The sequence below is a fragment of the Anastrepha obliqua genome, chromosome 2 (genome assembly GCF_027943255.1).
Source record: "Anastrepha obliqua isolate idAnaObli1 chromosome 2, idAnaObli1_1.0, whole genome shotgun sequence".
In the NCBI taxonomy this organism is placed as follows: Eukaryota; Metazoa; Arthropoda; class Insecta; order Diptera; family Tephritidae; genus Anastrepha; species Anastrepha obliqua.
This window is the reverse complement of record NC_072893.1, coordinates 102,010,446-102,082,534: the sequence shown is the minus strand read 5'-3', so window position 1 is coordinate 102,082,534 and position 72,089 is coordinate 102,010,446. Positions and strand designations below refer to the sequence as shown.

Here is a 72,089-nt window from a genome sequence, read left to right as displayed (position 1 = left end):
ACAATCAATGCATCAAATAGAAAATGTTTTCCAAAGGGGCTGTCGGCGTTATATCATGTGGTTATCTGGGCCAGAAAAATGAGTATCCATTTTAAACCTACTCATCAAATCCGCAGTAAGTGCCCACCGTGGCTTCTTTCGAACTCGTCATTTGTTAATTGCTTCCAAGATTATCGAAAGGAAAACACTTGTGGTCTTATCCACCGACAAATATTCCTTGTGCACAAACGAGAATTAAATCAAAAATCTTTCAAATTCACTTTTACCGATGGCTCCAAAACTAACTTCTCAACCTCTTTCGCGGTTATATCTCAGGATCTACAAGCTCTGAGAAAAGGTTTGCTGCACAATCACTGCTCGACATTTAGTAGTGAAATCTTTGCTATATATCAAACCGCTCTAATAGCCTCCATAAAGAAAGGTAAATTTTGCATTTGTACCGACAGTCAATCTGCCATCGATGCTGTAAGAAATTTCAACAATAACAGTGTTGTAATAACTCATGTTCGAGATTTACTTATTTACTTGTCAAGCAAACAAACAAAATTAAATTGATGTCGATACCAGGTCACTGCGGAATTAAAGGCAACGAGTTCGCTGATTATGTTGCGAAAAGTGTTCATAAGGAACCGGCTCTGTATTTTGACGTTCTGGAAAAAACTGACTTAAAACGTCTAATAAAGCAGTACCTGCATAACAAGGCTCTATTGAAATAGAATGAGTACTTTCATCATTACGCGACAATTAATCCCTTCAGAGTAATGCTGAAAACAGTGAACACCGTAAACGCAATCCCTGCTGTATCAGCTGTTCCGATCTAATGAAAACCCCATGTAAATGAAAAGTTCCTTCCTTCCGTATCGTAGTACCGTAGATTTTATTTCCCGTAATACCGATTCAGCTGATTCCTCTCTCACCACACACTGTTGCCAAGCAGTACATTTCGAAATCATTTACAAAATAAGCTTAGAAAAATTATAGTTTTTGTTAAAATAGCTTAAAAATACTGTTGAATAATGTTAATTATAGATAAATGAACTATTTGCATTTGTTGGTGTTTGGCTTTGGTTTATTAAACAATGAAAAATTGTACCTGATAACGCGGATGTGTGAAAAAATGTGTAAGCAAAAATATCAATGGCAACATTGTGTAGATACAACCAAACACATACGCACACAAACCGATGTATTGTGTAAATATGTAATTAAAAGAACGCAGTTGTTCTCGGGGGTGAGTTTTTGTGCACGGTAAGGGACTGCGGTAAGGGATTCCGTGCGGTGTTCACTGTTTTCAGCATAATGCCTACCTATTCACCGGAATCTAAATATGCAGACATTTTGTTGTTGTCACGACTTCGTTTAGGTCATACGCAGATCACTCACAGTTACTTGTTAAACTCTGGAGATGCATCCTGCTGTTTTTGTGAGTCATCTAGAACATCAGTAAAGCATATCCTAGACGAATGCACCCAGTTTACCAATACCACCCTTCACAACTTCTAGTTAATACAACATTACCAAATGTAAATACTATATCTAAATTTCTTGTACTATGTATATTAACATAGCTCATTTAATTTATCATACCTATACTTAGACATATTTTATTTACTTGTATTACACATACATTCCTCATTTTAAATATAAGACTAGACTTAATCCTAGTTTATTGTAGCTGATGGCCTTGAGCTAGTGCTGTTCTTTTTTCCTGCTATTTTCTGTATATTCATATACTTAAAATAAAACATGATTCTGATTCTGATTCTCTGTGTTGATCGCGTGAAAATATGTTCATGGCTAAATTCAATATGTTCAATTCAGAGTCAGATGTATACGCTAGATTGATATGTCTTTTACTCCATATATATACAATCGCATAATAAAGTTATTAAATATATAAATAAATAGGCATTTGTTAAAATTTAATAGATTTAGAATATATAAAAATTACTGAAATAAAAATACATGTCTTCTACAGATCCAACAATTGAGCATTCGTACTAGAGTTAATCAAACTCAGAATTCCTATTCACCACAGACGAGAGATTTCAGATCAACAAAAGGCACCTAAAGTTACTGATTTATTAAGAGCGCAAACCGGCGCACGCGCAGCAAAGCTTTTTGTGTGAGCCCTACGTAATTCCATTGCATGTTAAAATTAAATTCTAGGCATTTTAACTCTTTAAGAGAATAAGCAACCAACGTATATAAAGAGGGTGAACATATCGTATGGGCAACCCAGCACAATACATAAATTATACCAGCTAGACGGGTGTGAACATGTCGTACACATTACGCAATGTATTTGTATTGGTGTGTCGAAGGGAAACGTTATAGCTGTTCGTTTGTGGTGTCGAAAGTAAAAAACCTTTCCAATTGCGCGTTCGCCTTGGCATATTTTGGCAGGATTTTGCATTGTGTGTTGAGTTTTGTGGCATGTGGGCGCATGTTGATAACAATAAAGCGTATGCCAAATGCATACGCCCACATGTACACGCATTTACTTTGGTGCATTCCCAGACAGTTATTTGGTAAGTTGAAATGTGAAAATACATTCAAATAATACACATCATTTCTTACTGATGAATGTGTTGGTATGTTCCTTTAATAATAATAAGGACCTGTGGCCTGAATTTTTAATACCAGAATAATTGTATGATATTACCCAACCCCTGAGGCGCGCACAACAGTAATTATGGAGGTTAACCGAAATAGGCAACTTGTTTCTCTTCTTTGTATTAATGGTACATTTATAATTTGCCTTTGAGTGGAGCTCCTTTTTCAGCATAAATGTAATGTTAAATTTTAAGGGTAAATTTATGACTGTGCTAAGAACTTCAATGCTTAAATATTGGCGATTAGATGGCTTATATTTTATGGCGTATTACTATATTTTTAGTTAAGTATTAAGTAACAGCGCAGAATTGCAAAAACTTTTTGATATATATCTATCGCCTTAAGCTTTAGATGCACAGCAAAGTTTAATTAATCTAAGCGATTATTATTCTTATGACTTATATACAAAAAGTTTTAGATGATTCAATATTTTATCTATATTTTGTCGCTTTTCCATAAATGAAACAATTGTATTCCCAAGTAGCAGAAACGAACTACAAACCTTTTTGTTTTCTATTTAGCTTAGCCAAAGTGGAGATATGTTAACTAAATAGGAGTGCGGAAGGGTTATTTATTTATTTAGCTGTTTAATTTATTTAGCTAATCAGGCATGTTTAGCATTCGATTGTATTATATTATAATACAAAAAACTAATATAATTAATAAGGCGTTTTTCAATAGGTGCGCTTCAACTTTTTTCCGATAGAGAGGGCGAACGACGCAATATTTTTTATTTTTTGCTTGTCATTTGTAAACTTCATTAGTATACATTTCATCATGGAACGCTACACACTTGAGCAACGATTGCAAATCGTGCAAATTTTTTATGAAAATAATCGTTCTGTTGCTGGTACTTCAAGAGCATTTTTTCCAAAAAATCATCTTCAGTGATGAAGCTCACTTTTGGCTCAATGGCTTTGTCAACAAGCAAAATATGCGTTACTGGGCAGAAAGCAATCCACACGTGATTCATGCCGGCGGCGTAATTGGCCCATATTTTTTCGTTGACGAGAACGATCGCCATGTTACTGTGAATGGAAATCGATACCGCGATATGATAAACGATTATTTTCGGCCGCAATTGAATGGTATGGACTTAGACGACATGTGGTTTCAACAGGACGGGGCCACAAGCCACACAGCACACGCTACAATTGTGTGTTGAAGAGTAAGTTCGATGAGCGCATTATTTCCAGAAATGGAAATGATTTGACGCCTCTAGACTATTTGCTTTGGGGTTATGTGAAGTTATTGGTCTACAGTAACAAGCCGGCGACGATTTGTGAGCTCAGAGCCAATATTGAACGCGAAATTGCTGGAATCTCGGCCGATTTATGCAAAAGAGTGGTCGAAAATTGGGTTCAACGATTGGACTTCGTAAAACGTGCACGCGTTGGTCATGCAAAAGAAATCGAATTTCATACTTAAATGTATATGTTCAAACTCGATAATAAAAAAAAAAAATTAGTTAAAAAGTCAAGCCGTTTGTGTTTTGTTCAAAAAAGTTCAAAAGTTGAAGCGCTCTTACTGAAAAACGCTTTATAAGTAAGTAGAATACCAATGTTGCGAGAATACAGAAGATTGTAGATATTGCTTTGTAGATGCTTGGAATTCAGTATAACATACAAGAAGGAATTTTCTGAACTCCTGAACTGCAGTGAACAACGTTTACCCGTCAAGCCGTTACCCCCTGCAAAATTGGAATACATTCAATCGCATGAAATTGCACAAAATTGCGGCGGGAACGGATTTCTTCCCGTCGTTAATTTTTCCTGCTGGAAAATATTTAGATTCTTTTATACAATAATTTCTCCGCCGGGTATAATTCACGCGTACACCCTGTTTGGGTGTTTGGCCGAGCTCCTCCTCCTATTTGTGGTGTGTGTCTTGATGTTGTTCCACAAATGAAGGGACCTAAGGTTTTAAGCCGATTCCGAACGGCAGATACTTTTATGAGGAGCTTTTTCATGGCAGAAATACACTCGGAGGTTTGCCATTGCCTGCCGAGGGGCGACCGCTATTAGAAAAATGTTTTTCTTAATTTTGGTGTTTCCCCGAGATTCGAACCAACGTTCTCTCTATGAATTCCGAATGGAAATCACGCACCAATCCATTCGACTACGGCGGCTGCCGAGAGTTTTATAACAGGCAAATAATAAGCCAATAATATTCGATTTGTATAAAAGAAATCGTAGAATTTGAATAATTTAGAAATAAGTGGGTTTTTGTAACAATGAGCTTCAAATAGTTGCTTAACAAATATAGGAAACGAAAAGATTGCACTGCAAAACTAATTTTATTTTAACCACAAAAAGTTAACTGAAAACCGTCCCCGTCGCAATGTGATTAACCGCCGGAATTTTCCGACGGGAGTAGATCAACTGCTCACCACCCATCAAACCGTTACCCGCTATCCGTTGCAATTCTGTTTCGGGCATGAAACTCTAAATTGTGGTGGCTGTTTATTTCTTGAGTTGTCATTCAATTGAATTTGAATTTCCAACACTAAAAATAAACCAATAACCATCTAATTTGTAAGAAAATCTACATTTTCTTGGTTGATTATTTTTCTACAACATATTTTGTTTTTGCTGATATAAAAATATAACCACAGCCTACCGTGCACTACCTAATTGTGATCATTTCTAGTAACTGTTATTCCGACGGACAACTAACGCTGCCAAAAGCGTGAAATGTACAATAGGGCATGGAGACATTTTTTTTTTTTCATCTATCACCTAGTAGTTCTAATCGAAATACAGATGCTATATACATATTTTAGAACACATAATTTACTAATTTAGCATTTTGCGAGTAATTGAGTAAAGTCGTCCGCATGTTTCTTTTGTTTCCAAATTGTAAATATGACGGCCGCTTTAGCAGAATGGGTTGATGAGTGCCTACTAATCGGTAGTGCTTGAGTTCGAAGGCCCGGGCATAAAGAGCCGAATGATAGAGAAAGCTTTTTCTCCGAAGGCAATGACAGTCTACCGACTTGACTTAATGACGTGTCAAACCCAACTGAACAAAGTTTACCATTCTCAGCTGCCAAATCATAGATATCGATATCGATAGTTCTCATGCAGCTAAAAAATCACCCGATACAAATAGTTCGGTTGATCAAAAAAGTCATATGCTAAAGCATAGCAAATCTTTAGCATTGGCGTTTTTTGCCAGATAGCACTGCAAAAATGTGTTCGTACCTTCGGCCCTCCTGTACATACGTATATAAATGATTGTTGGATATATACATATATGTATAAATGTATATATTTCTTCTTTGATTAATTGAGAGATACAATACTATAAGCAATTCCTGTAAAATTTATAGAATGGCACACAATTTGTATTTACAAAAGCCCATGTCAATTGGGTGTGTTTATATTCCAGTCTATATATTCTTGTTAAATTTACGGAAGTCGCATAGGGGTGTATGTATGTATAATATGTATGTATTTGCACATTGGTATGTATATTTGCACAAAACAAACCTGTGAAAATATTTTCCATAGGAAGAGAAGAAATACATTATCGAAACTGTTAAACGCCAATGTACACGTTGCCACAACCATTCGCTAGGATTGCCGTTCTAAATATTGATTAAGCGTGCACAAATTGATTTATGGCTCCCCTATTGGATTTCGCGCTGGAGCGCAGTCAACAAAAATACGAATGCTTGTGTGGTTATGCCTGCCAAATGGAAATATTAGATTTCAGAAACAGATTTGCAATGAATTTTTCACAAGTCAGTGGCCACATACTGTTAGTATGCTTGAAATATTTAACGGAAAATACAGTTTCAATCAGTTTTAGAATGAGTGTGAAAGAGGAATAGGTTGAAGATAAAATTCTACATAGTTTTTGCGATTCAAAATTCCTTTTATCTTAAAATTAATAATTTTTAAGTATAAATTCCTTTCTAAAACGTAACCTAATAGGATTTCGTAACGTTATGGTCATATGAACATACGAGTATGTACATACATATGAATGTTAATATGTCCTGTCCCCATATAATAATATCACCGAAGAGCTCTACGCTCAATTATTTTTCCCAAGATCCTCTGTTACACTAGAACTAATATTGTAGAAGCAAACTTTAGAACGGTTTTAGAAAAAACAATTAATACAAAAACAACAATCTCCACGCTGTACGTTTTATGATTCATATATCGCCATGTCCAAGAAATTTGTATTCGGAAAAATATGTTCAAAATGCACATATGCGATACACGAGCGTATCAGATATGGCACAAAATTGGTGATATGAATCATACGAGGGGTGCCTTTTATATGTCGGGATTTGGCAACCCTAGTGTTGCAATCTGGCAACTGACAGCTGTATCGCAAAGTTTGACATTTTTTGGCTATTACGTACTCAGAATGTTTTGAAATACCAGCGCTATTTGTGTTGTTTACAGTAACTTAAAAGATTCATCTCGGTCCAAAAATGGAATTAAATCGTGAACATTTTCGTGCGATTATTTTTTACAACTTTCGACGTGGATTAACTCAGCAACATTGCATGGATGAACTTAATTCATTTTTTGGCGATGAAGCTCCATCAAGGATCAGTGTTTATCGATGGTATGGTGAATTCAATCGTGGTCGTAGTTCAATCCAAGACGAATTTCGTGAAGGTCATCCAAAATCAGTTGTTGTTCCGAAAACCATTGATGCTGTGCGCGAACTGATATTGCAAGATCGTCATGTGACCCATCGTGAGATTGAGACAATCTTAGGCATTAGTGGGACCAGCATACATTCAATATTGCATAAACATTTGACTGTCAAAAAAATTTGTTCGCGTTGGATCCCACACAATTTGTCAAACGCTCAAAAAAAGGCTCGTGTCGATTGGTCGAAGGACATGCTCAAAAGATACGATTACGGGGCTTCGAAACACGTCTATGACATCGTGACAGGTGACGAATCATGGATTTACGCGTATGAGCCCGAAAGTAAACAGCAGTCGACTGTATGGGTGTTTCAAGATGAGCCAAATGCAACAAAAGTTGTTCGCGCACGAAGCACTTCCAAGCAAATAGTCCCCTGTTTTTTCGGAAAAACTGGACATGTCGCAACCGTACCACTAGAACAACGCAGAACAGTAAATTCTGAGTGGTACACAACCATTTGTTTGCCAGTTGTCTTCCAAGAAATTAGGAAAACCAATCGCCAAAGACGGATCACTCTTCACCAGGACAATGCGAGCTCTCACACATCGGCTCAAACAACTGCATTTTTGAGCACCCAAAACATCGAATTAATGGGTCATCCGCCGTATAGTCCTGACTTGACACTGAATGACTTCTTTTTATTCCCGTACGTAAAACATAAACTGAGAGGTCAACGTTTTTCGACACCTGAAGAAGCGGTTACGGCATTCAGAATGCATGTTTTGGAGGTACCTCATTCAGAGTAGCAAAAGTGCTTCGTCAATTGGTTCAAACGCATGCAAAAGTGTATAGATCTGCATGGAGAATATTTTGAAAAACAATAAAGTGATTTAGCGATGATTAAAATTTGTTTTTGTTCTCTAATCCCGAAATATAAAAGGAACCCCTCGTACAGATATGATTCATCGGACATTGCAGAGTGTTATGTTCTGAAATATCAATCTCAGAGTTTGTCGTCCGATCTCTTTTGGCTCCCATAGCTCAAGAGGATAGGGCTAGTCTTTATAAAATACAGGCATGATGGGAGATTTGCAGGGATCTCTTTGGTTCCAATCCTAACGCATTATCAAAATGTTTATTATTTTTTGTTTAACCAAACTTTTTATTTTTACCGCAATAAATAAAAGTCAACGTTGAACAGACTCTTATATTTGAGAAAACGTTATAACTGTTACCGCCGAGAGACAGGCAATTAAGTTTCTTGTTAATACAAAATCTTCGTCATTAGTTCAGCTTTTCTGATTTTTATTTTGGTCGTTGATGTTCTACGTGCGTATTATGATTTTTACCCGTCATGAAAGACAGATAGGAACCCACTTTTAATCGTTAATCACAGTTCGATGAAAAAGCCTTTTGCTCGCTCATGAAAAAAACGTTGCTTTTCCTCAATTGGGATAGCGCCCAAGATTATTATTATTATTATTAGAAGGCCATTACGCACTGCGACCAGAGCTGATCTGTTGTGAGAGGCCTATTTTTGCCACCCTAGAGTTTTAGGCTTTTTAAAAATTTTAGCACAATTTTGGGTTTGTTGTTCCAAAGATTGCATGGAGATACTACGATACCACCAAGGTGATGAAGTCTCTGTCTGCCCAACGCAAGACATTCACAAAGCACAAGTTCTGAGCTTTCTATGTCCATTTCGCAAAAGCGGCAGACATTGGTCTCAGATAGACCAATATTATTCAGATGATACCTCAGGCTGCAGTGGTCTGTGAGATATCCTGTTAAAAGACGCAGATCTACTCTGCTTAGTGAGAGAAGCTTGTCAGATATTCCTTTGTTGGGACTTAGGAATAGTTGGCTTGACGCTGACCGGCAAAGTTTAGCCAGTGTGCAGCAAATTTTCTTTCTTCCCATTTCCTAAGGAATTCATTAATGTGGCCTTTTGTGAGTCCACAGAAAGGCTCAGGACCAGTAAGTTGCATATTTGCTCCTTGCTTTGCAAGGTCATCAGCCATTTCATTTCTCTCATGTCCTTCATGTCCCGGAATCCAGCATAGTGTTACTATGTTGAGGTTTCCTAACGTGTTGAGAAGGTTTAGGCAATCATTTATCAATTTAGAGGTGATAGTTGTTGATAGAAGGACTTTTAGAGCCGCTTGGCTATCTGAAAGTATGTAGATGTGAGCACCTCTCATTTTCCGCCCAAGATTCTTCTTTATGTTTCAATTTCACATCGATAAAACTTCGCAAATATAATCGGGCAAGTTCTTTCATTCACTTCCAAAAGAGTTTTATTAAAATTTTCCGACAATTGCATTCAAATTCAAACTAAGTTAATTACAGAACCCGTCAGAATGACAAAGAGTTGTTTATGATCTGACTGATCTGAAACCGGGGTTTAGTATTTTTGCATTCGATATGGAAAGTATGAAAATTGCAGAGGAAAAATTATCATTATTAATATAACTAAATTTTTTATTGTGATACAATGTTTAACAATGATTCAAATAAAGGTCCTTGAAATGTGTTTAGACCAATCATATTGCCAAATTTGTGCTGTGCTTTTTTGAAGTTTTCTTAATATTGGAAGACCCTACAATTTAAAAGGGCTCTGAATGGTTCATAAGAGTGCTTTTGAAGTTTGTTCTTAACAATTGGCACAAAAACCAGGACCTACTGCCTAAGCATCACGCATCACATCCATCTACCGCGGACAACGTCGGTTGGTTAAACCAGCTATAAATAAGGTCAGATTTAACCCGCCATGCCCTATTTTGGCTAGAAATTGTTAGCTGTCCATATATGTAAGTGGACTGTTATACAAGCCATATAAGCTGACTATGTAAGTAAGCTTTGCGAATCTTCACATTGTCAAAATTTCGATCAGGAAAATAATTGTTGCCTCGTCGTGTTCTTTTCCTATATTTACGTTAGCGCCAAATTATCTTTATCTGAATTGCTGTAGTCGTACTTTACAATTTCTACTCAAAATACCACTCTCATTCTCCACAGCATCATTTGAATAGCGAATCCTGAGTTTGCACGGATTGTATGATAATTCAGATGCCTGTGCGTATTTGAATTTTACGAATCTGAGCATGCCAGTATTCATATAGTAAAATATGCAGATAGGAAAGTGGTTTCGCTGTCCATCAATAAAATAAAAATATAATAGAACTTTGTATGCATACCTACATACACACACACACGATATAGGGCTACAGTCAAGAAAACTAAAATACCATCAATTAAGTGGCTATGATTCGAGAGCAGGAGTTCTATTGGCAATGTTTCATTGTCAGACGTGGCAGGTAAATGGTGTTCTTGTATTTGTAATAGTTTATCCATACAAATTCTCCATCAATCATCCAATATCACCTATGATAAGAGGTGCTTAAAAGGAGGGTGTAGGCGCCAATTATATATACATATATAATATATATTCTATCTAAGCTTGGTATCTAGTGTCATACCTAAGTATTTGGCGTTGTTGTGATATGGGATTTGCACGGCGTTTATGTATAGTGGCAGATATTGGATTTTCTTCTGTGTGAAGTCTAAATGAACCGATTTTGTTTCATTTAGTTTTATGCGCCATTTAATGGTCCCCTCTGAGATTTCATTTAAATAAATTTGAAGGTTTTTGATTGAGTCAATATGGGTTTCTCCTACCTACAAGATAGCTGTGCCGTCAATAAAAGTTGCTGAGGAACAATTTGTGTCATTAGGCAAATCACATGTGAAAAAACATAAAGAATGGGCTCCAGCACGCTGCCCTGTGGGATACCAGCTTTAGTTTCCTTGAAATTGAAATTTAAAAAGGTCGAGCCAAGGAGCACCAGGAGATTTGGTGGCTCCTAAAACACTCAAGCTAAAAAGCCCATTGTATTTAAAGCTCTGGAAACACGGTAGATAGTCAAGGAGGGAAGGAGAAAAGTATCAGAAAAAGAGATAGGAAAGAATAGAGACAGAGATGGAGATAGTTAGTCATGTGAGAATTTTCCAGATTCTTTGGCAAATCTGTAAATAACCTCCAGTTTAAGAGACCGAATATTAGTCATTCTCATGACATCGGAACCCAAAACTCGTAGCCGTGCTCTAGCAAAGGTAGGACACTCACAGAGAAAGTGCTCAGTGCTATCCGCCTCCTCCAAGCACGACAGGCACACTGGGCCCTCGATGATTCCAATGGTGGTCGTATGCTGACCCCATGGGTTGTGTCCTGTTATGATACCGACCATCAACCGAATGTCGTTCCTTCTAAGTTTTCTGTTCGAACTTGTCACAAAACACTTTGCAGTTCTGCAGCGTTCTAGACCGGGCCATCACTCTTTATGTAGATTGCCTACATAATCGCTGATCCAATTCAGGATTCCTGCGGAACTGATTCCAATTATTGATTCTGGCCCTTGTGGGGAGCCGCTGATCCACGGTTGGCCAATTCATCGGCGATTTCGTTTCCTTGAACACCGGAGTGTCCAGGAACCCATATAAGTACAAGCCTATTTTGTCTTGCGACAGAATTGAGCTTCTTCTTACATTCTTGAACAATCTTTGAGGTTTGCTTCGCGTTCTCCAGGCGCGTCTTTCGACTCACCGATAGCTTTCCAAAGATAGCTATCAAGATAGTCTTGTTGCGCTTTGGACAGTAGGCCTTCTTGTTTGTCGGTGTGTATCGCCACCGTCATTGCCTTTGCTGCCATTCTCGCGAATGATTCGCCAGACGTTGACGGAAGAGTGGCATTCGACATTTGACATCCCTTAGCCTTTGCCTTGTCAGGTGAAGGTTTATCTGCCTTGGATTGGGTCGAGGATGCAGGCATTTCCCAATTCCGTCTCTCGACTTTCCTCTTCTTTGCCTTTCTCCTCTTCCCGGTCGTTGGCACAGACCCCGTTTCGTTTCCGGAAGAGTGCAACGTTACAGAGGAATCCTCTGTTCTGCCACGCTTTCCCGTCTCCATTACAGGTGCCAAAGTTGACGGAGCTTGAGCACTTACCTTAGCTAATGCTTCGGCTTTCTTCGACTTCTGTCTTCTTCGTTTGATCTGCCTTGCGGATAGACCACACCTGCTTTCGTATCTCTAATAACTTTAGTCTTTTTACCGGTACTTACCTGATTCGCACCAGTAACCGTTGTCAAAGACTTACTCGGTACCAGAGATCCATCTGAGTCTACTGAGAGGCTGTCCGCCATCTCCACTTCCTCCACAACTTGTTCAGTTGCTTCGGATCGTTTCGGCGACGGTGTATCGTTCACACTCACTCGGCTCTCTATTGACATAGCCAATGTGCCATGTTTCACCACTAGTAGTTCGCTTCCTCCGGAACCCTGGGTGTCAGTTCCGGTCATAGGGGGGTGTGGGGTTTCATGCCCGAGCCGTCGATTGCTCGAAAGTGGGTTACCTCGTGCAGAAACATCCACCGTCAACCTCCACATTGTAGAAAAATGCATTTTATACCTCCTGCCAGGTTGTCGGTACGGTACTCTCCACATAGTACTTGGGTGGCCATCAATTTCGCCGTTCTTCGGATGAGTGGATACCCAATTCCTATATGCAGCTGCCCTCATAGTTCGTGGTAAGTTAATCTCCATAACATGGGGTCAAATCACCACCCAAGCCTCATCCCCGCGGCAAGGAGACCGACATGACAATTTCCTTAAGTTCGGAATAAGTGTCTTCGTATTTTATTCGGAACAAACGATCCGATAGGTACGATTTTAGAATATTAAAATATTGTGTTGGTAGAAGCGCATTTATTTTGTTGAGGAGCCCAACGTGGCAAACTTTGTCAAAGGCCTTAGACACGTCCAGAAAGACAGCAGGGCACACCTTTTTTTCCTCAGAGGCGTTTTCAATGATGCGATTAATTCTGTGCACTTGTTTTGTGCGAAAACCAAATTGATATACTGGTATTATATTTCTTTTCTTAATAATTATATTGAGACGTTTGGCTAAAAGCTTTTCCATCAGTTTTGATATGATTGGTAGGAGTGAGATAGGCCGATAAAATGTAACATCATGCGTTGGCTTTCCTGGTTTATTAAAAATAATTATTTCAGCAGTTGTCCAATATATAGAGATGTGGTGCAGTTTGAATGTGGCGTTCATTATTTCAGTAATCTTGGATATTTTGCATTGAGGAAGTTGTTTTAGAACACAGGCGTCTTTTTTGATTTTAGCTTATTTATTTCACCAAGCAATTCGGAATCCGTAACACGGGGAATTTCGGCATAAGTTTCATAGTTAAGTGGCTGCATTCCGGCTGCGCTCGATGTGTCATATGGCTTTTCTTTATTGCTTTTGGCCCAAGAACTGTCTTCTTTTTTATGCTGTATTGATTGCTATAAACGAAGTAAATGTTCTGCGATCCGTGGTTTTTTTTCGAAACCAATTACGTAGAAACTTCACCAACAAGTGCTTGACGATAATAAGCAGAATATTCCGGCCCAAAATAATAAGTAATGAAGAACTCTGGAGACAATCGAATCAGGATCCCATCCCTATACTCCTCGGATAGCATGGCCGCCTGGCATTAAACCAATGAATGTGGCTATACTAAGATCAAAGGGAAGATAAAGGGAATACCGGGCAGCCCTAAATGATTTAGTGTCGTATTCAAGGTCAGCCATATCTGGGTTCCGGGCCATAGAAAAATTGAGGGAAATTGTAAAGCTGATGAGCTAGCCAGGGAAGGTACTACCCTTCAACTGCTTGGTGATAGAAATACCATTGGGTTACTATGGCCACAAGCAAATTAATAATTAAGAGGCCAATCAGGCATAGATGGATAAAGACACATGCGTAACAGGTTTCTGTGGCCGCAAATAAATAAGAAAAATACAAAGGAAGTGCTAACCCTTTCAAGAAAGGATATATGGAAGGTCGAGGATTGTATAACCGGTCGTTGAGACTCAGATTTCTCTCATGAATGTTGTAGCAGTTGTAGAGATAATGAAGAGGAAAAAACAATTGAGCACTTCCTTTGCATTGTCCAGCCTTATCTAAAATCAGAGTAGGTTTTCTAGGTAAATACATTTTTTGATTATCTTACGGAATTGTCCGGCGAGAGGATTGAACCAATCATGCGCTTCACAAGAGCAACACAATGGTTTCACGAAGAAAAATAAATGAGGTTCTCGATGTTGTTGTTGTTGTTGTAGCAGCATTAACACTCCCCATATATGTATATACGGGGAATGCTGCTGAAGTGACAGTTCTTGGCCTCATATCTTGGTAGTTCCGGTTACGTAGAACCGACTGAGTCTCCCATGTTGCACAGTGCTATCACAACAGACTTGTAAGGTTTAAGAGAGTTGGTCGCACAGATCGGCTACCAGCATAACCTAACCTAACGTGCGTAAATGTATACTTTGGTTCAGTACAGTAAATCTTCAATGCAATAGTTAGGTAAAGAGGAAATCATAAAAGCAGACAGGGATCACTTCCACTTAGATAACACCTAAAAATTTCTGCATATGATATAACTATGTATGTAATAGTGAAACTTGCTACGGAAACTATTTTTTAATTCTTTTATATTTGATTATCAGAAAAATATCTGCACCTCTGATTAAAATTACGCTTAGGTGCTGCTATCGTCTTGCTCGTAACTATACAAATTCAAGCATGTACCAGTATGTGCATACGTGATTGCATATGCAAATGTTGTTATCTGCATACCTTCATGCACACATACACATATACATATGCATGTTCGTATGAACTATGTACAACTTGAATTTTCTAGTGGATGGTTGAAATTTGGCTGCGAAAATCAAACTCATGCTCAGCTTTTGTCACTCTGGATGTTGGTGTTGCAATTGTGGCAAAGTGTCAAAACTTTTTATGTTTGCTTAACGGAACATGGCCGTACAATATGTAGGTGAATGTAGTTGTTTATTTATGTACATATATTACGTATTGCTAATCTTCTATGTATGTGTGTACAGACATAAATCGTAACGGTTTTGAACATAAATTTATTTTAACAATTTGATTTATTAAATTATATAACAATAATAATAACTGTGTGGTGCATATTCATATTTGATTTGGGGCAAGCCACATGATTCATTCACAATGGACGGCTGCAGATGTTTTTATAAGAGAACTTTGAGCAACAGGAATGAATACCGGAGATTTGCTTTCGTGGTGCACGCGTTTATCTTTTACCTTCTATTTATCAGCTTACGTTCGGATTGGTTGGTGACAGAGCTTTCCAAATTATGTTGCACTTATTACATGTGAACTCTCGAATTCGACCATAATCTAAATAGTCAACAAATTTTCACTCTCCAATAAATTTGTCTAAGTCACCTACTGTGAAGCTCTCTAAATCTGTTATTTGAGCGCTGTTTACCTTGAGGATCATACCTCCGAATTCGATGGATAGACAGGTAACAGCTGCGGCAGGTACTGTTATAGCGAAACTGTAAAGCCATACTCTCCTATCAGACTGCTTCGCAATAGTACCTACAATTCCAAATTTTAATTGCCCTTATGTTACGGGCCTATTGTCTTACTATGTAACACGCTTACATGTTTGGCCACCTCGTCCTGGCCAGTGTCCAAGAACGTACAACTGAAATCCTCTTGGGTAAGACCGAGAGCATATCTCAGTGCCAAAACCATAGATTTATCCAAGGATGCTTCTGGTTTCTTTGACCTGTAATCTTATATTTTCTCAAAAGCGTACTTTTACATACATACATACGTATGTATTAGGGCGGGTCGATTTAAAAATCGCTCATTGAATATGATTTTCACAGAGCAATGGGCGATTTTTTTGCCCCCCCACAAAAGACACTAAAAGTTCGACCCAAATTGGGGGACATCAGAATTCGTTTTAGGGGTATGGTTCCTTCGGCAAAGTTTCTTATTTTGATCCCTAGAATATGATTTTCACAGAGCAATGGGCGATTTTTCTGCCTCCCCACAAAAGACACTAAAAGTTCGACCCAAATTGGGGGACATCAGAATTCGTTTTAGAGGTATGGTTCCTTCGGCAAAGTTTCTTATTTTGATCCCTAGAATATGATTTTCACAGAGCAATGGGCGATTTTTGTGCCCCCCCACAAAAGACACTAAAAGTTCGACCCAAATTGGGGGACATCAGAATTCGTTTTAGGGGTATGGTTCCTTCGGCAAAGTTTCTTATTTTGATCCCTAGAATATGATTTTCACAGAGCAATGGGCGATTTTTCTGCCTCCCCACAAATCGACCCGGCCTAATGTATATATAAGTATATACATTACTGCTTCTCGCTTTCCTTCCTTCTCCTTGTGGCGGCTAATTATGTTTGCTTTTGTTGTTGCTGAAGCTTCGTTGCTAGGCTATAGTGGATAAAAGGAAAGGCTCGTGGCTGGACAAAACAACAGTACCCAAAATGTAAAAAATATACATAGCTATTCTCTTTTATTTGAACCATATGTTGGGGCTGACAATATGGCTGCTTATCTGTGCATACACTTGAACTTTTGTACTTCTCAACTTATTTACACTATAAAATTGGCTAACAGGTTAGTAAACGACCACATAAACAGTTCAGTTTCATGTTTATAATTTATTTTACCCAACACAAATTCATGAAAGAAAAATACAAAAACACACAATTACGCCTATGCGTCTGTGAAATTCGGCTACAAAGCTCTAAGGAGCATATGACATATTTACATAAATATCACTTGTGTAGTTTCGAAGCTATTATAGACATATTATATATACATACATAATTTCTTAAGCTAACTACATACTTGCAAGTTCTTGGAATTTTCTTCTATGACGGAACTAAGTGGCAAATAATTCGTCAAGCTTGAAGTTCATAACATAAACCGCAAATATTTGAATTGACTTACGAAACTGTTACGGTAAGTACCGTTAAGGGGGGGTTTGGACTAGCGTTGCCACTCAGGCATTTCCGGACAAGCTTACTCTGGCCACTTGGGCGACTAGAACAAGTTTTGGCCGCTTTTATAATACTAATATATATATATTTTTAGTGGTCGCAATTCATTCTGAGCGTATCCATTTGTAAACTTTTTCGTAAGTAAATATTTTGAAATGCTATTGAAACACAGCTCCAAGTTGGTGATAAACACAGCGTGCAACTCAGTTAAAATAGTGCGATTAAAGTCTAATTTTAAACATCACTGCAATACATACAAATACATTGGCTACAATACTCCTTATGCTTCGGATCATTATCTGGGAAAAATTTAAAATTTGGTTTATTTTCAGTGATAAACCCAGTTTTTTAGCACTGCCGACTAAGTTTTTTTCTCAGTATATTTATATATTTTGTGGCGTCAATTGTGCCATCCCTTACTTGGAAAGCACCCCCAAACTACAAGTATAAGAGAAATTTTTCCAAATTTACACGAGAGAATTTTTCGATTTTGTAAAGCTGTCAAGGGCTTGCGCCATACTTTAGTCGGCTCATCGTTGAAATACAGAAAAATCTTTGTCTCGTCGCAAAATATAACGTCGCCACACAGTTTATCGACAGTGTCGAAATAGTTTGTTATTTGTACTTTAGTTGCTGTTTTTCCAAAGAATTTAAATTTTTTTTATTAATTCGCTACTGCCGGGGCACTGATATCCCACAGCATTTTCACTTCACCCTGAAACTTGCAATTTTCATAGGAAACTCAACCAATATGTCCCAATCAGTAGCTGCGAACAATACTTACAATTTACGGTTATCCGCATTCCACGCTGTTTCAATCGTGTTTAGTTTTGATCAGTTGTTTCTGAGCAGTCGCTAATATTGCATCAAATTTACGCGTAATTTTGGTGAAATAATACGTATTTTTATAAAAAGTGTTGATTTTTCTAAAGAAATATATTGCTCTTTTACTGGTAAGTACAAGCATATATTTTAATAAGAGTTTTGTGAAAAATATTCAGCGAAAATTAATTTTGGGATGTATGTGTCCCAGCAGGGCTTTATATAGGGACATATAGTTATGTCCCAGCAGTACGTTGCTCGTAGATAGCAAAAATGTCGAAATTAAATCGCGATCAAATTAGTGCATCACTTCAAGAAGGTGATGATGAATCTATGGAATCAGGAACTGATTTTAGTCACGAAAGTGATGATATTTATAGTCCTTAGTTAGATAAAACCACTGGCAATGACGATTCTTCCAGCGATTCAGAGGAGACCGGATTGAGTCACGAGAATGGTGGCATAGACGATCAACCTGCACGAGCTGAGGAAGCTTCAGGCACGGTTATTTGGAGCACACCGAATGAGTCGTTTGTTTCAAGAAAATCGGTTAGTAACCACCGCGAATGCAAAATTGCAGTAAATATTGGGCGCCACTCAACCCCCTACAAAATTTTTCGCAAATTGTTTCCAGAAGCACATTGCCCAATGTACTAATGAGAGGCTCAGAAAAATACCCAAAACGGAGCGAAACAAAAAAAAGCTTTTTCAGACGGACTCCGGTGAAATTGATATATTACTTGGATGCATGTTTATCATGTCGTATAACCATGTACCGTCGATTAAAAACTACTGGTCGAATCATAACTCATTGAGCAATGAATCTATAAAATCAGCCATATCACGTGATCATTTTGAGCAGATAATGTCTAAGCTATATTTTGCTCCAGTTGACAAGCCTGCAGATGCAGGAAAAACCTATTACATTGACGATTTCATGAATTGCTTGAAAACAACTTTCAAAGCCTGCCGGGATGATGATAGCTTCCAAAGTATCGATGAACAAATGACTAAATTCAAAGGGCCTTCGTCACTCAAGCAATATATGCCACTCAAGCCAGTGAAACGGGGCATCAAAATGTGGCTTCGCTGCGATTCTTTGACTGGATACACCTATGACATGAGTATCTATTGCGGAAAAGAAGGATCTGTCCTTGAAGGGACACTCGGCGAACGAGTTGGGAATGATCATGCAGCAACGATTTCTAACCCTGACGTGACACTTTGCTTTGATCGTTTTTTCACCACTGTTAATCTTATTAACAACATACAATATCCAGCTTTGGGAACATGCATGTCCAACCGGAAGAATGTTCCGAAAATACCAGAAAACTTGCAGCGAGCCGAAGCTATTTTCAAAGTTAATTCGGCGGGTACGAAGTCAAACTAAAACCCTTTAATTAATTTTTAAGTAAGTTTCTTGATTGCAGGTACCATAGCGGTAAAGTGGCAGGACGTCAAAGAGGTAATGCTGCTCAGTAACTGCCACACATCTGAAATGAGCACTGTTAGACGCAAAATGAAAGATGGAACTGAGGCAGAGTTTTCATGCCCTGACATCGTAAAGACGTACCGCGCAATAATGGGCGGTGTGGACTTGCAAGATCAAATGTCGGGATTGTATGATATAAACAGAAAATCAAATAAATGGTGGAAAAAAGTATTTTATCGTGGCATGATGATGGTTGCTGTAAACACTTGGGTTATATATTCGGAGCTGAATAGGAAGAAACCTGCCTTCTTACCAGTGCTGGTCGAGATTGCTGAGTCGCTAATTGAAAAAGGAAAGGAATCTACCGCATATAAACGATCCCGTCGGTCTGGAAGATCATCGAATAGGTACAAATCAATGACAAATGTGGGGGATCATTTACCCATAGAGCAGTCTAAAAGACGTCGGTGCGTAGCATGCGCCAATCGAAAAGTCGAGAAAAGAACAAAAATTATTGGCCGGGCTTGTAATTTTCCATTCTGTATACAATATTCTACGCACATAAAGTACCAATGGGTATCCAAAAAATCAAAAATAAAGTATGAGCAAATCCCCTGCAAAAGTCGGAGCGAAAGGGGTAAAGAAATTGAATTTATTTTCTAAGTCAAAAGTCATTCTTGGTAAACTGTATGTTCATAGATGTGTGCATATTCCACTTTCAGTGGTTTGCATAAATAACGGTTACATAAAAATTCACATAAATCTTATTTAAGGCCATATAAAATAAATTAAACATTAAATAGCTTCCAAGGTTCCATCTTTAATATTGTAAATATCAGAAAATTAAAAGTCAAGCGACAATCAATTGAAACCATTTTATACTCCTCTGCATGCTGATAGCCTTGGTGAAGAGCCAATAATTTTTAATCCACTTCTGATCCATTTGACAGAAAATCATACACAGAGCTGTTTAATTAATGGCCATTGCTGTGAAATATTTTTAATTGAAATACGATTTTTTATAACTCAGTGGGAGGTCGATGGAATGCTTAACAGATTTTTAATCTGTATGCATATCAACATATGTATGTATGCAGGTATGTGCATACATATGTATGTAGTAATATGGGAAGTTAATCAACAAATGTGTAAAATATTGACAATAGGGCGGGCAAATTTGTTATAAAAAAAAGGTTTTGTTTCGACGATGCAAGTCTTCTACTGGCGATTCTGAATAAAAGAATCCATGGAAGCATAGCTCTAAAACCAACTTCAAGCTTCCTTATTTTTAATTTTAGTTATTAGTCCCCAATCAATTTTTATTCTTTTTTTTTAAAGAAAATATATGTACGTGTTTTTTGCATACTCATCTTTGAAGTTTATTTCGTTCAAAGATCTCCGGTAGAGAATCTAAAATTGCAAAGTGTACCCAATTAAAGAGAATTCGTCCTTCTAAATTTACTATTTTTACAAAGCTGCTTGCTTCTTCGAAAAACGTTAATGATTATTTTCGTTTCCTTTCATTAGCCGTTGAAGCTCTTAAAAGTTGTGAAAATTTTATTTAATTAATAAATTTTTTGATTAATTTAATATTTGGTATGATAGTCTTTAGCTCCAATAGCATTTTGCAGATATCTTATTCAAGTAAAACCCATTTATATTTGCTCGTGGCTATAAAGGCGTTTTTGAACGCGGGATATCATCGCTTAACGGGGTCGTTTGCCTGTGGGCGCTGTAGCAACGCTCGCTCGTGCGGTGTGTCTAGTGTGTGGAGCATTTCGGAGAGGTTTAATTCAAATTGGATTCCGTGTCTTAGTTACACGCTTTGATGCAGTTTTGGCCCAAATGTCCGTAAGAGAAACAGCCTCTGGCCCACTTGAAAACGATCGAGAAACGTTAAGCAGTAGCGGAAACCATGGCACAGTGGCAATGGACTATTTGTGTCCGCGTGAACTACTTCAAGCCGCTGATCAGGCTTCTCCATTCATAAGGTGTCTCCAAACGGGTTTTTTCTTTTAAACATCTTACGCTCAAAAACAATTCCTATGTGGAACATAGGGCCTCAACAAATTATTCCCACTGCACTATGGGGATTTTTTTAATTTTTTTGGCATAAATCACAAATTTAAAGATTATGACTTAAATTTTTGCAGGTGAATCACGTAGATTAAAGTAGAATTTCGGTTTTTGTTTATTTTTTCATACGATTACGCCTACACCTCCGCCCTGAACATGATCTTTAAAATAATGTGACAATTTATAGTAAATTTGTGTTTCCATATATTTCATTTATTTCGCGAATTTGTGCATTCTTAAACAATAAGTATTTATTTAAAATTAATTAAATTATTTCTTTGTTTTTATAATTAATTTGTCTGGGTGAATAATTCCCTTCCAAAATGGCTTAGGGACATTTTTAAACTGCACATACCTATGTGTTCTAAGAAGAAAGAAAAATATTACGTAACTTACAAACAGCTTATTGAGACTACTTACTACCAATATGAACTTAGTTTTCTTCTATTTTAATATATTCTTCGTCAGAAGTAATCACATCAAGTTCAATATCTTCGTCATATTCTTCATCTTCTTCCTGATAATCTTTGTCATTATTTGTTAAAATATTTAAAGATGGCGATTGAAGCAGCGCAAAAACTTCTTTTGGTATGTCCTTCCTTTTATTTTTGTTTTGTCGTTCTTTTAAAAAGATAGTGGACAAAAATGGGTCCGAAGTATCTAAGGCTCTGTTAAAAACATCTGTCACGTTATCCAGCCGACTGCATTTTCTTGCATGCCTCTTTCTATCGCTCTTATAAAACTTATTTAGGTATTCGGATGCATGTTCCCCAAGACAGCCAACAGAAACCAAGGAGTTTTTTTATTATTTGATGACCATGTACTAGTACCTTGTGAACAGTAGGAGACATAGGATACCAAGGATAATTATAATGTTACAGTTCAAAAACCTTTCCACAAAAGGTTTCAAACTTGCTTGAGCTAATTTCATGCTCACAGGAAATGCTCACTAAAATTATATAGAAGTTTTTCAGTAATTGTTCTTCAACATTTAAAATTGAGGCTAATAAGGCTACGTCAGAAAATGCCCTCCTTGCTGTGTTGCCGTCATTGAAGTTTCCGCTGCCGTTTGGAATAGGCTTGTCTACATTGAGGCCCATTTCCTTTAAAAGTGTCCTTTGTATTAATTGTTTTCGAGCTATTAATTGAGGTTTATCGCAATCTTTAACGTGCCACTTTTTCATCTCGACTCTATATGAAAGTTTCAAAGCAAACTCGAAAAAGCGGATCCAAGCATGCAAAGGGCTGACTCCATATTGAAGGGCACTTGTTTTGGCCTTGAAAACTTCTGAATTAATATCTTTAATATTAAGTAATTGTGTTGGCTTTGCTCCGCAGATGGGGCAAGACTGGCATGAGTTGCATCCCGACATTATATTTAAAACTTTCCCATCAATTAGGGTAATTTGTCCTAAATATTCCACAAATATCTTTTTACCATTATACCCGTACATATATGATTTCAGATTTCGAATCTACCTTAGATTCATTCAGACTTTCACCAATTTTTTTTAATATATGCTGCTTAACTGCGACCTCTGCCCGATTATTTTTGATATAAATATCTAGCAGCTCTACATTTCCGAACGTATATCCCTCTGTAAAAGGCGATTTTATCAAAAAGGGGCAAATTTGTGCAAACAAAGTTAGTTACATATTATTGTGGACGTTTTAGTAAGTAACTCTACATTTAAAACTCTGAGCACTTCTGTGCGCCTTGGAAGTTCTATTCTACGAAACGCACCTATACTTGTTAAGACTAGTTTAAATAATAAATATGAATAAAACACGATATACAAAATCTAAACCACATATAATTGAAAAAATGTTACTAAACTATAATCTTATATACCTGGACTATGACCTTCCGTCATTTAAATTTGAATTCTTTGTTTTATTTGGATAACTCGAGCAATCAAACTTTTTTCAATGTATTCCACCAAACTGTGCACAAAGCGAACACGATAATCAGCTGACTTTGAAGGCGTACCGTTCAATCAGTGTGACCGTAAAAAATTTTAACGACTAATTTCTCAAATAATTAGGGTATGGTAAAAACAAAAATAAAGCTTATTTTAAAATACAGGATACTTTTTTTTTTTAATATATGCCAAAAAAAACGCCAAAATCCCCATAGTGTACTGGCCGAGATTTTGCGCCAATAATTTAATTTTGTTTCACGTTTTATTCGACTTCTCCATCTCCATCTCTATCATCCCTGCGGGTTCCCCTCAAGTGTATTTCTGGTGATGTCGTTGTTTGAGCTGCGTAAGGTGTGGCCAAGCCAGTCCACTTACGTTTAGTAATTTCAATTTCAATCGATTTTTGCTTTGTGGCTTGCCAGACCACGGTGTTTTGAATTGTATTTGGCCAGAATAAGTGCATGAATTTGAGCAAACAGCGGTTTACAAAGTTTTGAAGTGCTTGCGCAACTTTTGGCATATATATTATATATAGTCAAATCAAAAAGAAGTGAATACAATCAATGACTTAAATAAAGATAATAAAAAATAAAGTATCAATGAGTTAACAAAAATAACCTAATTCCTAATTCTGTCAAGAATTTTGTAATAATTTGTGATACAATTTTTTGTTTATTTTTATACTAAGTTTTTTATACTGCTTTAGGAAAAAGTTTTAAAGTCTGAAATCAATGCTTCTATATAAAAATTATGTTTTAATGCAATGAATTTTAAAGCGATTTTTGGTATATTTTGAGTTAAAACAACAAGAAAATAAATTATCTAAAACACAGCTATTGATTTTTTTTTAACAACCATAACGACATACTTAGCTCACGACTGCGAAATAGGTATAGTTTTTGTAAAAAAAACGTCTTAATTGAAAGCAGAAGTTTTTGCTCAAGAAAAAGTTCTTAATCACTAGTATTAGTTTTTCAAAGAAGCATTTTGCCTTTGAGGGAATTCAAGATGTCTGGTTTAGATTGAGAAATTGCCAACGTACAACAACTATAATAATTGCTTCACTGTTAAACTCAAAATGCCTACTTTGCTAGTAGTAGTAGAGTATTTCGATTGAGTTCTGTAGGCCAGTGATCGGCAGGCCAAAGCTCACTAAGCACTCTCTTAGTACATATATAATTAAATTATTTTTGAACTGCTTTTTAAAAAATTTCAATCAAAAAATTAACAAAGAAAAAGCAAGCTTTTAATAAAATAATAAAATAGTAAAACAAAAAAAAAAAAAAATGATGGTACGTGCAGGTTATTTCAATGGCCGTGCAACACAAAATAAGCTAAGCAAAAAACAAAACAACTTAGTCTAGTTGCCTTAGTCAGGGAACAAAAATCAACAAACGTTGACTTCTGGAAGATGGTAGTAATTTCTAACAAGTTCAAGGGTTTTGGTTCAGGTTGAATGACATCCGTTTCACGGAATCCTAATATCTAGCTCCAGAATAGTAACCCCACAACAACTCGAAATTTGCATTAAGAATGATCTCGCCGCCAAAGCCGAACGAATTTGAACGTGGTTCCCATTAGTTGGTAGGGCCCGGATTCGAAACTCACTATGGACGAACGATAAAAAAGGTTTTTTTAATAGTGGTCGCCCCTCCGCAGGAAAGCGGATACAAATACATGTCGAAGACAAAGTAAACACTTTAAATTATATTAAATTCTAAACTTATACTATATCTGAGAGAAAAAACATTGATAAGAAGCGTGAGCGTAAATACTTAATTTACTGTGCTTGTGAGAGCATTCATTCTACTCTGGTTGGGTTTTTTTATTTTCCTTCCGTTTAATATGGACTTTACCCATGACTGAGAATGATGACATCAAAAATTGCACAAAATGCATATATTTATAATAATGTTCGCGTTCTAGTGCTAATAAGGTTATTGACCTCTGTTGTGCTGCTCATTTTTCATGATTAGAGAATGCCGATGCTAATTTTTTTTCACCTAAGCTCTGAGGCACACTTTACTTCACACACCAGTTTCGGAAGGCTCTCAGGTAGAATAATTGACCCGTATCCCGGCAACCCAACGTCAGAGAGCGCAAGCGATCTCTTTTTGGATTTGCGGAATATAGCAATAGATTTTAAGTGCTGATTGCGATCATGTCTCTGCACAAAGCTTAACAACAATAGAGCAAATGTTGCTGTTTTTTTTGCCCATGGCCTTTTGCACTACGCAGCCGAAAAGCATCACGCAAAGGCGGAGGTTTGTGCTCAGCGGCAAATCTTAGCGGAGAGTTTTGGCAAACACTTAACGTTAACAATTACATCTGCTGAGCAGAGGCCATTTCACTGCGAAGATCCAAGACATCTCAACAGCAGTGACTCTCTTCTCAATATCCGTCAGCTTTCAACTGTGGTGCCAACATGTCAGTTGAGGTCAGTGGCTCACTTGTTTTCGATTTTTTCAATGGACTATGCCGATGACGAAATAGTAGCTGATTCAAAAGTAAAAGACACAACAACTTATATAAATATATGTTGACTGTAAGTATTGTTCTACCTGCTATGTTGTATGCTTGCAAACGGTTTGCCTAAGTATTTGTATACAAAAAATCTAAACTGCTGCTGTTTTTCATGGTATTGCATTCTAAATTCAAGTTGCATGAAATAAGCTGTGCGCCATGTAAGAAATGTAATAACGACGTAAGAAAGGACATAGGAACCAACCGAAGTGGCTGCTATGCACGTATATCTGGCTTGGAAATTGCATAAGAAAAAATGAAGAAAAGAAAATGAATGCAATCCCTTTCATGTCGTTAACCAGAGTTGCAGGCGAATCAACACTTGCTCATGCACCAGGTATAAATCCGCTACCACTTCGGAGGCGGGTGCCTGGTACTGGGTATCGATCTTGGGTCCTTCAAGGTGCTGAAGTCGAAGTACGGGTGCCGTCCTCACCTACATCTGGGGTGAATCCATTTCCGTGTCCAGGATAAGGTGGAGGACAAAGCGTAAATATGCTCAGTCTTATTGCTGAAGCAATATTTACACAGATAAATCTGCAGTATAGCAAAGCGTCTACGGCTCTCCTGTGCCATAGGCATGCAAACTGCAAACAAACCCACTCATAATACTAATAGAATAAGTGCTATGTCGTGGGGACAAATACCTCATTGTGAAGGGAATGTGACACCGCGAGCATATACATATTATCATGCCGAGGTTGGTCGAACCCACAATGTTAAAAGAGCAATGCTCTTCGTTGGAATACTAAAGTACTGCAAGAGTGGGAACAGTGTCGAAGCTTTCATATTTTTGGCCTACCTATCCTACGACTCTTTACGGCCACGTCCTTCGAGGGAGCTAAGAAAAGTAGTTAAGCCCAATAATCTGGGGCTAATGGTGGGCTGTGATGCAAATTCACAGAACATTGTATGGGGAAGCAGCAAATGCAACCCCAGAGATCTCAAGTTACTGGATTTTATACTGGAAATTGATACAATATCAATACCTTCCGGTAGGAATCCTCGAAATGTGGACTCGGACAGGTATGGTGAGCTTGTAACATAGAGATTATCAAAGCTGAAAACACTCAAATCAGTAAAAATGATTAATCAATTGCTTTGAGGAACTGTGCTCACTCAGGCAAAGTAGACAGGAGAAAACGGTTCCTTGGTGGAACCCTAAACTGTTGAGGCTTTGTGTACGGTCCTGAAAACTTCTTAATAAAGCCTTAATAACCCAAACAGAAGAAGACTGGGCTAATCATCGACTTACACAGAGAGAATATAAGAAAAAAGTACGGAAAGCCAAACTCGAGTCCTATAGAAAATTCTGCAGTAACGTCGAAGAAATGAGGGAAACAGTGACAGTTTGTAAGGTCTTTCATCTAGACCGCTCAGTAAGGCAGAACTCCATTCGAAAACCTGATGGTTCATACACCATCCCAAATCGGAAACGTTTAATTCTCTACTCGAAACCCATTTTCCGGGCAGTTGAACTCTCTCTGAAGAAGAGAGTGGCATGGACAATAACGGTAGCAACGGTGAAACCTCTAGGTACAGCTGATATATTGCTAGTCGGATAGTTACAAAAGAATCGACTTTAAGTCCTCTGGACCTGACGGAATATATCCAGCAATGCTTAAAAAAGGAGGAGACAGGCTGATTGAGACCCAGAAAAGGATCTTCACAGCCTGCCTTGCAAGAGCGTAGAGTAGTATTTATTCCGAAACAGGGAAGAGATGACTATTCCCTAGCAAAAAGTTTTGCACCAATCAGTTTGATATCGTTCGCGTTGAAAAGTCTAGAGCGAGTGGTTGAGATGGGGGTATCGCCGGGAAGTGCACTTAGTAGAAATCCACACGCTTACCAGAGTGGAAAAACATGTGAATCAGCCTTACACGATCTTGTTAGCACGATGGAAGCCGGGTTGGAAGCTGAGGAATACACAATGGGCGTGTTCGTGGACATTGAGGGGGCTTTTGATAATGCCACTTTCGGCTCGATATCTGCTTCTGCCGAACGACACAGAGTTAATCAAACCATTGTAAAATGGATATATTCCATGCTCTCTGAGAGGCTGTTAACCCCTGGTGGGAGCGGTGACGAACAAATCACAGTCAGAGCCAGGCAAGGATGTCCCCAAGGGGGTGTTCTTTCTCCGCTGCTGTGGTGCTTCGTCGTAGACTCTCTACTAGCGGAGATGCAGGAACTCTGTTTTCATGTCCAAGCATATGCGGACGATGTCTGTGCGCTAACATCGGATAAGTCCCTAAGGAGGCTTTGCACGAAAGAAATATTTGTTTCTGGCATGAAGGCGGAACTTCGAGACACAGAGAGATCTTTAAGTTGCCTTCTGAGCAGTATCCACTGTTTGTGGCACTTAAAGAAGACCTTGATGCCAGATTTGCATTGCGTGAGCAATGGAGCAATCCATAATGCATGCAGGGAGGTTTGACGGATATTTTCTTTACCGATGGGTCCAAGAATGAAATAGGGTCTGGAGCCGGATGGTACTTAAACGATAGTAGCAAGTATCACTATGCTACGGGGGAAATGGCAACTGTTTTCCAAACAGAAGTTTTTGCCATCCTGAAAGTAGCCGAATGGCTAATCGAGAAGAGATGGAGCGGGAAACAGATTGGAGTTTTCAGTGACAGTCAGGCTGCACTGAAGGCCCTGGAGAACGCGAAGCAAACCTCAGAGAGTGTTGAAGAATGTAAGAAGAAGCTTAATTCTGTCGCAAGACAAAACAGTATTGTACTTATATGGGTTACAGGACACTCCGGTGTTGAAGGAAACGAAATCGCCGATGAATTGGCCAACCGTGGATCAGCGGTTCCTCCACAAGGGCCAGAGCCAATAATCGGAACCAGTTTCGCAGGAATCATGAATTGGATAAGCGATTATGTAGGCAATTTGCATAAAGAACGATGGTCCGGTCTAGAACACTGCAGAAGAACAAAGTGTTTTGCAACAAGTCCGAACAGAAAACTGTTAAACTTTCTACTAAAACTTAGAAGGAAAGACGTTCGGTTGATGGTCGGTTTCATTACAGGATACAACCCATCGGGTGAGCATATGATCACCATTGGATTCATTGAAGACCCAATGTGCCTGTCGTGCTTGGAGGAGGCGAATAGCAGTGAGCACTTTCTCTGTAAGTGTCCCGCCTTTCCTAGAGCACGGCTACGAGTTTTGAGTTCCGATGGCGTGAGAATGAGTAATATTCGTTCTCTTAAACTGGAGGTTATTTACAGATTTGCCGAAGAATCTGGAAAGTTCTCACAAGACTAACTATCTCCATCTCTGTCTCTATTCTTTCCTATCTCGTTTTCTGATACTTTTCTCCTTCCCTCCTTGACTATCTACCCCCTTTCCAGAGCTTTAAATTCAATAGGCTTTTTAGCCTGAATGTTTTAGGAGCCACCAAATCTCTTGGTGATCTTTGGCTCGACATTTTCAAATTTCAATGCAACCCAGCTTTAATTTAGCTGCTTGGTATAGCCTACATCTATTATTATTATGTAAGATTTATAAGATAGCCATTTGGCTCAAGATAGTAAAGCGCTTGCAGAGTGATCGCCCAAGGTTATGATTTTAAAACTCCCAAAATAATCAAAGGAGCTTTTCAAGGATGTATGCAAATAATTATAATATAATATTATATTATATAAACTTAATTTTATGAATGCACATATGTTAGTAAGTAAAATATTTTTAAATGCTAGCTGCGCTACAAGGCGTTGAAATTAAGTTGAAGGCCCCCTCATCGTGACGCCAGCTTTTTACTTTGCTCGCCCAACCATGCATGAGTTTTTTTATTGTTTCGGTTTTTCAGCAGCAACTTTCTATGCGCAAGTTGCGTATGTAGTGTGTGCGGAGTGCATTCAAACCACATAATACATTTACATTTTTCTCTGACTCTTGTCTATGCTATCCCAGCATCAAATAAGTTCAAGTAGTCCTAATATAAGATGAGAAATCTTGTGGTATTCCGTTCGAATTATTTTTATCTCGGCAATGGGCGCAACGTCGCTTGGTTGAAGTTAGTGAGTGTTGAGAATTTATTTCCACACCAAAGGATGTGTAATCGGAATAATGCCAGTCATATTAGTGGGCAACTATAGCAACAACTAGGCTCAAACAAATACAACTTGAAGGTTTCTGCTGTGGTTGAATATGTGCGACCTAAACTGCCTAAAGGTGGCAGGAACTCAACACTATCCCGACCAGGTTAGGGGAAAGTATGCAAACAAATTTCGGGCCGTTTATTTAACCGTGGACATAGACACTGAGTTCATCGGCGCATCATGTGCTGAAAAATTGGGTTCGTTTTATGGAAACCCCCCCTTGAACATATAGTACATATGCACTTACATATATGTATATGTATTAAAATGTTTTCTATCAAATATAGGTCAAAAATCGTGCCCGGCTGTCAGATGCTGTAACGCTAATCTTGCGTTTTTAGGCTTATGAAATAATTTACCCTAGAGCTGGGGTTTTTTTCCTTGGTCTCTACGCGCTTACTGCGTTTCGAGTAGTTTATTATTTCAATTAATTTGTATTTTAGTGCAAATATTTTTATACATATGTGTGTGCAGTATGACATTCAGATAGATTACAAATATTTTCGATTACATATTTTATAGTTTAACAAAGCCTACTGAAATAAAATGCCTGCGATTGGATACAAGCAGTTTATTAGTTCTCCTACTATATTACTATTATGATCAAGCCATGAGGTAGGAATATTTGAAGTACTATATTGAAGTTTTTTAAACTGTCGATAATTTTGAATCATTGAATGATGTTATCAAACTAGGATAATTTGATACTTTAGATGCTGGAATATCATATTGTGCACAGAATGTTTCGTGTCTCTATCCTGTGCGTTGTGAAAGCGTGGGCAGTCGTGCAAAAGGTGATGCATACTCTGCACAGTGAGTTTGTCACACGGGCACCAGTCTTCGTTATTGAAACCATGGCCAGTAAAGAGCTGTGCCAATTCGAATGATATCCCAAAGAGTTGTCGGTATAGTTGCGTATCTTCAAGAATTGGGAAGAAAATCTTCGTAATGGAGCCAGTGGTATCGTCGGCATACTCCTGTTGCCATGACTCGAATATTTTAAGACGAATGGGCCGTATAGCGTGGCTTAAAGGAAATGCAGTATATACTCGATCAACTCCTTGATTTGCAGCTTCTTTTGCCTGCTCATCTGCGCGCTCGTTTCCTTCAATACCGATGTGTGCTTTGACCCAGTAAAAATCAATTCTGTATCCCTGGCGAAGAAGGTGCAGGTGTCATGTAATTTATATTTACGTAACGTCCAGTCGTCATCTTGTTTATGAACGACAAAAGCTGATCCACAAACGCCAGTTTCAAACTTGCTTCCATCAGTATAGATGTGGGTCGCATTTGCGGCGATAATATTGTCAGCTTCCTGCTGTGATGCTATACTTTCAAAACACTCGGAAGGGGGTTAGGTTAGGTTAGGTTGTAATGGTTCCCATAGGGAACAGGTGGACGAAAATCAAAAATTCGTCCTTTGTGATACCATTGTAAAGGAGATAAGAAGACTGGGAAGAAAGGAAGGAGGAAGACCGCCGAACGGATATTGATTTACGGTAGTGTTAGTCGCTTCATACTATGTACTAATAAAATTTATCAGCAGGCGTAGCAAAAAATGACAGCCAAGACGGTTATATCTTAAGGAGAAAGTGCGGAGATGATTCTACCTCATCGTCCATGCAACTGACGCAAAAAGGGCTCGAAGTAATGTCAAGTTTCACAGCATATATACCTCACAGCCAATTTCCTGTAAGGTACCTACGGCTGCCGTAGCCGAATGGGTTGGTGCGTGATTACCATTCGGAATTCACAGAGAGGTCGTTGGTTCGAATCTCGGTGAAAGCAAAATTAATAAAAAAAAAAACATTTTTCTAATAGCGGTCGCCCCTCGGCAGGCAATGGCAAACCTCCGAGTGTATTTCTGCCATGAAAAAGCTCCTCATAAAAATATCTGCCGTTCGGAGTCGGCTTGAAACTGTAGGTCCCTCCATTTGTGGAACAACATCAAGACGCACACTACAAATAGGAGGAGGAGCTCGGCCAACCACCTAACAGAAGTGTACGCGCCAATTATTTATTTTGTTTTATTTACCTACGAAATTCGAGAGCTGAAATTTTGTTAATCTCAGGACATATCTCAAGCGCCTCCGATTCACTCGTGGCCTGAAAGATTTCACGACCGTACAAGTTTGTGTTATTGCCCAGCGATCGCTGAGTTGACGCCCACCTCTCTAGGAGCAGACAGTAGTTAGTCAAATGAACCCCATTCCTTTCGTTTGGAATTTGCCAACTTAAAAAAAAATTCATCAAATTGCTAAAGTTCGTGAGCCATACCATTTTCCTCAATATTGTAAAGACCTATAAAATGGTGTTCTACCTTAGGACGTTATTATCGTTAAGATATTGGCGGCATTTAATGAATTTCTTAAAAGTTTTCCACTATGCGGGTTGTGGTAGCCATCTAGTGAAATTATAGATCTTATTTTGTTCTAGTACCAGAAATAAACATCAGAATCATACCGATTTATGATATTATGTAGTAACAATGTTTGCAGTTATTTCTCTGGCTGGGTTGGCGCAAATTCAGCATTGTTGTTCACAACGTTCCCCGGCAGCTATTTTGCATTCATACATTTAGGGCTTTGTTAGCGGTTTGAGTTCTACTAATTGTTTCGTGGCATTTCCCATGCTGATTATAATATGAAAAAGCTTTTGTTGCATGAAAATACAGCATGAGATAGAGTGGCAATGTTAACTACTCGTAGCTTTGAATGTAATTTTTAGTTGCATAATTGTCCGTTAATTATAAAGCAATGAAACTTTATCTTCCCTGGAGTGTTAAATGTGTATGCCGCCTAAGTGTTGTGCCACCATTGCGGTTATTACACGCAATTTTGTCATTTTGATGCATTTTATGCCACTTGAGTTGCTTTATTGGCACTCGACTAACTTTCTATGGTCTTTGAGCGACCAAAATTGAGATACTGAAAAAAATAAGTAAATGAAGAGGTGAATAATTTCGGACAGAATTGTATATGGTATGCCCGGTTTTTGGTGAACTGAGTGCGGAGTTGATGCATATTGACTATCTCTCTTATATTAAAATCCATATCAGATAATAAAAATAGTATAACTATTGGTATAGTAGTATTGGTGTTATTTATTAAAGCTATTGACAGTACATAAGACTATTGCGTTTTATAAGTATTAATAACATTTTCACTTAAAACTAATGATATTGGCTGCTCTGAAGATTCACTAGCACAGATACTGCAGAAGCTGAGTGAGCAAATGAGTTTCAATAAATCACTGGAAAGACACTTATCTAAACTTGGGATGTACTTATTACAATCTGACTATGTCTAGAATTCTAAAAATACTTCTATGGAACTCGAACGGTCTACTAAAGCACAAAAATGACTTGGAAATTACACTCAATTCGGAGAATGCGGGTGGCTGTATGATATCTGAAATACATTTCCAATCATACATAAAAGTTCAAAACTATTCAACCTATCATGTTTTGTTTTCGAAGTAAACACTCTGCAATTGATCAGGTATACAGGACCATGAACAAAAGAGAAAAAGCACTCGAAAGAAAGCAAAAAATATGTTCTGCCGCATTCCTCGATGTGCAAAGACACTTAGTAAAGTTTGTCACACTGGTTTGCTTACTAAACTAAAATTAATACTTACTAAACTACATGTACTACGAAATCTTGGAGTCATACGTATCAGATCGCTACTTTCGAACCAAACAAGAGATGCTTATTTAATAAATTAAATAAAGGCAGGAATACCTCAAGGCAGCGTTCTTGGGCCTATTTTTTTTTTTTTGTCGGCGCAACTAGCAAGTGCAGCACTCAGATATTAATTAAGTTCATTGTGCTACACTTGGATTCCCTTTTAATTTTCTTTAAATCTACCCGATCTCCGAAGAAATCTGAGTAGATCTTGTGGTGCCAAGGAGCCAAGATGTTCGCTTCTTAACACATCAGTGCCAAAGACCTCTATCCTGATTCGAGCGAAGGCGGGCAGACATACAGGAAGTGGTACGCCGTCTTATCCTCCTCTTCACAAGCTGGGCAGAGTACACTGTCTGAGATGCCCAACCTTTCCATGTGCTTTGCCCACAGAAAGTGGCACGTCATCAGTCCAACCAGCCGTCTGCACTCCCCTCTGCTTAATGACAGACAGGTAACATCACTTTAGTCCATCTGCAGCCTCTCTCAGCCTGCCAAGCTCGCTTGTGGGTGGTAGTTACCCATTTGCTAACCGTGGCTGTTATGGCCGCAGAAGGGAGTGGCAAAACGGGCTCTGGGCCAAAGAAGTTGGCCTCAGATCCCATCCTAGCTAAGGAGTCAGAGGTCTCGTTACCCACGTGTCCCGGGACCCATGTTAGCATCAAGCTATTATGTCTACCGACATAGTTCAGCCTGGATTTACAGGACTTGACTACCCCTGATGTGGTTGGAGGGCTGCCTAAGGCCATAAGCGCAGCTTGGCTGTCGCTGCAGACACATATAGATCTGCCTCTCCATCTTGGGCCTCTACTGTACTTTATCTTCACAAAATCTGTACACGTAGTTTTCACAATATACAACATATACCACATACATACATAGATGACCAACAGGTAACATTCTCAAACTCCACAAAAAGTTATAATTAGTAATTTACTGAAATTTATATAAAATCTTCTAGTAAATTAAATTATTTTATTAAATTAAAAAGGAATTGTATGAAACTTTAAAAAGTCAAAAGTTAGCATAGTACATGGCTTCAAGCACTAAGTAAGGAATAACATAGAGTCACAATCACTCAATTTTTGGCAACGGACTTATAGATGTGGTAGGTTGGGTGAAAAGAGGAAGGAAGAACCATTGTGACGAGTTCTAGAGGCAAGAAACGTTGTCTTTGCTCGTATATAAAGGGGTTTTAAATTGGCGCGGGTCGATTTTGGCGCCCTGTGGCAGCCATTTTGTTTTGGCGACATCTGTCAAATCTTTTGTTTATTATTCAGTTGTTTATGCCAAATCATCATGGCAAGTTACACGATTGAACAGTACGTTCAAATGATAAAACTTTATTATCAAAATGAGTGTTCATTAACGCAAACGTTGCGCGCATTGCGCCCATTTTTCGGTAGACGTGGTGGCCCTTCCAATTTCTTATGGCCCATATTGAACCATATGGACCTAGACGACATGTGGTTCCAGCAGGACGGCGCTACGTGCCACACAGCAAACGCCATTTTATTCCATTTCAACATCTACCCGCCCTTATTGAAAAACCCTTTAAAAGAAGAAATCGACACGCCTAATCACTGAGCAAGAGTACTGTTAACATACATATATAAGTGAATGTACAGTTAGTAACATAAATAAGTATACAGGAGCTTGATTTATGGAATTGTTTGACGCTAAGGCTTTCCTTAATATGTAATAAAAATATTTTGCGCATGATAATTGGGTATTGGAATAAGCTTTCATATGCGCCTTGATTTAGCTGTAAATTTTAGGTACCGTTATTCACGCTTTGCTCTGTTTTTGTTGCCAGCGAAATTTATGTCACAAAAGTTAGTATACTGCAAACGATTTTTCATTTAGCATAACATTTATTTTTACGCATTGATTAAAAAAGTTAAAGCTAGTAAAAGGAATAATTAAAGTGAGTATAATAATTTAGGGAAGTACGTTTTGTATTAATTTTTGCGACATTTTTAGTAATGGCACCAAATGGAAAAGAGCTTTCTGATAATTTAAAAAAACTGATTATAAAATATCACAAGGAACATAAATCATTGCACGAAATCGGTCGTTTGATAGATAGGAGTTTTGCTACAGTTCAAAAGATTGTGAATAAATATAAACGTGCGGGAAGCACCACTAATAAAGAGCGTTGTGAGCGTCCGCCGCTCTTAAGTCCCAGAAAAAAAAGCTTAGTCGTACGAAAATCAGAACAAACCCCAAAATAAGTGCCCTCAAATTGAAATCTGAAGTTGAAAATGAGACTGGAAAACAATTAAGCACCCAAACTATTCGCCGGGTTTTGCATAGTGCTGGTTATCATCGGCGCAGTGTTAGGAAAAACCCTCCGTGAGTAGTGTCAATCGGAGTAAACGGATTTCATTCGCCAAAGATCATGAAAAATATGACCAAACGTTTTGGAACCAAGTCATATTTTCTGCTAAGTGTAAGTTCAGTATATGTGGAGCTGATGGCCGTGAAAAAATTTGGAGAAAAGTTAACGTGGAATTGGATCCAAACAATATGACCGGCACTGTGAAGCATGGAGGGGGCTCTGTGATGGTTTGGGGATGTATGGCTGCGAACGGGGTTGGAAACTTGGTATTTATGGAAAATATTACGGACCGATATGGTTACTTAAATATTTTGAAAAATATTTTAAAAGAAAGCGCTACGAAATTGTGGCTTGGAGGAATATTTATCTTCCAACAGGATAATGACCTCAAGCACACATCAAACATTGTACGAGAGTGGCTGTTATACAATGTACGAAAACAGCTGAAAACACAGCCATAGTCCCCGGACACCAACCCAATCGAACATCTATAGGATCATTTAAAGCGGCAAATACGTAAACATTCGATTAGAAATAAGGAACAACTGAAAAATGTCCTTCAAGAGGAATGGAATAAAATACCTCCAGCTGAAACTGAAAACTTGGTGAAATCAATGCCATCACGACTTAAAGCTATTGTAAAGTCTAATGGTTATCCTACCAAATACTAGTATTTGATTTTAATTATATTTTTGATTTCACAAATTAATAATATGATGAACTGTATACTTACTTTTGAGACATGAATTTTTATTAAGTTTAATATAAAAAGCTATAATTTCGTTCCTTTTTAAAATTTTGTGATTATTTGGATTAAATATGATTTTTGTATTTCATTCATGTAAATAAAACACAATTTTGTTATAACTTAGGTTGTTGAAGGAATCGATGGGGGGAAAATTGAAAACGTTTCCGGTGTATACTTACTTCTGCTACTAACTGCATGTATGTTTCTATGAATAAATGTAACATATAAGCATTAATTTTGTTCTTTGAATATTTGATGCTTTGGCAATATTTCGAAATTAATGAGTGAATTACTTACAACCTGAAACAAAAAGTAAAATACTGGGCCAAAACTCTATTAAATCAGCATTGGAACAACGTAGAGGGTCTTAGACACTCCAAAAAGTTCCTAAGTTTCAACGCTAAAAGCGCTAACATGGCCCTCACGTTAAACAAAAAGAGCATTCGCACTCTCACAGGCGCCCTCACGGGTCACTTCACCTGCAACAAACACCTACATAAATAAGGCATAACTAACACCAGCACCTGCAGATTTTGCTGCGAAGTTGAGGAGTCTATAGAACATCTCATTATCGAATGTCCGGGGTTGACGCATAGAAGGAAAAGGTTTTTAAACAAGTCCATGCTTACAGATGAAGACCTTCAATCACTCGCTCAGAAGGAGCTGGTACAATTCATAAGCATACTTAACAGTCAATAGACAGCATAGGGTGCACAATAGATCAATATGGTCGCAGTGCTAAAGGGCCATACCTTAACCCTTTACAACCATTAACCATTAACCATTACTTATTGATGCAGGTGTTTTTTACTGATTTTAATTTAAGTTTTATTTCATATGATGTATTTTATAGTATTTTCTTTTAAAAAATTAAATAAATAAATAACACTGTGGAACAAATTCAGGTTAGCAAAAGTTAGGTCCATTCTGAGAGTGGCGGGTGAAAATAGAGGCGAAATTAGAAGACCCGTATCGCGGCGTTTGTTTATGTTAGTTCGAATTTTTTTTTAATCGGCCTTCGAAGTTTGCAGTCAAATGCCGATTTTCAGTATATTGTTTATATGGTTTTTTGGCTATAACTCGTCGACTAATTGATATTTTTTCAATCTGTAAAAGCCAAATTATTGCTAGAGACCTGTGCAATAATTACAATTTTTGAAAAAATTGATTTCGAAAATTTTTATGGTACTTATGAGGCAAAATGTTGGAAAAATTATTTTTTTTTCATGTTTTTTGAAAATATTTTCAACAAAACTAAGTCTTTTTTACATTTTGTGTGGTCTATAATATGCTTCTCAGTTTCTTAAATAAATGTAATTTGAAAAGAAAATTACGGGATTAAATACTTTGGCAGCTACTTTGACGAAAGTCACAAAATGTTCGAAAAATTAACGTTTTCCTTATTATTTCTTAATATCTGGCAAGCAACTCATTTTTTTCGCTTTTTTTCTTATCTAAAATATAGTTTTCAATCCATGACATAAATATCATGGAAAAAAATATAGTATCAGTCGAAAATTTGTGCGATATACACACATTCATTACATAAAACTAATGTAAAAAAACCCAAAATTCCTAGTAAACACATAGTAATTAAAAATCCCCAAAACCATTAAATAAATATCGATTTCGGTAGAAGTAATTAAAAAGAGAAGTTTCAAGAATTAGGAACATTCCAAAAACAATTAAAGAAAAGGAAATGCTAAGTATGGGTTAAAAAAGGGATTTTCCGAGAAGAAAGCATGCTCCAAAAATAATTAAGGAAAAGGAAATTCCCAGAATACAATTAAGAAAGGGAATTTCCAGGAACAATCAATAGCTATTAAAATAATATTTGTAAACATTTGTGTTGCATGCGAACTAATTTTAAAAATAAAGATTCAGTTAAGACTCGAAACTCAGCCGAAGCTGATGTCTTTTAATTTTCGCTCGGTCGTGATAAAATTTGCTATTCATTCTTTTGGAACCTATTTCATTTATTGAGTGATTTAAGTTAAGTGTATCAGTTTCATAAAATTAACAAAAAAAAACATTCTATAATATATATTGTATTAAAAATGTCGGAACCAACATGTAAAATGAACCATTTTTGTAATATTTGTGGACGTTTCATAGTAAGCGATGAAAAATGCGGCAATGTGACTGATTCTTTTTTGGAAATCTATAGACAATATTTCTCGCAAGAGTTTATCAATGACGTAAACTATGCCCCTAAAAAAGTTTGCTTTAATTGCTATTCAATTCTTATGCAATGGAAAAGTGAAAAGAAGAAGGCTATGCCTTTTGGTGTACCAATTATTTGGTCAGATAATAGCCCACATCAAGAAGAAAATTGCTATGGATGTACCAACTACAATAAAACTTTGAATAGAAGGAAAACAAAGAATAAAACTTATGTAGCAGTGTCAAGTGTCCAATTACCATTACCGCACTCAGAATTCGTTCCAGTACCAACATACCGAAGTACTGATCTTCAAACAGGTATCAGTACTACAACCACCCCTGCCACACCCATGGATTTCTCCTCAGAATTCAACCCTGGTGAAGGTACATCAAATAAAACATCAAAGGACCCAATCCTAATAACACAAAACCAATTGGATGGAATTGTTGCAAATTTGTGTTTGACTCAGAAAAAATCAGAACGACTGGCGTCATTTTTGAAAGGAAATAATTTGCTGACGAAAGGTACAAAAGTAACAGCATATCAAAAACGCCAAAAAGAGTTACAAAAGTTCTTCAATGTCAATGATGCAAAAAATTTCGCTTATTGCAACGATATTGAAAAGTTAATGGAGGCGATAGGGTTAACCTATAAAAAAGATGATTGGCGTCTCTTTATCGATAGTTCACTAATCAGCTTAAAAGTTGTGCTTTTGCACAAGACAAATAGAATGCCTTCTGTTCCGATTGCGTATAGCACTGACACTAGTGAAACTTTCGATAAATTGAAAGACATTCTGGAAGTAGTCGAATATAACGAACACCAATGGCGCATTTGCTGCGACCTCAAAGTAGTTTCCTTGATTACAGGCTTAACAGCATCTGGCCGTCCAAAATATCCGTGTTTTTTGTGCGATTGGGATTCACGATACGGAGAAGGTATTAAAGGAAGAAACCAGTACAAACAACATAACTGGAGTAGTCGAATTGGGCGAAAATGGCCTAATGACAATAGGCTACACGAAAGTCTTGTTCCTGAAATGAAAATTTTGTTGCCGTTGCTCCACATTAAACTTGGCATTGCTAAAAATTTTTTGAAATGTATCGCAAAAAGACCAGCAGTATTCAACCGCTTGAAAGATATTTTCCCAAGACTAAGTAAGGCCAAAATTCAGGAAGGGGTTGTTAATGGTCCCGACATACGGAAACTAATGAGTCGTCAAGATTTTGAGCAAGTTCTGACAGACCGAGAATTAAATGGATGGCTCGCATTGAAAGCAGTCATCAAAGGACTTTTGGGTAAAGAACGTGAAGAAAACTACAGGCAATCTGTTGCAAACATGTTGGCAGCTTTCGCTGAAATTGGGGTTAATATGTCATACAAAATTCATCTCTTGCATCAGCATCTTGAAAAACTCGCTCAACAGTTGCCAACTGAATCTGATGAGCAAGGCGAACGTCATCACCAAACTGCGCTTCCATTTGAAATAAGGTAACTATAGAGTGTGCATATTTTGAATTCCTAGATTTTTCTAATATCTTGGTCAGAGTGCACAATTTAAACATGTTAACGATTGAAAACTATTTTCGTTTCAGGTACAGAGGAAAGAAATCTCCAGATGCGATACTCGCTGAAATTTGTTGGTGGTATAAAAACACCTTTGAAGAAGAGGAAGACGAGGAAACAGAGGAAGAAGGGGAAGACACAGATGAAAATCCAGAATATCTGTTGGACGAAATAATCGATCTCTCTGATGATGATGACGATGACCAAGACATTAGAGAGAGCAGTGATGTTGATCCACAGCCGCCTGCTAAACGGCAGCTGGCCAAATTATTAATTTAATTTATTTTATTTTTCTACTTAAAACTTTTCATTATTAACATTTCAAAATTATATTTTTTTCCATATTTTTATATTTTCTTTTTCTATGTTTCTTCAAAACCAACACTGAACAAAATTGGTAAATAAAAAATGAGAAATAAATTAATATTAAGCTCAAAAAACGCAAGTTTTGTATTATGACTGTATGCCTAAAGCGCAAATTGTCGACTAAGACAATTTTTTTTCAAATTACATTTATTTAAGAAACTGAGAAGCATATTATAGACCACACAAAATGTAAAAAAGACTTAGTTTTGTTGAAAATATTTTCAAAAAACATGAAAAAAAAATAATTTTTCCAACATTTTGCCTCATAAGTACCATAAAAATTTTCGAAATCAATTTTTTCAAAAATTGTAATTATTGCACAGGTCTCTAGCAATAATTTGGCTTTTACAGATTGAAAAAATATCAATTAGTCGACGAGTTATAGCCAAAAAACCATATAAACAATATACTGAAAATCGGCATTTGACTGCAAACTTCGAAGGCCGATTAAAAAAAAATTCGAACTAACATAAACAAACGCCGCGATACGGGTCTTCTAATTTCGCCTCTATTTTCACCCGCCACTCTCAGAATGGACCTAACTTTTGCTAACCTGAATTTGTTCCACAGTGTAATTGGCGCGCACACTTCTGTTAGGTGTTTGACCGAGCTCCTCCTCCTATTTGTGGTGTGCGTCTTGATGTTGTTCCACAAATGGAGGGACCTACAGTTTCAAGCCGACTCCGAATGGCAGATAATTTAAGAGGAGCTTTTTCATGGCAGAAATACACTCGGAGGTTGCCATTGCCTGCCGAGGGGCGACCGCTATTAGAAAAATGTATTTTCTTTTACTCTGCTTTTATTTTTATTTTTTATCTAAATATTTATATACCCTTTAAGTCATGTGAATAAATAAGAGTCAGGACAAAAACGAAGTCAAAGATAAATAAGGAGTGCTATTTTTTGCTAATGAGGTCGAACAATTCAATTTATTTTCTATGTCAAAAGTCATTCTTGACAAACTGTATGTATATACATTAGGGCGGGTCGATTTAAAAATCGCTCATTGCTCTGTGAAAATCGTATTCTAGGGATCAAAATAAGAAACTTTGCCGAAGAAACCATACCTCTAAAACGAATTCTGATGTCCCCCAATTTGGTTCGAACGAAAAATCCCACTTTGACCCATTTAGAGTGCTCCAATCGAGTCCAAATGTATGACCGACTCCCACTAACTTTGGACGGCCGATCCACCCATGCCAGCGGCATACCCCCTGCAACTCCCCTGGGGGGTTCCCCATACAATCATTTCAAAATATCACCATTTTTGGCCTTTACATGAGAAAAGAAACTAAAAAGTTCGACCCAAATTGGGGGGCATCAGAATTCGTTTTAGAGGTATGGTTCCTTCGGCAAAGTTTCTTATTTTGATCCCTAGAATATGATTTTTACAGAGCAATGGGCGATTTTTTTGCCTCCCCACAAATCGACACGGCCTAATATATATGTATATATAATTGGCGCGTACACCCTTTTTGGGTGTTTGGCCGAGCTCCTCCTCCTATTTGTGACATGTGTCTTGATGTTGTTCCACAAATGGAGGGACCTACAGTTTCAAGCCTACTCCGAACGGCAGATATGTTTTATGAGGAGCTTTTTCATGGCAGAAATACACTCGGAGGTTTGCCATTGCCTGCCGGGACGACCGCTAATTTTGCTGTTTCACCGAGATTCGAACCTACGTTCTCTCTGTGAATTCACGTACCAACGCATTCGGCTACGGCGGCCGATATAATAAATAATAATAAAGTTTATTTCAAACCATAAAATTTAGCTTTTCTTATCGAACCGAAAAATTTATTGATTAACCTAATATAAGCCGATAGATATCACCCTTAACGAAGAAAGAGAAGGTTATAGTGGGGGTGTAACTGGTTTCCTTGGCAGATAAGGCTGCAATCTAATGATACGAATAAGAATAGGATGGAATACCACAGTTTTTTTAAGTTTGGAAACAGGACAAGCTGTCAGTGCAGTGGATGTACTTTAAGAATTGCAGTGGGCTCTAATTTTCTACCTCTGCAGCGAAGGTGATGTGGGTTGCTTTTGAAACGTCTGTGAGAATAGGTTGGGGCTAAATGGTTTGAGCAGCTGCTTCCAAGAACCGAATTTTTATACCATGCTAGGATTGAATTTACATAGACGAACCAGATCATTAATGTACGACGCTTCATTTCATTAATTAGCCACGGCAGGTTTTAAATACGATAACGTAGATATATTTTAGGAGGCACCACATAGTCTTTTATGTACATTTCGAATTTATAAATGGATGAGGGAATCTTCAGTGAACGTTTGTGAGACAGTACTGGGAATGGAGTGAGGTCAAAGTACTTTTGAGGGCAAATTGGAGCTGAGAGTTATTCCATCTGATTTTTGTTTCAAATTTTTTATTTTATTACAAATGGCTCTACGTACAACAAAATATCCTCGAGCAGATAGATTTAGAATAGCCAAGGAATTTCCTCTCCGAAGTTCAGCTTTATTCAATAAGCTTCGACTGGTATCTTTATTTGAAAAAAAAAGAAATAGTTTTATCCTTCTAAACTTCCCCAATACGATGACTGCAGCAGCACGTTTTAATGCAGCAAGAAATTCATAAGAGTTTGTGCAATTAAATTCGATTCGACTAATAGTGATTAAGGGTATACTGTAGTTGATACACAATGAAAACGCCTTACAATACTCAACTAGAGGCAAATTTGGCAAGAGAAAGCGGAGGAGGAGAGGTTACTCTAACCTCCCAGTTCGTAGAATATTGACTGTGTATGTATGTATATTGTACACACCAATGCACACCTGAATACTTACAAAGGGCGTTAACTACCTGCATGTCGAACGCTTTTCCAGATCAAAATACAAATTCATAATACTCGATTATATGTATATATAACATATGTATGTATAGAATTATATGCGCATATCTGTTCTCGCATTCGAAGATACCTTAGTAGTAGCATTTGTTCAAGCATAAATGAGTTTGCACGAGTTACATTCGGTTTAGTTCCGCCTCGTTTAAGATAACATTTTTCATTAGCAGAGGGTTTGCCATGTTAATGCTCAGAACAGAATAAATGCCATTCGATTTTCACGTTTGCTCAGAAGCTGGCTGATTTTGAATAGGAAGCCGTTGTTCATTTATCTCTATGATGGTAGAGGGTGTATCAATAAGTCCGCTTACCTTAAACCCAGAGCCATTTTTTATGTCGATCCTTGATAGTTTCCCTTCTTCTTCTCTAGCGCCATGTTAGTTGTCTTACAAATAGTGTTTTCTGTTTTGCTTTTGATTTGTAGTACCAAATTATTTAAAAAAAAATCCGTCTTTTTAATGTGGGAAAAATAAAACAAAACAAGGCCAAACATATCAGTTTAAATATTTTCAAAAATACTTTTCATCATAAAAAAGATTTCAGAAAACCATTTTCTGTTGCTTCCATGAATATTGCAGCACGTGGAATAGATGTCAGGCTACAGTTATAAGACAAAATATTTTAAATTTCCTGCTCTGCTGTGTTTACGGGAAGCTTGTGAAGTAATTGCACAACAATTGCCAAGGGAATTGTTTGCGGCGAAGTAAATATAGGCCCAGAGCCCGCTTTGCCACTCCCTTCTGCGGCCATCAAAGCCACGGCTAGCAAATGGGTAACTACCAGCCACAAGCGAGCTTGGCAGGCTGAGAGAGGCTGCAGATGGACTAAACTGATGCTACCTGTCATGTCCGATCGACTGTCGCAAACCCTTCTGTCATTAAGCAGAGGGGAGTGCAGACGGCTGGTTGGGCTGATGACGGGCCGATTTCTGTGGGCAAAGCACATAGAAAGGTTGGGCATCTCAGACAGTGTACTCTGCCCAGCTTGTGAAGAGGAGGATGAGACGGCGGACCACTTCCAGTGTGTCTGCCCCGCTTTCGCTCGAAGTAGGTTTGAGGTCTTTGGCACTGATGTGTTAAGAAGCGACCATCTTGGCTCCTTGGCACCGCAAGATCTACTCAGATTTCTTCGGAGATCGGGTAGATTTAAAGAAAATTAAAAGGGAATCCAAGTGTAGTTCAATGGACTTAATTAATGTCTAAGTGCTGCACTTGCTAGTTTTCCCGACAAAAAAAAAAAATATAGCAAATGACTTTTAGCTTTGAGAGGGGAGGGGAAAAAAATTTAAAAACCGACCACTCTGCCAATCTCCGTCCGATATGAGTTCTACTGTTCTAGAAGCTTCACCAGGACGGCGACGTCTGACATGCCTAGAGTAAGTGTAACCCCACTAATTAACCCTTCTTTGCATGATTTTTTCTATTTTTTTTTAAATATTTAAAAAAACTCCTAGTGTAAATAAAAATATGTATTATGTAAAAAACAATATGATGGAAATTTACATCATCATGCATTGTCACATATTTAGCTCAGTACTAAATAAATAAAAAATATAGTTTACTCAATCTTCTTTATCCTTTATGATAATTTCAAAAACCATTTTTATTCTTATTTAAGCACAAATTGACGCCAAATTTATTACACGAAATTGTGGAATAGCCTTTATATTTGGGAAATTTGCACCGGAGTGACCCACCTACTTTTGGCCAATGTTCAGCACCATCATTTCTTATGCCTTTTGGAGGTGGTGGAGCTGGAGAACCTTTTCCTTTTTTTGATTGTAATTCTTCTTCTAGTACACTGGTACCAGGACGCCCTCTTTTAGCTTCTTTGGTGGTTCCTCTGTTGCATAGCACAAAGGCCAATTCTTTTCTGAATTGGCCCAATGTAAGCAGTCTCTTTTTAGGTTCACCTCTTTCTTGAGCATATTTTGTATACACAATCCAAGAGTTTATAATAGCTAGATAAAATTGATGAAAAAAATATGCAAATACCACTTTTTAGACCTCAATTTTATATGATTTCTGCCCAAAAAGCTATCCATGAGATATACTCCTCCCATATACTTATTGTACTCTTGGACAGTAAACGGGCAAGTAATATCAATTTTTCCTTTTGTTATCCTGTCAAATCTATTGACTTTAGTTACAGGCAATGCTCCAGAATAAGAGATAACAGGGTTACTATCTTATTATCTTTCCAAGCGACGCAATTCAAATCTATACCATCATGCACAGATACTCTTTCCTTAAAACTACCTCTGGGCACAGATTTTTTCATGAAATTTTTCTTCTCTGGAAGTTTATTATTTGGTAGCCTATTTTGTTGCACAGTTTCCACTGAATTCCTGATTTAGCTAAAAAAACTACCAATGGCAAAGAGGTATACAAATTATCATGTATATGATGTGGTTTTGCTTTCTTGGCACTCCTCGAAGCAAACGAACTACAACATTTCCTGTTGCACCAAGCTCTGGTTCATCTGGGAGTTTCTCTGTATTCTCTTGTCCAGAATATACCTCAAACTTGTGGGCATATTCCATCAAATCACAGAGAACATATAATTTGAAGCCCCATTTATGGGGCTTCTTAGGCAAATACTGTTTTAAAAAATGTCCTATTTTGGTAGAACATATCTGCTCATCCACAGAAAGTCTTTGATTCATTGGCACTGTGGCAAACCTCTCATTGAGATGCTTGATAACAGGGTGGATTTCATAAAGCTTGTCATGTTCTGGATGACCTATAGGCTTGTGAAGATCATTGTTATTAAAATGTGATGATAACTTTATTTTCTCAAACTTGTTCAGTGGCATTGTTGAAGAAATGGGTTCATATCCAAACTTTGGCGACCAGTATGATCTTGTGCTAGGAAATTTGATTACTTTGATTATGTATAATAATATACCAAAGAACTTAAACAAATCATATTCTGTAAATGTTATAGATGAACTGGTATTACTCTGTATTATATATTAATTTGTCTCCTCTACTAATATTTTGATAAAATCTTCAGTGATAAAATGGTTAAAACAATGACAAGGAGTTTCTAAGTGTGGTAGACCACCTGAAGCAGTAGAACTCCCCAAGAAAGTAATTTTATCTGTGTTATACACCAGATTCCTTTTTTCCAAATCGAGCTTCTTTTGTCAAATGGAAAACTGGATGAAGACTGCAAATTGGATGAAGTTGATGGGTGAGAGGGTTCTTGATATTCTGGTTCTACAAGAGGAGGATCAATGTCAGCAGCTTCATCCACATCATCATCATCATCGTTCGCCTCCTGCAACACTCTTATAATCAAGGCCATCTTCTGAGAGCCAACCGCCTTCTAACTTACTAAGATAATCTTCAATATCTCTTTCATTCAAGTTGCCTTAAAAAACAACATAAAGTAAACGTTTACAAAAAAATGTTTGCCATACATTACAAGTGAAGTTACTGCATAGTGATGTAAATTTCCATCACATAATTTTGAGAAATTTAATCACAGTGTTTTGATATAAATTGTACATGAAAACAAACCTCTTTTCCACTCATTTTCACTTTTATTGTATTTTATATCTCTGTTTATTTCCATAAAACAATTTAAAATCTCGCTCCTTTCTTCCATTCACAACAAACAGCGAAATGACAAGTTCTAGGCCTGGTAATTCACAGTGACGCTTGCTATTTTTTGACAATTGCGTTTTGTTGTACGCAATAGTCGCTTAAAAAGTTGCCATCAACAACAAATTTACAGTACAAGGGTTTTGAGTACCTTTTTTTGTTGACTAAATATTGTGAATGAAATTTCCATCATCATGCAAAGAAGGGTTAAGTTGAGGTACTTTGTCTCGAAAAAATTGTCATGATTAGTACTCTAAAAGATATCGCCACCATTTTCCTTATATCGAGTAAATCAGTCAATCTCGACTATTTATTAGTATACATTGTTTGATTGTTGAATATAAGGATACGTTTTATGCCATGGTATTCTAAAAATTACTGCATGCTGGTGTCGATCCTACAGTGTTAATGTTTGACAGCTCTAAGGAAGTTTAATTATTGAGAATTATGTATGCGAATGGACGATATAGAGAAACGTAGGGCAATTCACTACCGAAATTCGAAAACAATGGACACTGGCCACCAAAGCCATATGATCTGACACTGTTCAAAGTAATTTTATAGTTCTTTGAAAGTAAAAGTGTATACCATTCACCCAAAAATAGTTCCTGAACTGAAGGACGACATTCGGCGCGGCCTTAGTGACCTTAATCCGGCACTATTTCATTTCATTTATTCCATTTAAAACTATTAGTCTATGATCCAAAGTCCCCTCTATGCTAAATATCATGGAAACTTTATTCGAAAGGACCCACGTAATTGCTTACTATCACTCAAATAATATACGTCAGTATTTAATCGCGCAATGTGGGAAATGTATTTCTTACAGAACGGCCACTTTCTTAAACCATTTTCATTATTAAGTTTGGCTGTCTGGGGTCCTAGGATTTTTGTGTTTGAGATAATTGATTGATAATTGATTGATAATGAAGAGCTATCAATATTACACTGTGGTATATAGAAATTAATTATTTTCAAAAGAAATGAGCAATCAATAGTGTCACTGAAGATTTTATAAATACATACAATAAATGAAAACGAGTGGACTGATCTTCTTAATTTCAAAGACTTTAAGTTCAATTCCGTTTATGCAGGTTTTATGACTTTGTCTCAAATTAAAAGAGACGTATCCAAATTATAACGAGCCAAAGATCTATGTAATAAAATATTATATACGTACATATATAGTATACGGGTCAGTGAATTTGGGGTCATTTCACCCGACAAACCCTGATACCGATTAATATCTCGAAATAATACGACTTCTATGCTTCCCATGCGATATGAAATATTCTAAACTTCACTCCAGTGGTTTCCATTACTGATCTACAAATATATAGAATTGAGGCATAACATATAATATAAAATCTTGATATTATCGCAGATTTATTCCATTTGCTCATATGAACGCATTCAAAGCTCACATTTCCTACCCGGTGTCCATTTCTGCGAGAATTAAATTCTGAGCTATTAAAAACCAAAAAATGTTAACCCTAGCAACGCACGAAGGGTCACATACTAGTCATAGCATAACAACAATACATCAATCGTTGTACACAAAGAAGCTATTCGAATAAATCTTCTTCTACAACGTCCTCATATCTGCTCATTTATCCATATTCAATTCTAGAATGCATTAATTTCCCGTTTTTTATTTATCTAATAACACCGCGTTACACACATTATGTCCTATGAACCAAATATACTTTTTCAGATAGGGGATAAAAAATAAAAATACACGTGTATCGACGATTTTCATGTACACGTCAAAATTTTTTTTTGTATGTTATAACTTTAAACGAGCAATTCTTATACGCATATCTGTATAGCCACACGATCTCAGGATTAGCTTAATGGATTTGAATGAAATTGGGCACACAGATAGTGTATCACATTTCTAGACTTTTCACTTAGGTGTTGCCACTGACAATGTTTCACAGGGTTGCCACCTGTTCGAAGCTTAAAAAAAAAGATTGCACGAATGCCGATGTGGGTATCAAAAGAAAGGTATTTCACTCCGCATTACAATAGAGATATAAAACCCCGAATTTTTTTATTAATTTTATTATATTAAAATTAAAAATTGTTACATTAGAAATTTTAATGCTTTTAAAGAAACTTAGGCCTTTTATTTTTGCGTTTGTAAGCATTTGTGTCAGTATCGCGACTTTTTCTTTTAAAGCGCTTTTCAATAGCCGCAATGTCCTGATGGAACCTTTCGCCATGTTCATCGCTACAAGCTCCTAAATCACCAGGGAAACAATCTAAATGATTGTGAAGGAAATGGATCTTTAGCGACATTAATATGCCCAATATTTTTATAATTGTCAGCTCGTTTGTTGCCAAGAAACTGCTCAATAACGGAAACTGTGCCTTTCCATGCACGTTGTTCGATAGCATTCAAATTTGCTGAAAATTCATAGCTTGCAACTATTTTTTTATATGCGGACCACTGAAAACACCTTAAATTATACACATCATTAAAAAAATAAAGTAACTAAAAGCCTTCGTAAAAAAATACCTGCATGAATCTTTGCGCCGCTCAGTTTCGGAAAAATATTCCACAAACTTGCAATCGCCTCGCCCTCACGATCCAGTTTTTCAACAAAATTTGATACAACACCGAGCTTAATGGTGCTACGAGTACTATTGGTTCTCCATCCCTTAATTCGGGAACATCATCAAAAATCTCCATTGAAGCCGCTATACCTACGTTCTTCTGGTGAGTACAGAACCGCAGGAAAAACCGATTCTACATTAGCGTAGGGAATTTTGTTGCGGCGAAAGTATTGATACCCATTAGTTTGAGTAAAAGTTACGCAAAAGTAGCACAGTTCACTGCAATGCTCCGTCCGTGGTAGCCAAATTGTTGGTACAGAGTACTTTATTGTTGACCTTCCGTCAGTAAACTTTCTACAGCAATAGTCGCACACGACTTCCGGAGTATACCACAAGTAAGGAACACAAGCAGTCTTGAATATTTTCTGAAACGAATTAACTACTGTTTTCGTAATATTTTTAAAATTTTTACTTGGTGCGAATAAGCCACAAACGTAACAAAAGTTATTTCGAGTCGGGCACTGCATTTTTCGTAAGATGAAATATACAGAAAGACGTTTTCGCGCAACAGAACTTAAAACAATTGTCAAAGTATACGTCTCCTAGTATCGCAACTGTCAGATGATCGGAACTTCCGGAACTGTAACAAACACACAAACGGCACAGAGTGTGTTGTATGAAACAATAAATTAAAGGTTAATAAGTTGTTTAAAAATTTGGAGTCCCTTCAAGTTATGCCGAAAATTTAGAACAAAAAAATTTTTTTTTTTAGAAAAAAAAAAAATTCAAGAAAATCTGAGAATTGATAAAATTATAATTTTTTTAATTTTATATTACATAATAAAAACATTTCCACGAATCTACCTTTAGAAATTCAGCGCGATTGGATCACGGAAAAAGGGTTAAAAAGTGATCCAAAGTTTTTCACACAGGCGGACTACGAGCTCTATATTTTATACATAAAAAAAAATTCTGACGTGTACATGAAAATCGCCGATACACGTGTATTTTTATTTTTTCTCCCCTTTCCGAAAAAGTATATTTGGTTCATAGGACAGAAAAAAAGTTCGATTCTGCAACGCAGTGTAGTATAGAGGACATGACACCCACCATGAAATTAGGCATTCTAGACCTCTAACTTCAGTTTCCTTTCGCTGAGTAGGCCCCAATTATGGGTGATTTTTTAGGTATTATATTTTTAAACAGTTGGTTTAAACAGCTAACGCACGTTTCGTGTTTTGTTTCACTGTCAAACATCTTCAGTTTGGCCTATAATTTAACCATGAATCATCTTATAAACGAACAACGCTTTCAAATCATTGAATTTTATTATAAAAATGCGTGTTCTGATAAGAAAGTTTATCGCGCGCTTCTTCCATTTTTTGGTCAGTTTAATCGATACACTGAACCGGCTATTCGAGCTCGTGTGACTAAATTTAGAACCAAATTTACATTATTGAACATCAAACCACCAATACGCTTACGTAGAGTGCGAGCTGAAGAAAATATCGCAGCTGTATCGGCCAGTGTTAATGATGACCATCAATTATCGATTCGTCGCCGTTCGCAGCAATTGGGCCTCTGTTACTCAACAACGTGGAGAATTTTGCGAAAGGATTTAGGTGTGAAGCCTTTCAAAATACGAATACAGCTGCTGCAAGAATTGAAGTCGAACGACCTACCGCAATGCAGAATTTTTGGTGAATGGGCTCTTGGAAAGTTGGCCGAAGATCCACTTTTTTATCGAAAAATTGCGTTCAGCGACGAAGCTCATTTTTGGATCAATGGGTACGTAAATAAGCAGAATTGTCGACTTTGGAGTGAAGATCAGTCAGAAGAATTGCAATAGCTACCAATGAATCTAGAAAAGGTCACAGTTTGGTGCGGTTTATGAGCTGGAGGTATCATTGGACCGTACTTCTTCAAAGATGCTGCGAATCGTAACGTAACTGTGAATTGTGAGCGCTACCGTGAAATGATATCCAACTATTTTTACCCAAAATGCAAGAGCTTGACTTGCATGACTTGTGGTTTCAGCAAGACTGTGCCACATGCCACACAGCACGCGTAACAATGGACTTGTTGAGAGACGAGTTCGGTGAACATTGTATTTCACGTTCGGGACCTGTCAATTGGCCACCCAGATCGTGCGATATAATGCCTTTAGATTATTCTTTGTGGGGCTATGTTAAAGCTCATGTCGATTGAGACAAGCCTGCTTCAATTAACGCATTGGAAGACAACATTAAAGCAAAGAAACATTGGAAAGAGTATGCCAAAATTGGACTAAGCGGATGGACCATTTGAAGCGCAGTCGCGGTCAACATTTGCATGAAATAATCTTGAAACATTAAATTATATGGACTGTACTATCGATTTAAATAAAAATTGCATGCATTTTTCTGAATTTTACGTGTGTTTTTTTGAAAAGCTTTCCTATAGCTCTTAAAAAATCACCCTTTATAATATTTACGTCAGAACTCTACATATGTATAAACATACATATGTGAAGCTCATTGTCTTGGAATAGAAAGTGCTGGCATTTTACAGATTTATTCAAGCTGTTCACATAAAAGTGAAAGTTTTGCATTCTCATAGCACAACATTTTCCCATCCATGTTAGAGAATAGCTTTGCTACTTCTACTTGTACTTTTATTAGAAGAAGGACGAACTTTAAATGCAAAAACCAGTTTCCAACAATTCAACAACAAAAACTTCGTATCGTGGCAACGCACGCCGGGTATGGCTAGTAATTAAGTAAATATATTTACCAAAAATTCTATTCATTTAGTTTTCATTTTTGTTGACAAATGCTATGTTTTGTGGCGAATGCTACCGAGACTGTTATTTAGTGTAGTTGAATAGAATTGTACAGTCGAGTTGCGTCGAGTTATGCAGTAAAGACTGTTTTTAGAGGCTTACATCGAAAAAAACACAGAAAAAATTAATATCCATGAAATTGGCTTTATTTGACAAATAATTTTATGGCATCAATATTTGTATGGAGCGACTCCAAGCTAAGGGATTCTAGTATTTTCAATATGGTCTTTAATTTTTGTGAAAATTTGTGTATTTTCAGGGTTGAGTATAATAAGATGTAAACTGAAAAAATTTTATTATTTTGTTAACAAATTTTACGGAAAGTTTGTTTTGCCATTTGTCGTAAGCACCCACCCTACAGACTTTTTTTATTTCTTTTAATTATTAGCTGAGACTATAATACAAACAATAAGCTAATTACATTAGGAATTATTGTTGATTAGAAAACAGACTTTTGACATTTTCCAGATGTAAACAAATAACACAGGGTTATCGTATAGGATTTTTGTATGAGAGGAGAAATTTGTATTAATATTTAGGGGAACATGTAAGAACATACACAAAATTTTGAATTTTACTTATGATGATTAGCCTTCCATTAGGCGCGTGGATTATATACAGGGTTGGCCATCTTAAACTGACCCATGTGATTATTAAAAAAATATGGAAAAAGAAACATTTTTTTGTGTTTCATTGTGAAAAACATTTAATTTAGTTCAAGGAGATTCGTTTACATCACTTTTTGAATATGATATCGCGCAAGTGGTCGCCCTTAGCACGTAATTGGATATGTACAGGGTTGGCCATCTTAAACTGACCCATGTGATTATTAAAAAAATATGGAAAAATAAACATTTTTTTGTGTTTCATTGTGGAAAACATTTAATTTAGTTCAAGGAGATTCGTTTACATCACTTTTTGAATATGATATCGCGCAAGTGGTCGCCCTTAGCACGTATTTGGATATGTACAGGGTTGGCCATCTTAAACTGACCCATGTGATTATTAAAAAAATATGGAAAAGAAACATTTTTTGTGTTTCATTGTGAAAAACATTTAATTTAGTTCAAGGAGATTCGTTTACATCACTTTTTGAATATGATATCGCGCAAGTGGTCGCCCTTAGCTCGTATAGCGTAATGTGCCCGTTTTTCGGCGTTTTCCATAGTTTTGGCCAGCGTCTCGGCCGATATGGCGGCTATTTCCCGTCGGATATTGGCCTTAAGTGCGCTTAGTGTCTTTGGCTTGTTGACGTAAACCTTAGATTTCAAATTACAGTAAAAAGTTATAGGGTTACTCAATGGGTCAGTTTAATATGGCCAACCCTGTATGTAATCCACCCACCTTTAATCAGTAGCCAATTTAAACTTAGCTTGAAGATGTCAATTCCCGTTTCAATAGCTGTCTATAATAAGCAAAACGACTAATTTAGTACAAAATTGAAAGGATATACCCACGATTAGGCCGTTTGTTTGAAGTTAATTATGAGTGGACTACAACTGTAATCCACGCGCCTAATTACGTAACATTTTTTAACGAGTACACAATTTAAAAGTTTGTCTGTTGGAACACCTAGGTAAGTAAATATTATTCCAAAAATAGAATTATCTATAAATCTTAGTATTTTCATAATTAGAGACTTTTTACTGCAACAAATATTTCAGTACAGAAAATAGTATTTTTGTTTTATATAAAGATTTAAATGTCTGATGCAAAAAAATTCGTTTGGAACATAGCACAGATCCTCTTGTTTGGACGAAATGGTTAGATGAGCTTTCTAGCGAAGAGGAAGGTTCAATAGATGAAGCAGATGAAGACGAACTAGAGGATAATGTCGTAAAAAGTAGCGATAATCAAACAGACTCTAAAAAGAACCTTTTTGGCTGAAAAAGAAGCTATTATAGAGCCAGAAGCCTACGCAGAGACAAAACAACAAAATGGAAGAAAATTAGAGCTAATTTACAGGTACACATTCGTTCCCACAATATTATAAAACTTTTTCCTGGTCCAGGAAATTGATTGTATTCAACCTTTTCAATCTGACAATATTATTCAAAAGATAATTGATTCAACAAATGTATAGTATATATTGAAAAAATCAAAAACAAATTTGAAAGGGTCCCTTTCGCAAGATTAACTAACGAAAAAGAAATAAGTGCCTCTATGGGAATTCTATTTCTAATTGGAACCTTGAGAAGTTCTAGAAAAAATGCTCACAAAATATGGGATAACTCAAAAGGAAACGGTATGATGACATTAGAACAAGAAATGATAGGAGAGAAGCCGATAAATTTGCGCCCATCAGAGATGTACTTGACATATTCGTGGCTAATTTAAAAAAAAAAAGTTTATTGCAAGTGAATTTTTGACAATAGATGAGCAGTTATTGGCTTTAAGAGGGCCATGCTCCTTTAAACAGTATATACCTAGTAAGCCGGCTAAATATGGGCTAAAGATGTTTGCGTTAATCGATGCAAAGAAAAACAAAACCGCTATTCTGATTTCCTTAATGCATCATGATAATTCGATTGACCAAGGAAGTGTTGACAAGAAGTTACCCGAAATAATAACCTACTATAACAAAACGAAAATCGGCGTGGATTTGGTAGATCAGATGTGCGAAAAGTATAAACAATGCCGCGAGAACAATAAATCGATGGCCTACAACTTGGTAAATATATCTGCAATGAATGCTATTTGCGTTTATAAAGCTAAAAATCCGGAAAAAAAGTTTTAGGATCTGATTTTATTGAAATGAGTGCTTGGAAGCTAATAACACTTCAAATTGGAGAACGAGCAACCATTCCAAAACTTGTCAAAAGTAGTGGGGCGTCGAGCCTGGCACTTACTTGGTTTAGAAGACCCCTTACCACCTCCAAAATCCGAGGTAAACTGTATTTGGCGTTGCTATATTTGCTCAAGGAGTCGTAATAAATCCAGCAGAAAAATTTGCCAAAAATGTAGTAAATATGCATGCAAAGAACACATGAGAGATGTGTGCACCCCCTGCTTGGCAGAATAAAATATGCTCTATATACCCTTATATTTTTTTACTGGTCAGCTTGTATTAGATATAAGTTTAGTTTATTATTAAAAGAATGAGTTTGATTGATTTTTTTTTTTTAAACACTTTAATTCTGCAAACATTTTAAAAACTTGCCATTAAACAGCTCAAAAGAACTGCATTAACTGTTTCCATTTTTTTGTAACGAAAGTTAAGTAAAAGTAAGTGTAAATATATTTTTGTCATTTAAAATAATATCAATAAATATTTATCAGCAAGGCAATAAACTATTTTTTTTTATAAAATATTATAACAGAAAAATAAGTTGGACTACCAATTATATATACGAGTATACATTAGGCGGGGTCGATTTGTGGGGAGACAAAAAAATCGCCCATTGCTCTGTGAAAATCATATTCTAGGGATCAAAATAAGAAACTTTGCCGAAGGAATCATACCTCTAAAACGAATTCTGATGTCCCCCATCGAACTTTTTAGTATCTTTTCTCATGTAAAGCCCAAAAATGGTGATATTTTGAAATGATTGTATGGGGAACCCCCCAGGGGAGTTCCAGGGGGTGTGCCACAGGCATGGGTGGATCGGCCGTCCAAAGTTAGTGGGAGTCGGTCATACATTTGGACTCGATTGGAGCACTCTAAATGGGTCAAAGTGGGATTTTTCGTTCGACCCAAATTGGGGGACATCTGAATTCGTTTTAGAGGTATGATTCCTTCGGCAAAGTTTCTTATTTTGATTCCTAGAATACGATTTTCACAGAGCAATGAGCGATTTTTAAATCGACCCGCCCTAATATACATATATAACCTAACCATGATGATTTAAGAGTCATATATATGTATGTTCATATGGTAATCCAAAGTAAAATGTATTATTAAATAAGTAAGTAGAAGTAATTTCTTTATTTATTTATAAATATTGCATTTTAAATATCAATAATTTATACAATAATTTATTTAAACATATAAACAGTCAGCCAATAATAGTGTGTTGCATTTGTATTTATAAATGATTTTCCAAATATACTTAATGATAAGCTCTAAATAATATAAGTGGCTATCTTCTTGTTGTTGAATTATTAAATATTTCTGAAACAACTGGTATGTATTTTAATAAAATTAACTTACATATATTTTTAAATAAAGAGTAATCCTACATACATATAAATTATTCTAATTAGCAAATTCTAAAAACCATTTTGTATTTACATACCAATGGGAATGCCCACCTGTCGTTGCTTAGGAACAACGCCTTCTTACTGCTTGCAGCGCCATCTGTGTCTCACATTTTTCTGGCAGAAGGATTACACATATGATTGAGGAATTCGCTAAATTTCGTGTGTATGCGCTATTACATCGGTCGCTCGCTTCCTCTTGCTGGCGCCACTGATGCAATGTCTAACTGTGTGTTTTTCTTTGTTGCTTGCGTGCGGGAGTAAGGATGGAAATGATACATTTTTGGGGTCAAGGAATAGAATTGGAGGATTTTGTTTTTGTGTTTTTTAGGTAATTTTGGAAAAGTGCGAGAGCAGTGGTTTACGTGGGACTCGATCCAACAACCTCTGGGATGGCAGGCTAGAGCACTTACGCTAGACTACCGAGGCCGCAAAGCTGTAGGTCCCTCGATTTGCGGAGGAAGCTCAAGGCGCAAACCATAAACCGGAGGAGGAGCTTGGCCAAACACCCTGTAAAGGGTTCGATACTGAGATTGCTGCATCGTTGAGGTTTTTTTGATTCGGGAACCATATTAGGTGAATTCGATGGCTATTGGATGGTATTCGTTTCGTTCTTGGTCGAAAACTCACAAATGATGTGCGACGGTGCTTTGTCATGGTACAAAATCCATGAGTTTTTTCCCACAAATCCTTTATTTGTTGACAGATTTCTTCACGTATACGTCTCATAATGCTCAAATAATAGTCTTTATTAACTGTCTGACCTTTTGGCAAAAATTCGGGGTGTACAATACCGCTGTAATCCATAAAAACCGTGAGCATCGCTTTGTTTTTTGGCTGACAACGACATGGTTTTTTTGGTCTTCGTTCATAAACTCGCGTTACCCATGTCTCGTCTTCAGTAATGGTGCGTTTGATGACTGTTGGGTCGGATTCAACGATATTAATGCGGTCCATTTTTCCCAAATCATTAACTACAATGTCTAGTACAGATCTATAAGCAATGTTCAAGCCCTCTTCCAGCTCTCTGATGGTTAATTTGCCGCTATTGATCAATTTTTCTTTCACTTTATTGATGTTATTATCAGTTTTCGATGTTTACTGCCTACGTTCTTTCTACATCGTCCTCGACGGACTCACGATCTCTTCTGCAGTTTTTCATTTTTTTTTAATAACAGCCAAGAAACATCGCAAGGTTACTTTTGCGCCACCTTGTATGTATGTATTTGTTCTATGTGTAGCTATTGCATAAAACTCACTTGACCCTTCTGCTAAAATTAATAGCGCGACACAAAATTTCCACCAAAAATGAAAGGATTTTCTCAATTGCAAGTGAAAGCATTTGGTGCAAGGCCAATTCATTAATTTTTCAGCTTTATGTCGTTGATGTAGCTTGCGAAAAATTACTTGATAAAATTATCTGGTACATTCATTTATTCGAAAAAGAAGAAAGCTTGGCATGGAATACCAGTTGAGAGATGTCACAGCTTAAAAACTCATGCTATTCATTCTACTAATTACTAAGTATTCAACAACAAAAACAAAAACTTTGTTGGATGCTGCCATTTTTCACTGTCATCTTGGAGATATTGGGCTCAATCTTAATTTCTTTCACACGACACATAAAAAAGTTGTTATTTTACACCACTCGGCATAAAAGGAAAAGCCTTTCAGTGAGTGTTCTTCTGCCACCAAACAAATGTCAAATACATAAAACCATTTGCCTTGAAAGGCAATGCAGATGGCATTGCAAAGTGTTAGCCGTTGGCGGAAAAAAACGAATTGTGGCAAAATCTGAGCTTATTTACTTATTATGTATGATTCGAAATGTGTATGCAAACAAATATACCACCAAGTTCAAGTTCAAGTTTATTTGTATATGTATAGGGTGATACGATGGCGCTGGTATAACAGTGAATGGCGAATGCTATTGCGTCATGATGAACGACTTTTTGATATCGGAAATTGAAGTCCGATTGATTGATTCCAATAAACGGCGGATGGCGTTACTTGCAATACAGCCCGTGAAACAATGGATTTACTGCGTCGTCAATTTATCTCTCGTCTCGAACCAAGATTATTAGCCACCAAGATTATCAAGATCGTGTGATGTCATACCTTTAGACTTTTACTTGTGGGGGTATGTAAAGTCTAAATGCTTTATGGATAAACCAGCTTCGATTGAGGCATTGAAAGCCAACATTACTAAAGCTTTTCATGAGACACTGATCGAAGTCGTCCAGCGAGTCATTCAAAATTGGTGTTTACGGATGGGCGAATTACGGTGCAGTTGCGGCCAACGTTTAAACATAATAAAGATTGCCGAATCAATTCGATACATCTAAATTTATCACCCTTTACATACGTACACTCGTGCATACTGACTTAATACCATTTCAATGGCATTTACATTTCTTCTTTAAAATTCTAAACCAGATAAAAAAATATCTGAAACGGCTTTTCACAGTTTCTTTATACGGATTTAAACTCTTGAAGTAAATTTAGCTACGAATTGAATTTTTTTGCCAGAGCTCATGCTTCCTTATAGCTTTTAACTCATGTTTACCACTCGTTAAAAAAAATGTTGAGTATCAAAAGCGTGTCAATCAAACTTCGATGCGACGTGACGTACGTTAGGAAATGCAATCATTTTGTTTTTGAAGTAGACTGAAGTGTATAAATTAATTTGCTAGCTGATTATTTAGAATACCTCGTCTATGCTATATTTAGGATCAGGGCCCTGCGCAGGACTCAGCCCACGGGGGGGTTCTGGATTGAAATTTCATTCACAAATAAAATTTGATAAACGCGATTAACCTCTTATTATATACGTTAAAAGAGTTAGTAAAGAAAAATTGCCTTTTTGTTGAGTGTTTAAGGATCGTGTGCAGGGATTACGTCGTCCCCTTAGTATAACAACAGCCTATATGCTCATAGGCTATTATTTTTTTTTTGAATTTTTGGATTCTCCATCGTCGATTTTATATGTGGTCAAAATTTTGTCAAAGTCTAGTTCCACATAGTGGGTCAAAACGTCAGTCAAAAAATAATAAATACAGGGTGGCTGATGAAAGCTGCTACCAAAAAAAAATTGAATAACTTTTTTTCTTTTTAAGTTATCTGTTCCATTTTTGTTTTAATTTGCAGATTGATCTTTAAAATTTATTAAAATGGATAACTGGGACACGCAAACAAGAATTTGGATAGTCCACCGCTATCACGCACTGGAGTCCGTAGTTTTGGTACAGAGAAAGTACAGGCGGATGTTTTGCGGCGATCCCCCGAGCAGATGGACCATAATGAGACTGGTGAATAATTTTTCTGAGCAAGGAACAGTCGCAAGAAGGCCTTATCATCGAAACCCACCAGTTCGGACGGAGGAAACGATCGCTGCTGTAGCTGCAGCTATACAAAGCAATCCAAGGGTTTCAACAAGAAGCTTATCTGCTCAACTTGGTGTCAGCCGACAGTCTTTGCAAACAATAATGCACAAAGATTTAGACTTATTTCCCTACAAAATTCAAATGGTTAACAAACTGAATGCAGCAGACTTGCCGATTCGCTTGGAATTTTGCCAGAAGATCCTGCAAATGGTGGAAGAAGACCAAAACATGTTAAACTGCCTTTTCATGTCTGATGAGGCCCATTTCGATTTAAACGGCAATGTGAACAAACAAAATTGTCGAATATGGAGTACTTCTAACCCACAGATACTCCACGAGACGGAATTGCATCCTCTTCGCGTGACAGTGTGGTGTGCGGTTCTTCACGCTGTATTGTCGGGCCTTATTTTTTTGAAGAAAATGCTCACACCGTTACGGTTACTGGAGACCGTTATTTGAAAATGCTGAAAGAATTTTTCTATCCAGAACTACGCCGAAAGAGAATTCCTTTCAACTCTGTGTGGTTTCAACAAGATGGGGCAACGTCTCAAATAGCCCAGACTGTTATGACAGAGTTGCGACGAAAATTTCCCAATAAACTGATTTCAAGAAACTCCGAATTTCGTTGGCCCCCCAGGTCGCCTGACCTTACTGCACCTGACTTTTTCTTGTGGGGTTTATGTAAACAAGAAGTTTATAAAACAAAGCCAACAAATTTGGATGAACTAAAACAATCCATTCGGGCAACAATTGCGGCTATTCCTGTCGCAACTCTCAAAGCAGCAATGAACAACTTTTTACTAAGATGCCGCACTTGTGTCAACGAGCATGGGGGGCATTTAAATTCAATTATTTTTAAAACTAGTTAAGCTACATTTAATAAAATTTAATGACCTTCAACTTGAAAAAAAATAAATAAATTCCATACACTAAAAAAAAAGTTATTTGAGTTTCTTAATGTAGCAAAATTCATCAGCCACCCTGTATTTACAGACATAACGAGATTTAAGTGAGAGCTACTTTCGACAAAAAGTTTGAAATTCATTTTCTCAAAGCATCAACAAATGTATAGACTATTTTAATACTAAGGGGACGACATGTAAAAAGAAATAAATTATTTTTTCTGCTCTATTTTATACAATGAATATTTTAGAGTAATACGCATTAAACATATTTTGCAATGAAAAGTACCTTCGCCAAATCTTTCTGATGCTCGCATACGTTCAAGAAGTGGTTGAGGTCATTATATTTGCTGATCCATGTGTCGATAACATTGCGACTCTTCGAAGTGCGGAAAAAAATTCTTTCAATACCAAGTCAATGTCTACATTCACGTTGCGATGGATATTCATAGAAGCAAGTCCTTTCAAACGATCTTCTCTCATTGTAGACCTCAAGTAAGATTTCAAGCGTCGCAGCGTGGAAAAAGACCTTGCTGACGTGGTAACGGGCAACGGACATTTGAAAAGGTGTCGTTTTTCCAAATGTCTGCGATTCGTTCTCTCCATGTTTCCGGGAACGTATCTTTACAAGACTTAAGACTAACAGCCAAGCAAGCTCGAACGTAAATTATTATGCGCAAAGTTCGTTATGGGCGAGGTAGTTTATGCGTTAGGTCCACGCTCCAGCAGATTCTAATTCGATCCCCAGCGATCACATATATATAATATATTGTACAAAAATGGCCTTTGCTGCGTGGTTCTTCTATTACATGCTTTCAACAACAGCAACATAAAGAACAACAGCAACATAAAAAACAACAGCAACAATTCCCAGAAACAAACCGCTGTAGCTGATTCGGTTGGTGCGTGACTACCATTCGGAATTCACAGAGAGAACGTGGGTTCGAATCTCGGTGAAAGACCAAAATTAAGAAAAACAATTTTCTAATAGCGGTCGCCCCTCGGCAGGCAATGGCAAACCTCTGAGTGTATTTCTGCCATGAAAAAGCTCCTCATAAAAATATCTGCCGTTCGGATTCGGCTTGAAACTGTAGGTCCCTCCATTTGTGGAACAACATCAAGACGCACACCACAAATAGCAGGAGGAGCTCGGCCAAACACCCAAAAAGGGTGTACGCGCCAATTATATACAATATATGTACATATATGTATTAAAAAATGTATAATTCACAAAATTATATATATTACATTTTAATTTGAAATGGCTAGAAAAATGTTATGAAGAAAGAACTAAAACTCCGAGACTAAATAACAAAATAAAAATACTAAATCAAGTTACGAAAATGGTAATCTGGCCATAATGGAGCTAAAATCACGCAACTCATTGTCAAGTTCGCTGAGAGCAAAGTAACGGGACCACGGCAGGCGCCATCTCACTATTCTTTCCATCATGGTTGAGAAGCGGAAAAATTATTATCCCTCGAGAAATATGAATAAATCGACTCCATGAAAATATTTTTTCTTGTGCCAAAAAATACTTAACTTTTACTCTGTTATATTTTTTTGAAAACGAATCACTCGCACTTCAATTCTGCTTTTCGCGCACACTTGTACAAAAGGGAGGTTATTTCGAAATGTCATAAAATCATAAAATTTTGTTTGCGTTTTATTATTGCTGAATATAAATTTGATGGACTAAAACAGTTGAAATTATTTTATAATACTTAATTTGGAAATAAAATTTAATCAAAACTGCAAGACCGTATATGGGCCCAAATGCCGCAAAGGGTAGCTGTTAATTCGGACTAAAAACCAATTTTGGTGTGAAAGTTTTATATTTCAATGTTAGCGTTTTAGCCAGTAAGAACAAAATTTAATATAATAACTTTTCTAATAAATTAATAAAATCAATGATTTAGATTTAAGGTTTTTATGTAGAGACTAGGAAACAAATTTTAAACTAATTTAAGTTAATTTTTTCGTTTTCGATTGCTATGATACCCACAACTTTGACACAGTCACACTTGGAACATATAGTAGCGAACATCAAAGGTAGCGAAGTGTTTGGAACTTGGCAAAATCATGCTAATTTTAAGCAAAAAATAGTCCAGGGTTTTCTTACAGGGTATATGTAGGTATGCAGCTATATAAATATAAATGTGTATACAAGCTCAGAAATATTGCACACACATGTATGTACTCATATATACATATGTATTTGATTATGACTTAAATTCAGACATACAAATGTATATGGCAGCATGTTTACCGTACTTGCACTCTTGGGCACAATTTGGTGGTATCAAACGCTTTTGAACAAAATTTCCTGCATTTCCAGCTTAAAAGGCTACAACAGCAGGTCGTTGAATGAATTTGTAAACATGTGAGTTCCGCAACTCTCAAAGGAAATTTATGATTTTGTTTACTATCCCTTATGGAAGAGAATTTCACGCTTGATAAATTTATTTGTTGATTTAGTTAAGTTTTACCAGTAAAAGAATTTTCAGGTGCCTGATTTTTCCCTTTGGTTTTTGATTTGAAATTTTACTTACACATCCACACATACATTTTATGTAGGTATATACTTATATAATGCATTGGAGCTGAGTCACAGAGTTTTGGAGACACTGGATATTGAAAAATTACGTTTATGACTGCCGAAAAATTTTAGATTAGGTTGGGGTAGGCTTGATGATTGGACTCGATGAACCGAGATTACTTGACAGAAGAAAGCGTGAAATCAACTTGATCACAAAAAAATTGCGAAGTGATGAGAAGAGACAGGAATGATATACATATGGGCAAGAAAACCAGTTGGTTTACGAATTGAGGCTGTAAGACTTACAGCCTAGACAGACGGTGGCGCTAATCGGGAGTAACAACTTTATTCGTAATTATCTCAGGAAATAAGAGCAACTAATGCGAATTGACACCTAGACTTAATTTTCATAATTTAGGCGGATTAAGGCAACATTGCCCAATAATGGCAGTTAATATCTATGGAATGAAAAATAATGAAGTAAAAATTTGAAGAGAAAAACAGAAAAGATTGAATGTAATGCTGATTTGCACAAACACATTCAAAATTAAATTAATTGTTTTGATATTTCGGAGCAGTTTGAGACATACCAATTTAATATTTTTCTTAATAAATAATTATCTCTTAGTATCAGGGTAGCTAATACCCGTATTTGTCACCTGCGATCCATCTTTTACTGACAAAATTATCCAATAAATAAACCAGTTGTTCACTAATCCGGCTAACAAACGACTGTCACTCTACAATTTTAATCAGAATTTTTTGCACCGGTAGTCCCAATTAACGCCGCCGTTTGTCAAGGCTATAAGAAAATGTTTTCCCATTTGCAGCTCAGAGCCGATTACACTGATTTCGAAATAATTAATTATGTTTTTAGTCAAGAATCAAACCATCCGATTCTCGGTGCTGGGTCCTGTCATTTCATTTTCTGCCTGGTAGTTTCTTCTTTCTTCTTCTTAATTGGCGCGATAACCGCTTACGAGATTTTGGCCGAGTTTTACAAAGACCGCTGGATCTATATTCGCTGCGCTATGTCTATGTCGTCGTAAAGCTCATACTGCTCATCGTTCCATCGTCTACGATATTCGCCGTTGGCAACGTGCAAAGGTCCAAAAATCTTACGCAGAATCTTTCTCTCGAACACTCCAAGCGTCGCTTCATCGTATGTTGTAATCGTCCAAGCTTCTGCGCCATACGTTAGGACGGGCATAATGAGAGTCTTGTAGAGTGTTAGTTTTATTCGTCGAGAGAGGACTTTACTACTCAATTGCCTACTTAGTCCAAAGTAGCACTTGTTGGCAAGAGAGATTCTACGTTGAATTTCAAGGCAGACATTGTTATCGGTGTTAATGCTGGTTCCTAAATAAACGAAGTCTTTTACAACCTCAAAATTATAACTGTCTACAGTGACGTGGGTGCCGATACGCGAGTGCGCCGACTGTTTGTTTGAAGACAGGAGGTACTTCGTTTTGTCCTCGTTCACCACCAAACCCATTCGCTTTGCCTCTTTATCCAGTTTGGAGAAGGTAGAACTAACAACGCGGTTGTTAAGGCCGATGATGTCAATATCATCGGCATACGCCAACAATTGTACGCTCTTATAAAATATTGTGCCTGAGCGATTACGTTCTGTTGCTCGTACGATGCTCTCCAACATCAGGTTAAAGAAGTCACACGACAGCGAGTCACCCTGTCTGAAACCTCGTTTGATATCAAACGGCTCGGAGAGGTCCTTCCCAATTCTGACGGCGATGCTGGTGTTGAGCAACGTCATCTTGCATAGCCGTATTAGTTTTGCTGGGATACCAAATTCAGACATCGCGGCATACAAGTAACTCCTTTCCGTACTGTCGAATGCAGCTTTGAAATCGACGAAAAGATGGTGTATGTCGATTCTCCTTTCATGGGTCTTTTCCAAGATTTGGCGTATTGTGAATATTTGGTCGATGGTAGACTTTCCAGGTCTAAAGCCATACTGATAAGGTCCAATCAGTTGGTTGGCGGTGCTCTTCAGCCTTTCTCACAATACGCTCGCTAGAACCTTATAGGCGATATTTAGTAGACTAATCCCGCGGTAATTGGCACAAATTGCACGATCGCCCTTCTTATGAATTGGGCAGAGCACACTTAAATTCCAATCGGCAGGCATGCTTTCATCCGACCATATTCTGCATAGGAGCTGATGCATGCACCTTACCAGCTTCTCGCCGCCATGTTTGAATAGCTCAGCCAACAGTCCGTCGGCGCCCCCGGCTTTGTTGTTCCTTAGCCGCGTTATCGCTATTCTCACCTCGTCATGGTCGGGTAGCGGAACGTCAATTCCGTCGTCGTCGATTGGGGTATCGGGATCTTCACATTCTCTGTGACATGCGCAGCTGTCACTGTTTAACAGGTTCGAGAAGTGTTCCCTCCATAATTTAAGATTGCTCTGGATGCCAGTCACCAGTTCGCCGTCTTTGTTCTTACAGGAAAACGCCCCGGTCTTAAAACCTTCGGTAAGCCGCTGATAGAATTTTCGGGCGTTGTTCCTGTTGGCCAGCATATCAAGCTCTTCGCACTCACGTATTTCGGCTCCTCGTTTCTTCTGTCGGATAATACGTCTCTCTTCCTTTTTCAGCTCTCTGTAGCGATCCCACATGCCTCGCGTTGCGCCCGATCGCAGCGTAGTTCTATAGGCGGCATTCTTTCTTTCCTCGTCGTACCAATTGTTTTTTCGGGTTTGCAGTTTAATTATATATAATCAGTTAATTAAATATATACAATATATTATATATAATATAAAAATATTGTTAAATTATGTATAATCACATCTGTTCCCTTTTAGCAAGAATTGTGTGTGCTAAGCGTAGTCGCAAAAAAGGGTTCCGCTTAAAAAGTTGGACGATCTCTTTATCCTGATTTTTTGTCGTCACTCGCTTCAAGCCACGCTCGGAAAAGTCATCAACATTTTTATACACTTTACACCGCTGATTCCACATAAGAACAAACTTTTTTGATTTTTAACCCCTTTTGCAGCCGCGGCGTCAGATAATTTCGGCCCTTTCGAATGCAGGCATAAGAATACCGCCTCGAAACGCTTCGCGTACTTTTCACTCATTTTTGCTTGGTTGCGTTTACTGCAAAGTTTCGCACAGCGCTAACCTGGGTTAGCACTGGCGTTGTAGCCCTTGAGTGGGACTATTACGCAGCAAGCAGAACGAAATATATCTTGAGGTTACAAGAAAAAAATTAGTTCTTTTCTTCTGACACAAACTGTACATATCAAATGAAATGTATTTCCATAAAAATCTCCGTTCAGGCTTCATTGTTAATTAAAATTAATCGTTTTCAAGATATTTGAAAAGTTTAAAAGAAATAGTTTTTTTTGTGCAAAAATATGAGCATTTTCTATTTTATTGTTAGAAATACATATTAGCATATTTGGTTTTATTTTCATACTATTTCATTAATCACAACTCACACATTAATTTATGTGCTTGAGCTGAGTTATGAATCTAAAATATTCGCCATAGTGGGAGACGAGCAGCGGTATTTTTTGGCACAACAACTGATTTCTGCACAATTCAAAGATGGTACCTGGTCGCCATATAAGGATTTCAGTTCATCGATCTTATCTTGTTAACATCCGTCGAAAATTGTGAAAAATAAATGTACGAAAATGTTCACAGTTAAATTCCATTACCGACATGCACTTTTAAAACCTCTGTATACAGCAATAATATTGCTCACACATCAAAACGTATTTTTATGGTAAATTATGTCAAAATTTAGAAGGCTGCGCACCCTCGATACAGCATTTCTAACCGATGTAGCGGATATAGCCCATCTAAAACTAACGAAGCTCTGCTCGTTTATTAAAGCAACCGGATGGTTTGAAAGGGAACACGTAGAGTAAGGATAAGCTCCAGTGGTATCACAATGGACCTGCCGAAGGTCTAAGTGTGTCTTACGACAACCACCCTACCTACCTACCTACCATGCCAAAATTGTCAATATAAACGTCAGTTAGTGCCTGACAATACTAGAAGTGCCCGAGTCCAGAAATATACATAGCAATCCTCGCATGATATGTTGAGCTGCTCTATAACCAAAACAATGGGAAATATTTTTACGGAATATTTACGGCGGTTGGCGTAGCCAAATGGGTTGGTGCGTGACTATCATTTGGAGTTCAAAGAGAACGTAGGTTGGAATCTCGGTGAAACACCAGAATGAAGAAAAACAATTTTCTAATAGCGGTCGCCTCACGGCAGGCAATGGCAAACCTCCGAGTGTATTTCTGCCATGAAAAAACTCCTCATAAAAATATCTGCCGTTCGGAGTGGACTTGAATCTGTATACATAGGTCCCTCCATTTGTGGATCAACATCAAGACGCACACCACAAATAGGAGGAGGAGCTCGCCCAAACACCCAAAAAGTGTGTACACGCCAATTATATACATAAAGAGTTTTTGTAATAAGAGGTGTTGTTTTGATATTCAAAGAAAAATGTTTTTTTTTTAACATAAATGATCGGATGTTTATTTCATTATAAAGAGGAAAATAACATCAGGCAAATGACCGCCACGACCATGCTTACAGGACAATATACTTTTCATGAAATTTTCCATAACCGAATTGCAAAGTGGCTGCCCTATGTCCCCAATAGACTCACGAATTCCATCTTTGAGGTCTTCAATCGACCCTGGGCTGTTGGCGTAGACCTTCTCTTTCACGTGGCCCCAAAGAAAAAAGTCACAAGGTGTTAAATCACAAGATCTCGATGGCCAATTATGATTATGATCACCTCTTCGATAACATGTAGCGCCATCTTGTTCAAAATAAACGTTATCCAGATCAATACCATCCAAGTCCGGCAATAAAAAATCATTAATCATCTCTCGATAGCGCAATCCATTCACCTGTAACACCTGTTATTGGAAAACCCTTTGCATAACTCTTCAATAGATGGGTCTTGTTTTGTCAGTTTTGTGGAAGAAGAACAAAAAATACTAGTGACAGAAGAATATAAAGGGTTTAAAGGATCTACAAAAATATTTGACATAAATTTCTACTATAAGTCCTGTAACACAGCAAAGTTCAAAATGCAATTTAAACGCCAAAAATAACTCGAAACGGAAGGTTAATGTTAATAAGTTAATTCTCTAAATGACATTTCAATACATACAAGTTACCATACAAATATTCCGATTTTTTTCCTTTGCTGGAGTCTCATTATTTTGGAAAAAGTTTGAATATGTCGCAGAGTGTTACCAATAGTAGAAATAAATTTTTAAAAGTATTTTACTGGGCCCGAAAACCACGAACAATTAAACTATCACCCAGCCTCAAAAGTAAAATTCGCTATCGCAAAAAGTGTGCAACTCCTCTCTAAGCGACATACTTTGAAAAAAAGTTTATTACGAAGGATGCTACATTGAAATATGTATATGTGCGTATGTAATTCCGGCACAATTTGCGTTCTTTGAATACTAAAGGCCTAAAGCAGGCACAAAAGTTTCGCAAAGAAAATATAAGAAAAAGTGTTTATAAAAACTTTATTCATTTTGCATAGTGTTTTTATGCAGGTACATGCATGTGTATGTGCCTAGGTAAAGTTGTTCACATGAGTTTTTTTTTTTGGTGTTTGAAAGTAGCCAATCGTATTTCTACATATGTATGCACTTTTATTGGTAAAACTCTCATAAATATTCAATTGTCACAGATAAAATTTATGCTGGCTTACTTAGAAATATATGTATATATATATATAATTGGCGCGTACACCCTTTTTGGGTGTTTCGCCGAACTCCTCCTCCTATTTGTGGCGTGCGTCTTGATGTTGTTCCACAAATGGAGGGACCTACAGTTTCAAGTCGACGCCGAACGGCAGATATTTTTATGAGCAGCTTTTTCATACAGGAATACACTCGGAGGTTTGCCATTGCCTGCCGAGGGGCGACCGCTATTAGAAAATTGTTTTTCTTAATTTTCTTAATTCTGTGAATTCCGAATGGTAGTCATAAGGGTAATTTATTTCATGGGGATTAAGGGTTCGACTTGCATAGCGTATTGGGTGATTGTCTTGGGAAAGTACGGCTCCCAAAGCGTAATTACTCGCGTCCGTTGTCAATGTAAATGTTTTAGAAAAGTTTCGATATGCTAATATTGGATCATGCGTTAGTAGAATCTTAAGGGTGTTAAAACTTTTTTCGTACTCTGGGTCATTTATGTTAATCTTTGAATCCTTCTTTAAGTATTTAATCATTGGTTTAGCGATAGATGAGTAGTCTTTTATGAACTTTCTGTAGTAGCCTATGAGCCCTAAGAATTGCTTGATCTGTTTTGTCGTTTTGGGTATTGGAAAGTTAACAACGCATTCTATCTTTTTGGGATTGGGCCTTCCGTTGTAATTATGTGCCCAAGGAACTTCGTTTCTTTTTTTAGAAATTCTGGTTTATCCAAATGGACTTACTTTCCTGTAATCTTGTTTGAGTGAGCTCATATGTTCTTGTAAGGATGTTGAAAATATGATTTTATCGTCCAGGTATATCAAGCAGATTTTATTGATGTAATCTTGAAGGATATTGTTCATCAATCTCTGGAATGTTGCAGGGGCTGTCTTTAGTCCGAAAGGCATTCGCAGAAATTCATAGTGTCCTCCTTCGACACTAAAACTTTGGTGAAAACCCTTTGCCAAATCGAGTGTGGTGAAATACTGGCTTCTTCACAGTTTTTGAAGTATCTCGTCTATGTTCGGGATGGGGAACTTGTCATCGATCGTTACTTCGTTCAGTTTACGATAGACGGTTTTCCACTGCCATCGGCCTTCTTCGGCACTATCCAAATTGGGGCTGAAGGGAGAATTGCTATTCCTAATTATCTTATTTTCCAACATCTCTTGGATTTGATATGCAACTTCTTTTTATGCACGTACGGATATCTATATGACTGAGACTCTCTTAAAATATTTCCGACGTTTTCTTCCATATAATATACTAGGTCGGAGTTATCTGGTGCTATTATCTTTTTCTTATTTAGTGAGTTTCTTGTTACCGATGACTATTTCTTTCTTTCTATAATCGATACAGGCATTTAGTTCTATATATCGTTACCAATTAGACAACCATCATAAAAATTATGAAATCTTATTATATAAAATTCTAGTGTTTTATTTGTTCCAATGTCGCTAAATTCTTCGAAAATAAGTATTATGGATTTTTCGCTAACGTAAATTTGATGTTGAAGAGTTTTAATTAAAAGTGGGTTGATTGAATGAATCCTTTTTGGGTCACAGACCCCGGATTTAAAATTGAGTTTGTTGCGCCTGTGTCTATTATAATTTTTATAAAACCTATCTTCGTTTGTATTAGTATAAATGGTAATTTATTCTTGAGGCTGATTCCCGAAAATTTTCAGCCACTTCTAATTTTGCTATGTCGATCGGTTCTGGTAGGGTCCTAAAATTTGGTCTTAGGAATGGTGGATTTTGAGCATTGGGGTTTTGTGGGGTTGCTTGTTGGTATGGGCGGTGGTGTTGTTGGAATGGTTATTGGTATGGGTGGTGTTGTTGGAATGGTTGTTGGTAATTTCTTCCGTTATTTTGGGGCATTGAATGGAAATTCTTTCTGTGGATTTGGAATGGTTGTTGGAGGTTCTCGTATTGAGCTCTATTCCCACTATCTTTTTTATTGTATTGTGTGTTGTTTCTATAATTATTATTCCTATTACTTGAATGAGTTTTAAAATCTGAGTCGTTCCCATTATTGTTCCCAATATGTGCGTACCCGGCTTGAAACAATATTTCCATCGCTTCCTCCATGGTGCCTGGATTTCTACATATTATTGTAGTAGTTTTCATTGCTTCTGGCATCTTTTCCTTAAATACTCAGTATATAATATAATAATAATAATAGCTGGTTAATACAAAAGGTCTCCAGTTATTCTGTATACTCCATTTACGATTGGACTATTTGATGAATTGGAACCCCAGCCAGATTGAGTCTCGGCACGGGTCGTGTGATACCTTTCCTCCAGCCCAGAGAAGAAAGAGAGGGAAAAGCAATACTAAGCATAGGGAAATGGAAATTTGGGGTGGGTTTTTCAGTGATGTAATAATTGGCCCGTTTTTCTTCTAAGATGGAAATGAAAGGGCTATTACTGTCAAGGGAAATCGCGACAGACACTTGCTGAAGAATTTTTGTAGCCTGCGTTTAAAGGAGTATATGCATATAGATGATCTTTATTTTTTATCTATAAGTCACACAACATGGGAAAGTGTTGAATAATTCCGATCTAAGATGCACGGTCGATTAATTTCCGT

At 37.2% G+C, this 72,089-nt stretch overlaps 1 protein-coding gene across 1 annotated transcript; it reads left to right on the top strand.

Moving 5' to 3' along the window:
- The first annotated feature begins 18,727 nt into the window (after positions 1–18,727).
- On the top strand, positions 18,728–54,651 carry LOC129238292 (piggyBac transposable element-derived protein 4-like). The gene is made up of 3 exons (XM_054873330.1): positions 18,728–19,343; positions 19,401–19,809; positions 54,501–54,651. The coding sequence occupies exons 1-3, from the start codon at positions 18,728–18,730 to the stop codon at positions 54,649–54,651; spliced, it is 1,176 nt and encodes a 391-aa protein (XP_054729305.1).
- The last annotated feature ends 17,438 nt before the right edge of the window (positions 54,652–72,089 follow it).

What these genes read in the sequence shown, in the direction of transcription:
- LOC129238292 (XM_054873330.1), top strand. Translation starts at nt 18,728, where the DNA reads ATGTCGTATAACCATGTACCGTCGATTAAAAACTACTGGTCGAATCAT. An exon ending in TTTCAAAGTTAATTCGGCGG is followed by an intron (nt 19,344 to 19,400) that starts GTACGAAGTCAA and finishes TCTTGATTGCAG; the next exon opens with GTACCATAGCGGTAAAGTGG. An exon ending in TCTGGAAGATCATCGAATAG is followed by an intron (nt 19,810 to 54,500) that starts GTACAAATCAAT and finishes TTTGGAACATAG; the next exon opens with CACAGATCCTCTTGTTTGGA.